The 71554-nt window shown below is 41.8% G+C and overlaps 3 protein-coding genes and 1 non-coding gene across 6 annotated transcripts in view; 3 read left to right on the top strand and 1 right to left on the bottom strand.

Annotated features, from left to right (window-relative positions):
* The first annotated feature begins 1828 nt into the window (after window positions 1-1828).
* On the top strand, window positions 1829-28923 carry KHDC4 (KH domain containing 4, pre-mRNA splicing factor). 3 transcript variants are annotated; one of them, XM_032767188.2, is made up of 14 exons: window positions 1829-1980; window positions 2176-2416; window positions 6114-6242; window positions 7394-7473; window positions 8742-8794; window positions 20029-20192; window positions 20520-20731; window positions 21452-21512; window positions 22767-22824; window positions 23074-23327; window positions 23877-24032; window positions 25396-25508; window positions 26349-26440; window positions 27460-28923. In XM_032767188.2, exons 1-14 carry the CDS (start codon window positions 1844-1846, stop codon window positions 27657-27659), a joined length of 1950 nt encoding a protein of 649 aa, XP_032623079.2. In that variant the 5' UTR covers window positions 1829-1843; the 3' UTR covers window positions 27660-28923. The 3 variants fall into 3 exon arrangements, with proteins under 3 accessions (XP_032623079.2, XP_032623080.2, XP_032623082.2); XM_032767189.2 differs by having other exon boundaries at window positions 1874-1980; window positions 6120-6242; XM_032767191.2 differs by lacking the exon at window positions 27460-28923 and having other exon boundaries at window positions 1874-1980; window positions 25424-25508; window positions 26349-26442.
* On the top strand, window positions 20296-20423 carry LOC116817260 (small Cajal body-specific RNA 4). The gene has a single exon (XR_004371876.1).
* Window positions 28924-30219: 1296 nt separating the features above from the next.
* On the top strand, window positions 30220-48823 carry RIT1 (Ras like without CAAX 1). The gene is made up of 6 exons (XM_032767192.2): window positions 30220-30359; window positions 30518-30641; window positions 32551-32607; window positions 39168-39241; window positions 39867-40058; window positions 43256-48823. The coding sequence occupies exons 2-6, from the start codon at window positions 30548-30550 to the stop codon at window positions 43484-43486; spliced, it is 648 nt and encodes a 215-aa protein (XP_032623083.1). The 5' UTR covers window positions 30220-30359; window positions 30518-30547; the 3' UTR covers window positions 43487-48823.
* Window positions 48824-59173: 10350 nt separating this feature from the next.
* The window catches only part of SYT11 (synaptotagmin 11), a 37088-nt gene continuing 24707 nt past the window's right edge, over window positions 59174-71554 (bottom strand). Inside the window, exons 2-4 of the mRNA XM_032767179.2 lie at window positions 70671-71494; window positions 66082-66202; window positions 59174-62254 (exon numbers count right to left, since the gene is read on the bottom strand). Of these exons, the coding sequence (XP_032623070.1) occupies window positions 61944-62254; window positions 66082-66202; window positions 70671-71494 (1256 nt within the window). The 3' untranslated portion in view covers window positions 59174-61943. The remainder of the gene's footprint in view (window positions 62255-66081; window positions 66203-70670; window positions 71495-71554) is intronic.

A 71554-nucleotide genomic window follows, 5' to 3' on the forward strand; every position in this document is an offset into this window, starting at 1 on the left:
CCTAGACCCTGACCCTAACCCTTCCCCTAACCTGACCAACCCTAACCCAAACCCTAACCTGTAACCCTAACCCCAACCCTAACCATCATCCTAAACCCTAACCCTAAACCCTCACCCCAACCCGACACCAACCCTAAACCCTATCCCTTAACCCTACCTTAACCCCTGACCCCTAACCCCTAGCCTCACCCTAAAACCCTAACCCCCAAACCCCAACCCTGACCCCTAACCTCACCCCTACTCTAACTCCGACCCTAACCCGACCCTCACCCTAAGCTAACCCTAACCCTACCTTCACCCTCACCCTCCTCCTAACCCTCTAACCCTCCCCTAACCTCACCCTGACCCTAACCCTCCCCTCCCCCTAACCCTAACCCAAACCCAACCCTAACAACTCTAACCGTAACCCAACCCTTACCCGAACCCCTTACCCTAACCCTCACTCCTAACCCCTAACCTTAACCCCAACCCTGTAACCCTAACCCTACCCTCACCCCTAACCCTACCCCTAAACACCAACACCAACCCAAAAGCCCACCCTCACGCTGACCCTAAACCTAACCCCTACCCTAACCTACCCCATCCCTAAGACCTTACCCCTACCCTCACCCTGACCCTAACCCTACTCCTAAAACCTAACCCATAACCCCCACCCTCACCCCTTACCCCAACCGAACCCTAGCCCTAACCTAACCCTAACCCTTCTGGGAGCAGATATTGCCTTCTGGGAGCAGTGATTGACTTTGAGGGGGCCGTGATTGACTTCTGGGAGGAATTCTCGCAGCCATGATCATCTTCTGGCCGCTGTGTTTGACTTCTGCAGGCCATTATTTCCTTGGGGAATGGCTTGTTTTTCTTTGGGATTCAAGATTTCTTTCTCGGTGCTGTGATTGCCTTTTGAGGGCAGTGTTTGCCTTTTTGGGTCAATGATTGCCATCTGGGAGCGGTGATTGCCTTTAGGGGGGCATGACTGCCTATGGGGAGTCATGATTGGTTTCTGAGGGCTGTGATTGCCTTCTGAAGCCTGTGTTTGACTTCTGGGTGCCGTGATTCCCTTTGGGGAGCAGTGATTGCCTTCAGGGAGTTGTGATCGCCTTTTGGGAGCCGTGATTACCTCATGGGGGCCATGGTTCCGTTCTGAGAGCTGTGTCTGACTTCTGAGGGCCTCGATTGGCGTATCGAGGGGGCATTTTTGCCTTCTCAGTGGGCCATGATAGGCTTCGGGAGGACGTAATAGGTTTCTGGGAGTTGTGTTTGCTGTCCGGGGCCATGAGTGCCTTCAAAGTGCCATGATTGCCTTCTTGGTTCTGTGATTGTCTTCTGAGAGCCATGTTTGCCTTCAAGGGTCTGTGACGGCCTTGTGGGGCCAGGATTGCCTTGGGGCAAGGGGCAGGGTTGCCTTCTGGGGATCGCATCCCTTGTGTTACAACTTCTTGCTGCAGGCTACTCTAACTAGCAGGAACTGATTGTAGGCAGAAAGGAGGCTGAGAGGCAATAACTCACCTTCAGAAATGTGCCGACCACCTTTTCCGCCCCGGCACAAGGCTGTGCTATAGCGCCCCTCGATCTCGTCCTACCCTGGGCTCTGTCTCTCAGCTCTGCGGAGAACGAGCCACGATCCGCCTCAATCTTCCAAATCGGAGATGCAAATTTGATATTTTAGACCCATTGCTGCCCTGCCACTTCCTAGTCTTGCCGTGAACAGTGACCGAAACACGACCGGACCGGTACGTTAGTCAGCAACATCCTACTGGGCACAGTGACCGGACCTCGCCACGGCACCGTCAGTGACTGGATTCCTAAGGACTCGGACACAGGAACTCGTTTGAGCCATGCGGTCACTATGAGAACGGCCGGAAATTGCGTCCATGCTGCGGAGCTGGCGGAAATGACGAAGGGGTTGGAGCGGAGGTGGCTGAGCCCGGTCGGAGCCATGTCAGCGGGGAGTACAGGGCAGCGAGATTCTGGGGCCGCTGGCGGGTGAGCCGGGAGCCAGGACTCGAGAGTCCGATTCTGGTGGGGGTTTGGAGTCCGCATTTCGACGCGGGGTCTGAGCCGAGGACGGTCGCTGCGGCTTGGGACGGGGAATGTTGGGGGGGAAACGGTTGGAGACTTCGGTGGGAAGTGTGAGCCGTGTCGGGGCTCAGATGAAGCTGAGCGTGTTTTGTTTTCCAGGCGCCGCAGTAAGTGGGACCAGCCCGGTCCCTCTCCTACGCTTTTCATTCTCCCTGGTACGGCCCCCCTGCCTGGCCGCCCTTTCCAGAGCAGCGGAGATGGCGTCTCCGGTGTGCCGGGTTCCGAGAGCTCTGCGGCCCCCTCAGGGGCTCTGGATGCAGCTGCTGCTGTGGCAGCGAAAATCAATGCGATGCTAATGGCTAAAGGAAAACTGAAACCAACAGCGAACACTACAGACAAAGTGAGTGAGTGGCAGGGTATGGGGTTGTGGCCTCCTCTCTTTGCGTGTGCTATAATACATGAATATACTTTGCTACCAAAATACCTAGTGTCTAAGGTTTGAGTTAAAGGCACAGTCCAGTGAACTGCAAAAGACTTCAGATATTTTGTCAATTTTCTGAAAAGAGTAGATGATTTAAATATAATGGAAAATTAATAGTTGAACAGGAAGCTCCGTTTTGGGACTTGGCTAATACAAAATTCAATAGAAAGACCCCACTTCGTATTCAGAAAACATTAGAAACTTAGATGCTGCAGTTATTGAGAGATCAGTTCTACAACTCTCCTCAAGAAAAGAAGTTTAACTTGATTTAATAATATTTTGAACTTATAGTCTCTTCAAAGTACTTTATTATATTAATTCTTTAATACTATAAAAAAACACATGGTTAACTTTAAACTTTAAGATAAGTAGCCTTTTGAGCCCACACTGTTCACATGGTTAAAATTAGCCATGATTTCAGTGGCATGTGCAGGGCCTTAATTAAGGAATCCTCACAAGAAGTTTTCCATGCAGATGCAAAAAGAGATACACAACATAAGTAACTTGCTTAAAAATTCACATAGAGTACACTTATGCTGCATCTGAAGGTGTAATTTCCGATTAAAGTAGACATACACGCACCAGTTTTGTTAGACAATTCAGCAGGCTGACCTATCGGCGGATTGAGTAGATGGAGTTCTCTATTGCAGTGCTTGTTCTCTTCAACCCAATTGTCGAGTAAGCACTGAATTAGTTATGGCACGCTTTTTTTAAGATAGTATGTAAATATCTACATTTACTGCAACACCTCCAAAACCCTTATTGAGTAATATGAATGCCTATACAATGAATATTAATAGCTATATATTGAATATAATTATCCCAGCCCTGATTACTGTTTTCAGTATTAGTATAGTCTACAAATAATTTTTACCTTGAACATACATTTTTTTTTGCAGTAATTGTAGAGACATGTTCCCTTAATCAGCAGTTCATAGGGGAGGGAGGAAGGGGTCATGATCCCAAGCTTGTTTATGTAGCTGAGAAAGGAAGGGATGGGAACATAACACTGCTTTACACAAAGATTATCTTTTGGATCCCCACATTCCTTATGCAACTGCAATGCTTATTAATCCTGAACGAGAAGAAGGGAAGGGAGAGGGGTAGCACTTTATTTATCAAAGGAAGAGACTGTGCCTTCCTTCCTAATACCATGCTAGCAGTTACCCGGGCCTTTACTTAACCCTTACATATCCCAACAAGGTTTGATAAAGCTAGCATGCTAAAAATGTTGGTGTAGCCGAGGCAGTGCGATCAGCGGCACTGTTTAGCTATCTGAGTATAATTCCATCTGAGACTCTAAGCCTGTGCACTGCCACAACTACACTGTTATATTTAGCACGCTAGCTGAATCAAAGCTAGGAGTCATGTGTCTACTGGAACTGGAAATTATACCTCCAGCGGTAGTGTAGATGAACTCCCTAGTCAGTAGTAGAGCCAGATTTGAAACTCAGATGTTTCTGCTTCCTAGCCTCCTGTTCTAGCCAGTAGACATGTAATGTTTAAAAACTTTTATTTAAAAACTGTGGATATTTATGGTATGGTTTACACTGTCATTTCTAGTACCTGCTGGTGGAATTGTTGGCTCTTTCTACCATCAAGTTTGCATAATGTAACAGAGCCAGTGCGGTGAAATTGCATTAAAAATTGTAGTCCTTATTTTGTCAGCCGTTATTCACTGAGTAAAAATATTGAAATGATGGAAGGTTTATCTAAAACTTGCTTTGAAAATCTATTTTATGGGCTTATGTAGTAAACATTTCTGTAAGATCTCCTTGCTCCCAGGAATCTTCAGTATTTTTCTAACTGGTGAAATTGAAACCATTAGTTGATGAGTTTAACCTCCTATGAAACAACCACAGAACCTCATTCTCTATTGTTTCATGATACGGGCTCCAACATGAGGATCTGAAGTTTTTGGCCTCAGTAGGGTGTTGCACCTCCTGGAAAGAAACATGGGAAGGTATTTTGATTTGAAGCAGCCTTCAAAATCACCATGGAAGGAGCGCGTAAAGTGTGTCCACTCTTTGGATGTTTTTGAGTATTGTAAAGTGTATTGCAGGGGTTCTCCAATTGGGGGTTGGGACCCCTCAGGGGGTCGTGATGTTATTACCTGGGGGGTCGCAAGCTGTCATCCTCTACCCCCAACTTCGCCTTGCCTTCAGCATTTATAATGGTGTTTAATATACAAAAGGTGTTTTAATTTATTAAAATTAAATTAATGTCGCACTCAGAGGAATGCTATGTGAAAGGGGTCACCAGCATAAAAGTTTGAGAACCACTGGTGTATTATAACTTCTCATGTTTCCTAATTTACTTTGTTTCCGTAAACACCAATGGTACCATGTTTTCACTATTAGATCCCCCCTCAATTGTCTTTTCTCAAGACATAACATACCCAATATTTTTAATCTTTCCTCATAAGTCGTTTTTTTCTAAACCTTTCATCATTTTTGTTGCTTTCCTCAGGATTCTTTCTAGTTTGTCCATATCGTCTTAAAGTGTGGTACCCAAAACTGGACAGAATATGCCCACCAGTGCCAAGCAGAGTGTAACAGTTACCTGTGTTCTACATATGATGCTCCTGTTAATACATCCCAAAACGATATTAGCATCAGATTATTGGTTTATAATTAATTTATAATGCGTTATATCCCCAAATCCTTTTCTGCAGTACTACTGCCTAGCCAGTTCTTCCCCATTTTCTATTTGTGCATTTAATTTTTCCATCCTAAATCTAGGAAATTGCACTTGTTATTATTGAATTTCATCTTGTTAATTTCAGGCTAGCTCCCCAGTTTATGGGAGAGGGATAGCTTGTGGTTTGAGCATTGGCCTGCTAAACCCAAGGTTGTGAGTTCAGTCCTTAATGGGGCCACTTACAGATCTGGGGCAAAATCATACTTGGTCCTGCTAGTGAAGGCAGGGGCCTGGACTCAATGACCTTTTAGGGTCCCTTCCAGTTCTATGAGATAGGTATATTTCCATATTTTTTTTATTATTTTTACCAAGATCATTTTGAATTCTAATCCTGTCCTCCAAAGTGATTGTAACCTCCTCCAGCTATACCTCTTTGTGCTTCTTATCATGATTATTTGTTTAATTGTAGTCTCTAGAAACTATAACTGAGATCAGGGCCCCATTTTGTTATGCACTGTACCAACACATAGTAAAGGACAATCCCAGCTTGGAAGAGTTTACAGTTTACACTAAGTGTGAAAGAAATTATTATTTCCAATTTACAGACGGGGAGTTGAGGCAAATAGAAATTGTCTTGTCCAAAGTTTCACAGGAATCCAGTTCCTTAGCCACAAAGACCTTCCTTTCTCAGGTTCTCTGTCTGTAAAATGGAAATACTAATACCCATCTCAGAGAAGTGTTGTGAAGGATTGATCAGTTTTATTTATACAAGGTGTTTGAAGATGTGAAGAGCTGGGTAAGTAATGAGTACTGGATATAACTAATAACTTTATTTTATTGTTTGTAAAGCAAATGAGTTGAGGGATAGAAAGACAACATTGTTATTTGTGTTAAAGGGCCATTCAGGTCAATTTGTCCTATTATACAGTGAAACTGAGTTTGCAATGTATCAAAGTTTTGTAATGGTCTGTTGAAGCTACAGGCCCCAGGGAAAGGTCCAGCTACAAGCAAAAGTAAAGATGACCTTGTAGTAGCAGAAGTGGAAATCAATGATGTGCCCCTCACATGCAGAAACCTGTTGACAAGAGGACAAACTCAGGATGAGGTGTGTAAAGAAGCTGCATCTAATTCTTTGGCTTTCAACTGTTTTTAGAAGGATTAATGTTCATTGATTCAGGGAAGGTTCCTTGCAAAAGTGTTTGGGTTGTGGGTACGGAGAGAGCAGGGGTCTGTAAGCCACATTGTAACTTACTGGCCAGAGTGACTAGATTCTGAATTTGAAACTATGCAATATAATAGTGAAATATGTGACTGCTTGTAAGAATATTCAAAATAATTTACATAGACATCATACTGAGAAATGGTAGACTGTGGCTGGAGCAACATTCAGCTCTCCCATGAGTTAGTTTTAATGTTCCAGTTTGAGGAATCCATGTTGTTAGAGTTGAACAACTGGATTAGAACGCTTATCTTCTAGGGACTAATCAAATCAATCTTACTTATGATGTTAGAATAGAAATATCTTCTCTTCTAGATGGTCTTATTTATCTTGGGTATGTCTTTAATTACTCAAATAGCTGGAACATTTGTAAATGTATTGATTTTCCTGATTTTTTTTTTCCTTCTCTTGCCTGTAAAGGCAACACCTCTGCACAGTCTTTGTAGAAATATAGGAATTGCCCTACTGGATCAGACCACTGGTCCATCTATTCTAGACTTCTGGCTGTGGCTAGTATCAGATGCTTCAAATAAAGATGTAAGAAACAAAGTGAAAGAAATTGCCCCTGAAAGAAGTGTCTTGCTAATGCCCATTAGTGAGAGGTTAGCTTATATCCTGAAGCCAGAGAATTTGTAGTGCTCTTTTTTTTTTTTTTTTTTTGAAAGAAACTCCTGTAATTTGGTACCACAAACAAACAAACAAGTCCCATTTTCAGCTTTAAATATGTTCTCTTTTGATGTAATTTAATGTTGTCTTGTATAATTAAAGGTAAACTGAAGTGCCCAATGTAACTTTTTTGTGTAGTATTTATAATCTCTCTATCAGGTAACATCTCTAAAATCAACACTTTATATTGTTCCAGCAAATTTTTCTTAAACAAGTAGGTCTTCTCTGGCTTTTCCAAATTAATAAAGATCCGTCATTACTTTTCTGCTATTTTCCATGTCTTGTCCACAACTCAGCAGCAGTTATTTTACAATCATCCTCCAATTCAAGTAGGGCTTTACTCATAATTGGTTTTTTTTTAATGTCTGTAGATAAGTCGCCTGAGTGGAGCAGCTGTCTCTACTCGAGGGAGGTTCATGACTGTGGAGGAGAAAGCAAAATTAGGACCTGGGTTTGTAGTTCTTTTAAATTATTTGGCATCATGGTTGGATACTCATGTGAATATACGTAGTTACCCTCAAAGATTCTCTGTTATGTAGCAGGGTAAGTCAGTATTGTGGTTATTATGGAGGCTTTTATCATCAGGCTGAAACACTGATTGCATGACTAGCTGTGTTTGTACAGCACCTAGCACTGTGAGATCCTGTCCCATGACTAGGGCTCTTAATAGCTATGACAGTGCAAATACTAAATAACTATGGTAATAGTTGAACTAATGTGAAATCAAAACTGCTTTTAGCTGCTACCGGGAACTTTAGTACCTGTGAAGGTTTATCTCTCTCATCAAGTATTTCAGTGTATAGTATTATGAGCATTTCAAGAATAACTTATTTATATTGAGACTAGGAATTCTTGCTTTGAGATTCAAGTGAAACTTTAAATTAGTAGTTTATCAAAATGCTATTGATGGAATTACAGCATGATGTCAATTTTGAGGTACATTTTCTTTATATAATCAAGGATAGGTACCTTCATGAGTGCTACCAGGGTGGAGTTTCCTTTTTCAGATCTGTAAATGCATTTTTAATATTTTGCTACACTGTTAAATAGCATATGTGTGGGAGATGTTATGTGCTTCATTATGAAACTCTGGAGTATGGCTTGCATGCTGTTAAGAGTGAAATCCTGGCTCCAAGTCAACGGGAGTTTTGCCATTGGCTTCAGTAGAGCCGAGATGTCACTCCTATTGAGGAGCCCACTGATGTGGAGATTGCCACCTCTTGGGCTGGTAGGCCTGTCACAGTAAAAGTCTGGGAGATGATAGCATGCTAATATATGCAAACCAGAAAGTAAAACTGACAAAGCTTGGGCAATTAGACCGGATGAATGAAATCCAAAGAGTAAATGCAGTGTAAATGATGAGAAGTAATTGTATTTTTCAAGTTCCTGGTTTTAATAATTTAGGGAGTCTTCATTCATTCAGATAAGGAACTTCTGCATTTTTTTATGTAGAATATATGCCTTTGCCTATCAAGGGTCATGAAATTTAAATGAAAAATACATAATTAAGAAATACTCAGTTACTTTTATTTATACTTTCTTAGGCAGCTGATCTCTGCTTTGCTGCCATTTCTCTCAGAATTACGCAGGAATTGTTATTCTTATACTTATTAAGGAAAAGTATGTAGCATTATCAAAACCATAGTGGAATTAGGATGAATTCATTACTGGATGGTGATGTCAGTGCTTCCATAGACTGTTTTTGTTTTCTTTTATTAGGGATCGGCCTTTGTATCTCCATGTCCAGGGTCAGACACGGGAGCTAGTTGACAGTAAGTAATACATAGTTTTGTGTCCCTGTACTATTGTGGTTTTTTTATTACTTTGATATATATTTTTATTATGAGCTATAAATCATCTGGGAGAAGGTAACAGTTCATGCACTAATGGTAAATCCCTTGTTGGTTGAAAAGTCAGAAGCATCTTCCATTGCATCCTACAAGTCATCAAACTAAGGCTTTAATGGACCACAAGGTGTGACTTGTTGAGCTCAGGTGCAGCCCCACCATCAAAAGGGATAATCTGCCATCTGTCCCCAGGTGAGACACAGCAAGAACTGGCATGGTGGGGCATAGGTGGAGAGGGCCCCTCTCAGGTCATGTATATTCAGATCTAAGGATATGCACCTACATTTAAACCACTGCAGCGGCACAGCTTCAATACTATAACTGCGCCACTGTAGTACTTCAGTGTAGATGCTGCCTGTGCTGATGGGAGGGATTGTCCCATTGGTGAGGGTAATCCACCTCCCTGAGAGGTGTAGCTAGGGCCTGGTCTACACTGCACGTTTATACTGAATTTAGCAGCGTTAAACTGATTTAATCCTGCACCCGTCCACGCAACGAGGCCCTTTATATCGATATAAAGGGCTCTTTAAACCGGTTTCTGTACTCCTCCCCAACAAGAGGAGTAGCGTTGAAATCAGTATTGCCATGTCGGATTAGGGATAGGCTGTGGCTACACTGGCAGTTTTGCAGCGCTGGTAGTTACAGCTGTGCTCGTACAGCTGTGTACGGCCAGCGCTGCAGTGTGTCCACACTGACAGCAACCAGCGCTGCAGTGTGTCCACACTTGCACCAGTTGCAGCGCTGTTGTGAGTGGTGCGACTTGTGGCGCGCTTCACCACAGAGCACCTCGTCCCATTTTGTCGCTGTGGGTTGTGGAAGGGACGGAAGGGTGCGGTCATTCCGCTTCCTGTTCCAATGACCCATGCTGCCAGGCAATGGACCCCACGCCTAAGAGGGCCCCGCACCTTAGGCACCTTTTTAATTATTTTTTTTTTTTTTTTTTAAATTTACCCGTCCCCGGCTGCGGTCTGCTCCATGTCCCGCTCCTTTGAGTGAAGTGCCGCGGGAGCGCCGGCTGGCCCGCTCTCCCCAGCTAGAGCTCCAGCCGGGCGTGGGCGTGCGGTTGCTCGGCCGGGCTTCAGCATGAGAGTGGGGTGGCGGGCTTTGTCGCGTCTCCGGCCAGGAGAGCGGAGACGCGGGGCTTGCGCGCTGACCGGGGCTCCAGCCGGGAGCGGAGACGCGGGGCGTCCGCGCTCTGACGGGCTCCAGCCGGAGAGCGGAGACGCCGGGCGCTTGCCCCGCTCTCCCGTCTGGAGCTCCGGCCAGCAGCGAGGCAAGCCCGCTCTCCCGTCTGGAGCTCCGGCCCAGAGCGCGGGCAGGCCAGGGCGCTCGGCCAGAGCGCCGGCAAGCCCCGCTCTCCCTGGGCTTCCGGCGGAGCGCGGCAGCCCACTCTCCGTCTGGAGTCTGGGCCTTTAAACTAGCCCCCCGAGCCCTGGGCAGTGACGGGGGTATTAAAAGCCTGGGGCTCCAGTCTGCCTCTGCACCTCGGTCCTTCAAATAGCCGCCGAGCCCGCCTCCCTCTTGCATTCCCAGCGCTCCCGCGGCTATTTAAAAGGTCCCCAGAAGTAGAAGGGGTTTGGGACTACTTATAGGGCTGTGGTTCCAGCGCCTCTTGCGCCCCCCATGACCTGCCCACATCCAGTCCGGCCCCCCCGCCTGCGCCCGCTCTGCACCCCGTGCCCACAGCCACCTCTGCCAAACACCCTGTCTGTCTCCAGCCAACCCTGCCACACACCCTGCAGCCTGCCCAAGCAGCCAGCCCCCCACACACTGCTGCCCGCACCAGCTCTGCCCACACTCTGCCCAGCCGCACCCCCTGCCCTGTCTCAGTCAACCCCTGCTGCACCCCACTGCCTGAAGCAGCTAGTCCCAAACTCTCTGTCCCAGCCCTGCAAACCCCTGCTGCACCCCCTGCGGCCCTGCCTGAAGCCAGCCTCGCCCACACCCCTTGCCCTGCGCCAGCCAGACCTACCTCCAGTCAGCCCCTGCCCTGCCTTCAGCCAGCCCCGTCCACTGCTGCCTGCAGTTTCCAGGGCATTAACCCTGCAGGGAGCAGCTGGAACCAACCATGTGCACACCCCCAGGGAGTGGCGGGACCCACACAATGTGAAACGGCAGTCATTAGTAACCAATCAACAGCATATATGATGCAATGTATATAATTTATCATTCATATATTATGGAAAGTAAAATAATACATGAAAGAAATAGAGGTTTTTTTTCCACATTTTTTTTAAGTCATCCCTGCCGATCTGTGCTTCTCTTGGTAGTCAATTCTTTCTCTGCAGCCTGTTCCTTTTTCGTAGTTTCCTATCCTCCAGTCTTGCAACTTTTTTTTTCTGTGGAATACAGATTCATAACTCTTTCACATCTCTTCCTAGTCTTCCTTGGTTTTTTTCTTAAGCTTTGCCGTCTTCAGAAGTCTGCACTGATGGAGCAGTATTCAAGGTCACTTTAAAAAAAAACACGAGAGATAAAACTTGTTAACAGAGCCTGCATTGTTTTTAAGAGTTTTTTGTAGCATCATTACACATTCTGAGCCTAGCACAGAGAGCCGCAGCTGCAGATAGAGATGGTGAGTTTCCCCACATGCGGCTCACAGTGGGAAGGGGGCTGCCACGCAGCTCACCTGGGAAGGGTGGGGTGGGGGTTGCTTCCTGTGGAAGCCATGGGGTTTCTGTGACTTGTGGAAAGCAAAGAGCAGCTACACGGGAAATTCACTGAACCCTACACCCACAGCAGCCACTCTCAGAGCGTCTTACACACGCAGCTCACCCTGGGAAAGGGTGGGGGTGGGGGTTGCTTCACTTGGAAGCCATGGGTTTCTTGACTTGTGGAAAGCAAGAGAGCTACATGGAAATCAATGGCTATTCCACTCTAGGCATGCTTGCAGGCAGCCATACCCCTTTGCTCCAAACATTTGCATCCTTATAATAAAAGCTTCTTACCGGGACAGGCTCCTCTGCTGGTTCCTCACTACCAAGTCCAGCAGCTGCGGGACTGGCTAGCTTCTCCTGATGGAAATAGCTCCTGGCTGCATGATCCTGAAAGTCTCCAAACACCTCAGTAGCCCCTCTCGGGTTCCTCTACAACCTCCCCCTCTCCTCCAGGCTCTGAGCCAGGCACGTGGAGTGCGAAGCGAATGACCAGAGAGGCTGAAAAGGCATGCGTGGATACCTCCTATACCCTGGAGGCCAGTTACAGTGCTGGTGAGTGTCCAACCTGATGACCAGCGCTGCATCACCAGCGCTGGTCTCGCTACACCGGAAGCGGACCCAGGTGTACAGCCAGCGCTGCAAACAGGGAGTTGCAGCGCTGGCTGAGCTTTTAAGTGTAGAACCTGCGGAAGTTGCGCGCTGTAACCCCTCACCAGCGCTGCACATTGCAGTGTAGCCATGGCCTTAGTGTTGCTGGAAATCGACGGTATTGGCCTCCGAGCGGTATCCCACAGTGCACCATTTGTGACCGCTCTGGAGCAATCTGAACTCGGATGCACTGGCCAGGTAGACAGGAAAAGCCCTGCGAACTTTTGAATTTCATTTCCTGTTGCCCAGCATGAGCTCTCATCAGCATGGGTGGCCATGCAGTCCCAAATCCAAAAGAGCTCCGCAATGACTGTACAGGAGATACTGGATCTGATGGCTGTAATGGGGAGACAGATCTGGTCTTATCAGAGCTCATTACAGAAGACGAATGAGAAGCATTTGAAAAATCTCCAGCTATGATAGACAGAGGCTACAGCAGGAACTCAGCACAGGGCTACGTGACAAGCATAACGGAAAGCCAAAGAATCCACGGACACTCATGGAGGAGGGAGGGGGGTCTGAGGACCAGCTATCGCACAGTCCCGCCATCTCCGAAAAGCATGTGCCTTCTTGGCTGAGCTTCCAATGCCCGTAGGAGTCAAACATTGTCCGGGTGGTTCAGGTGTATCTCATCAGTTTACCACCCTCTCCCCCGTGAAAGAAAAGGAAAAAAATCATTTCTTTGTAATTTTTCAATGTCACGTATGTTTACTGCATGCTGCTAGTAGACGCGTGCTGCGCACTGCGCGCATCCCCTCCTCTTCCTTTCCTGATGTCAGACGGTACAAAATGGTGGAAACGTATCATCCCATGAGTGCTCTTGGCTGGCCTCGGTAAAATGGAATGACTCCCTATCATCCGCGACAGGTGCAAATGCTGGGAACTGTCCTCTTCATAGCAGCTGGAGCCTGAGCTCCATCAGCCCCCCGCATCCACCTTACGTAGTCTAAAAACAAGATAAATCCTGTACTCCTGGAACTGATCATAGCAAGCTGGAGGTAGCCTCCCCCTTACATTTACTATTCACATAAAAAAGTCCAGTTTCTTGTTCGCATTTCCTTATTATATCATCACACAACATGGAGGGACACATGCCACGTTATCCAGGAAAGAGAAAATGTGGCGAGAGAAGAAATGGAGTGGGGTATTGTCGTGCAGGTCACCCCTACAAGGATGCTGCAGTCTCCATTTCTGCGGAGACATCTAGGGGCTTCGACCGAGCGCTGGCTCTCTAGTAGACTTGCCCCATATTCTAGGCAGGACTGACTCTATTTTTAGACAAAACATAAAGAAGGGAATGACCGGGGGGAGTCATTCCCATTTTTGTCCATGCGCCCCCAGCCGACCTCAGCGAGGCCAGCCAGGAGCACCCATGACAGCAGCAGACAGTACAAAATGGTTAATAACCATCATCGCCATTTTCCAATTCCAAACGGTACAAAATGATTGATAACCGTCATCTCATCACCAGTTTACAATGGCAGATGATGCAATAGGGATGGTAACCATCTCTGCTACCTTGCAAAGGCAAATGAATACTGCTGTGTACATTGCAATACCACCTCTGTCAGCAGCATCCAGTACACATATGGTGACAGTGACAAATGCAAAACAGGCTCCATGGTTGCCATGCTATGGCATCTGCCAGGGCAATCCAGGGAAAAAGGCCGCGAAATGATTGTCTGCGATTGCTTTCACAGAGGAAGGATTGAGTGATGACATTTACCCAGAATCACCAGCGACACTGTTTTTGCACCATCGTGCATTGGGATCTCAACCCAGAATTCCAATGGGCAGGGGAGACTGCGGGAACTATGGGATAGCTACGGGATAGCTACCCACAGTGCAACGCTCCAGAAATCGACACTAGCCTCGGTACATGGACGCACACCACCGAATTAATGTGCTTAGTGTGGCCGCATGCACTTGGCTTTATACAATCTGTTTTACAAAACCGGTTTATGTAAAATCGGAATAATCCCGTAGTGTAGACATACCCCAAGTTGATGGACGAATGTTTCCATAGACCTAGCACTGTCTATACCAGGCATTAGGTCAGCATAGCTACATCTCTGAGGTGTGGATTTTTCACACCCCTTGGACACATAGCTATGCCAGTGGAAACCAGCCCTCTGTTGTTACAAAAGGTGAGTTTTGAAATAGAGAGGCTAGATTGCATAGCCCACCAAGACAAATTTAAAAAACAAAAAGGAATAAGTGAAGTTGTTCATCTGCTCTTCTTGTCAGTTCATCTTCCCAGTTTACCTCCTTTACACTACTTGCAGCCCTCATATGCCAAATCTTTCCTGAAATGTACAGATTTGTCAATGTGTGCAGATTTCAATTAAGTAATTTCTACATACAAATATTTTAAAATAACGGCTAATATAGATCACCCAACTGCATAGATGATCCTAAACATTACTTGCAGTCTGACATAGGGACCACAGTTCTGTCCAGAACACATTGGGTCCCCATGTTGGGAATTCTGTTGGCACAGGGACAGCATAGGTCACCACATCCTGTCCCCCTTTGCAAGCCCCATTGTTATACCAATAAAAACTCGCAGGATCTTATTAAAAGGGACAAGACATTTGTCACATTTATTGTAAATACCATAATAAAATAAAAGATAACAGCAAACAATGTTGTTTGGCTACTTATTCTATGAATTATATATAATATATATATATATATATATAATATATATATCCTATACACATACACGCACACACACATAATCCATTTACACAATCGTTTATACAAGTTCTGTATAATATTATAGTTACCAGCCTAAAGTTGCTTGTGACAAATACTGGCCAGGTATCCTGTACAAAAGAGTGGAGCCTAGTCCGGGGTCAGGTGCACCAGATGCTCCTGGAGGCTGGCAGCAGAACCATAGACTCAAGTTTTCAGTCTTCAGAGTCCAGTTTTATAGGGATTTTTCCCTATGTTAGTTTATGGGAGTTGTTTTTATTTGCTGTTGCCAGATTAATCAGCAGGTCGCTGCTCTATTGTGTTAGATGTTTGTTTAGGTGCTTGAGGTGGTCGTTCTGCTGTTGCAGAATCATTAGCAGGTGTCTGGCTCCATTCTGTCAGATGTTTGTAGGTGCTTGGGGTGACCCAGTTCACCCTCCGGGGGTCACCTGTTGATTCTCACTTGACACTTCTTCGGCCGACACTCGAATTTTTCAGGCTGGTAACTCCCTAACCATTTATTTATCATTTAAACTAGGCACTCATTCACATAACACGCTTTATTTTAATTACATTTATTTTACTGTCTCTTACCTTTTGGGTGTGAGACTCCCTGTCTTTAACAATTAAAAGAAGGCACTAAAGTGAAATAAAAATGATTACAGAGGTGGAGGTCTTTATTTGTAGTGATTACAAAGTGTCACTTAGAGAAGGGCACTTAGAGTCAATTAACCTTTAACAAGTTTTATACAAAGTTTTGTGAGCAGGTCACACAGCACAGCTGGTAGCTTGCAGGTTAGGCTAAATCTGGGGAATTACATTTATTTCTAATATAAACCTTAGTTATAAAGTATTAATTAACATTAAATCATTTCTAACAATAACATTTTTCATATAAACCATGTCTAATAAAACCTTCTTTAGTATCCCTACATTAATCCCCTTTTGACACTATGATATATATACTCGTAGTGTCACTTTCTATTAACCTGTTTAAGAAGGTACTGTGAGGCAACATGCTTTGTGATTTCAATTAGCGTACATTCTTTTTATCCAAAAAACACATCTTCAATAATACAAATACAATTTAATACTAAGAACTATTAAGAGGTGTAGCAGTACTGATAGGATGCCAGTGGTAGGTTGTAATTTGTTTTCCTACTGGAGGCTGTTAACACTTTCCCCTTGATCTATGATCATTACCGTAGGTTGTTGTCATGGTAGGCACAGGTGATCTGTTGCAACAAACTTAACACACACCATGAAATACTAAAAAACCAGTACAATGCTAAACATCAGATATAACCTAAACACAAATACAAACAATTATAGTTATATAAATTTGGGAATACAATAAAACCCATAACCATTACAATAATTGGGTACATGACAAATAAGATGAGGCCAAGTTTGATACTGCAATAGCCATCAAACAATAAAAGTTACTGAGGTCAGGACCCTTCAAGCACACACAACAAATGAGACTTTGTAGGAGTACCACATGTTGCAAGGTTAAGCTGATTTGGACTTAAACTAACATCAGTGCTAAAAATGTTGCAGATTTCCCTATTTTAACAGTTGTTTTTAAGAGGTTTCTGGTACCTGAAAATGGGCCTACATTATGGCCAAGGTTTTACAGGTTATAGGGACCAGGAACTACCCTTTAGGGCTTGGGAAGTAGAACCAGAGTGCACAGAGGAAAGTGGGAATAACAGTACAGCAAATGTAACTAACAATACAAATATACTACAAAAAATAACCCGTTGCACTGGGATCAAAGTCTTTTGGACACAATGGTGATGATAATTGGATGGAGATGGGAAGTAGACAGAGGAAAGACATTTGCCCTGTCTAGTGTAGTTATTCCTCTTCTCTGGATCCAGTGCTAGCACAGGACACAACTAGAGCGACACAGAACACGTAACACAGAACATGCAACACAGACTTGTCGCGACACTATAACCATGGTATTTTTATAACTTTTCAGCTGGTACCAGCTCTCCTGATGTTCTGGTTTGAGCCTAAAAGACAGAAACTTAGAAACAAATTACACAGTGCTCCCCACATGGCAGACCCTGCTCGTCTTTGCCACAGTGTGTTCGGTACTTGGGACTGCACAAATGCTAATAAGTAGTGCATTTTTTTGTGACTTTAGATTTTTATTTAAATCTCCAGCACTTGCCATGGCCTGGAGGTCTGAGGCAGAAGACAGGACTGTTGTACTGTTGCCAATGGCATTTTGGCCCTGGGAGGAGAATCTACCAATATCCCCTTCCCACTCTCCAGAGGGTCCCAAAGTCTGCCCCTTATGGGTCTCAAATGTTCTTTTTTTTTTTTTTTTTTTTTTTTGATATTACTGCTGCTGTAAGATTTGAGAGTGCTGTTTTAACTGTCTGTACCCAGCCTTAAGGGCACTTAACTAGGTTTGAGTACTACATACATTTTATATCACACTTTTGCAGCGAGGTTTGTAAATTTGGTGCAGTTTTTAATTTTAAATTTAGCCAATTGAAGGAATACTCATTACAGGTTTTCCACAGAAGCCAAACTGCAGCTGCTTTTTTTTTGATTGGAGTTGAGGTTTATATATAATAAGTACCTAGCCAATTTGTTTGTTTTTAAGGATTTGTTTAGACAGTGTTTTCTTAACATTTTCCCAACAGTTGTGAACACAACCAACCATAACAACAACCAAATTGATAAATATTAATTAAGCACTATAACCCTAATTTGTAAGAGCAGCTTACAATGTTTGTTTCACATATTTTTCCCGTTCCCGGGGTTAGGGTAGTTAGTATTTTGTGAGCAGGCTTCACACAGACACAGCTGGTGGCTTGCAGGTTAGAGGCTAAATCTGGGGAATCACATTTATTTCTAATATAAACCTTTAGTTATAAAGTATTAATTAACATTAAATCATTTCTAACAATAAATCATTTTTCATATAAACCATGTCTAATATAAACCTTCTTTAGTATCCCTACACCATCATAATGGAACATTTGAATATTGCTGGATCACTTTGTGTGAGGATATTTTGGGCTGAGGAGCAGATTCATAGGTAGCTGTGAGGGTAACAGCTGTAGGTTAGAACAGCAGTTGTGGGCCATGCCAGTCCCTGGACCAGACCTGAATTCAGCAGTTGCAAAGGTGGGGTAAAGTGACCTTTGCTCCTCTGTTTGTTGGATGCACCCCGGCAATATCTGGCTCCATATCAACCATATTTATTTGTTCTATGTTTATGCATTAATAACTAATATAGAGATAGTGTGGCTTGCATTTACATTGTGATTCTGTACATCATTTTTATCTATATTTGTAAATGAGCTAGTGTGATTTTTTTGCATCTGAAACCATAGACTCCTTTAACATAAGCTTTTAATATTTTTACATTTTAATTTGAAGTATTTTGATTTTGCTCACTTTGAAATTCTGAACTAGTATTCTGTCTCCAAGCATACTGATAGCAAAATTCCACCCAGAATCTAGGATACACAAATGAGCTGAAACCAGAGCTATTAAGTTCTAATGTTTTTACCAGAATGTAATGTTCACATGGCTCCCCAGTATAAACAAGTCTTTTATTTTAGACTATTTTGAGAAACAAAAACTAGATTGAAAAATAGGAAACTAGTTTAAAAAAAATCATGAAGGTTGAGAATTCACAAGTAAAAGACTTTCACTGCAGTGTAACGGGTAGTGTTAAGGAGGAGGCCCATATACTCTTCATATTAGAGACTGGAAAGTGTTGCTGTGGAATTTTTTTAAACTGTTTTTAGGATTTCTAATCAATGGGTGGGATGCTTCCTGTTTTGTTTCTCACAGGTGATGATGGTCCCTGCGAGCATTTGTAATTTTACTTGTTTAAGTGTTAAATTAATAATTGACTAAAGTCAGTTGGGAATGGTTAACTTAGTGGAGAAAGAATGATTTGTTTGAATCCCAGGAATGATGTGATCTTAAGCTCCATGTGAAAGGTACTCATGTTCATGATGAAAAACAGGACTAAAAATGCCTTTGCTCTTTTAAAAATCTATAATCTGATCTTTTAGATAATGAAAATTAAGAAGATTGTTCTCTCCTGAGTGAAGTCACTTCCCCAAGTTTCATCTGGTGAAAAATTGTTAGCAAAAAATAGAATAAAAAACCCCTAACGTTTACTAGATAGATGTTTGCCCTTATTTCCATTATAATAGTATCAGTAAGAGTGATTCTCTTCTGTTAAGGATTAAATGAACTCAGTAAAATCCTCAAGATGACTTAGTTTTCAGTAGTCTAAATGTGTGTGGGGTAGTGGGAACATGATATAAATGATATTTAATATAACAAATAATGTGAAGATGTGGTAAATTAAGTGATCCAGGAGTAGAATTGCAGTACAGTGACTGCGTAGACAAAAAAACATTTTTTTCTCAGTTGCCTTAGATTGCTTTTGGTCAGGTATCTTGGCCTCATACCCTTTTAGCACTCCAAAGATAGCATGTGTATAATGCGAGTATTTTTTTCTGTGTAAACTGACTGGAATGCCAGGACTGTATTTGGTTTAGTACCTTGTCACTGTAAGGCAGGGGTCGGCAACCTTGCAGAAGCGGTGTGCCAAGTCTTCATTTATTCAATCTAATTTAAGGTTTCACATGCCAGTAATACATTTTAACATTTTTAGAAGGTCTCTTTCTATAAGTCTGTAACATATAACTAAACTGTTGTTGTATGTAAAGTAAATCAGTTTTTTTTTAAATGTTTAAGAAGCTTAATTTAAAATTAAATTAAAATTCAGAGCCCCCCCTGGACTGATGGCCAGGACCTGGGCAGTGTGAGTTCCACTGAAAATCAGCTTGCATGCCGCCTTTGGCACGCGTGCCATAGGTTGCCTACCCCTGCTTTGAGGGTTGGAACTCTGCTGAAGAAGTCAGAATGTAACAGATCCGGGGAACAGGGTATGATTGCAGCAGTTTATTGCTTCTGGAAGACTTTCCACTACTGAGTTGTTAAAATCAGGCAAGCCAGTAATGCAGATTTTGTTTACAGGAAGAGCAGTTTTCTGGTTTGAGTAGTCCAATCAAAGGAAAGGATTTAAAGTATGAAGAACCCGAAGATCTAGTCATTTGGTAGCATGCTTTTCCTGAAATTAAAGTAGTATTATGTTATACCCAACAGGAGCTGTAAACCGAATTAAAGAAATAATTACTAATGGAGTAGTGAAAGCTGCCACTGGTTCCAGTCCAACTTTCAATGGAGCTACAGTTACCGTTTATCACCAGCCTGCTCCCATTGCCCAACTGTCTCCCACTGTTGGCCAGAAGCCTCCATTCCAGTCAGGGGTATGGAATGCATACCTGTGATTCTTGTGGTATTTTATGCTCATATTGTAAGATTTACCCATTTATAAATTTGTCTTTTTAAAGTCTTTTATTCACTGTGATAACTGGAGGACTAACAAGGTGGAGTCTGTAAAGTGAGGCTCTGCTGATACCATCCTCCTAGAGGAAGGGGACGGAGAGAGCAGTCCTACTTACAGAAGAGCAGAGGACTCACTGTATCATCCAACATTTAAACTTCCTCCTACAGAAGTCAGAATAATTAACCTTTGAAAATGAGTTGTAAACTTTATTCATGGAATGATTAGCTGTCTCCTGTTATGTTTGCAGATGCATTATGTTCAAGACAAATTATTTGTTGGTCTGGAACATGCTGTACCTACATTTAATGTGAAGGAAAAGGTGGAAGGGCCTGGCTGCTCCTACTTACAACACATTCAAATTGAGACTGGTGCCAAGGTTTTCCTACGTGGGAAAGGCTCAGGCTGCATAGAGCCAGCTTCAGGCAGAGAAGCCTTTGAACCTATGTACATCTACATAAGGTAGGATAACTTTAAGAAGCCGTGCAATCTAAAGTTATTCTGAATGTAATTTCAGGTTATGCTGAAAGCATAGAAATATCTTCATCTGACAGCTGAGTAAGCTTGAATAAAAGTCTCTAATGTAGCAACTGCTTTTCTGAAAAGGTAAAATTGCATGCAGTTTAATCTTAACTTACTGCTTTGCACAAGAACACGGTACAGTGTAGTTCTGGTTAGATTTGTTTAGAAAGAGATGTTATGCCCCTCTTTAAATCTTTCATAAAACACTACTACATCTATAGACTCTAAGCACCTTCAAATTGTTATTGAGAGCAGAAGATGGGCTACAGGAAGAATGTAGTATTTTCCTTTTAATGTTGCTACCAGTGTCTTATGAATGGTAGATTTTAAAATGAAAATACAATGTCCTTTTTCCAATCAGGTTACTGACCTCTGTAGTACTTCTTGCAGCAGCTGAGCCTCTTTGAACTTTCATTTTAAAAGGAAGTGGGGGCACATTTACTTTCTAAATGACAGTAAAAGTTCAGAGGTCTAGATGTGCTGTTGAGCAGACAAGCAGTTGATTACCTATGTGAAGGCATAGGGAAAAGGCCTGGTACTGTGCTACCAATGGAGGAAGTAAAGAGGAAGAAGCACCCAAGTCTAGTCATAAAATTCAGCCATAAAAGAGCAAGACCACTAATGCACTTTTTTCAAGTTCCTGACTTTTTTTTTTTCCAGTCATCCAAAACCAGAAGGTTTGGCAGCTGCCAAAAAGCTGTGTGAGAATTTATTACAAACTGTAAGTGACTTTTCATGGCAGCTTATTCACATAAATATGAGGTTTCAGGGTCCCTTTTAGCTCTGCTATGCCTCAGTGTTGTAACTGATTTTATTATACTCTCAGCAAAACTTTTCGTAAGCTTTGACATACTAGGGGTGGTATGTCTCAAGGACACAACTGGCTTTGAGCAGGGGCGTGTGCAAGAGGGGGCAAATGGGCACAGGCCTTCCCAGTAATCAACGGGGGATGCAGATCTCTTCCTGCTCCTGGGCTATGGCAGGGAGAGCGAGAGAGCTCCCCTCTCCCCACAGCAGCCCCAGGAGAGTGGAACTTCTTCCACCCCAGGGCTGCAGCGGGGAGAGCAGAACTTCTCTAGCCCCAGGCTCTCCCTGCCACAGCCCCAGGGCTGAAGGAGTTCCCTCTCCCAGCTGAAGCCCCTGGGAAGAAGAACTCTCTCACTGTTCCCCACCGCAGCCCAGGAACAGGATGAGTTCTGTGGAGGAGTTTGCTCCCCCACCCCTGCTGGAGGAGTTCTGCATCCCCCACCAGTGGCCTCCCCAAAAGCAGTCAAATTTACATTTCTGCACATACCCTTGGGAGGGATATTAAATTACTTTAAGAACACGCTTGCATTAAGGAACCTTGAATATATGCAAACATCTCTTAAGCAGAAAACTTAAATTAATCAGGGTGCATAACACCTACAGAGACCCTACTGTTTCTCATGATGGTTGTGCCATTCTTACCATACTTTTTTGAGAGTTTCAGGAGACGCAATCGATTGCAACATAACATTGTCCAATTCCAATTCATGTTTTGCTCATATTCAGATGTATGTAGAATCCACTCCTTATCTCTTTCTCTGTTATGGTGTTAGGATATAGTGCATAAAAACAGCTCAATCTGGTGTGCCAAATTCTTCCTTGTACTATCAGTGTTCAAATATGGGCTCCTCATGGTCTTTTGGACATTCTAAAGTGAACTTCTAAGAATAAAAATACTTCAGAATGTCCTAACTAACCTTTAGTGACTCCAGCAATACATCTCTGGTAGAAATCTGTCATGCTTACATGCCATACCAGTGACTTAGCTTTGTCCTTTTCCTTTTATTGCTTGGATCATTATCATTACTGTGCTTTTGGTAGAACCTAGAGTCAGGGCCACATTGTACTAGTTGCTGGATAAATATGTAGTAAGAAATTTTCTTTTCCCCAAAAAGCTAGTCTGACATGGTATACATTTATTTGCTAATCTATTAATGTCTTTTTGAAGGTTCATGCTGAATACTCCCGATTTGTGAATCAAATAACCACTGCAGTACCTTTAGCAGGTATGTGTTAGTATCTTTGACGTTTGCAAGTTACCTTGTTTCTGTGAGCAATATTTACACTTACATATATATCAGTCAGATGGTATTGGGCAACAGTCTTATTTTTCCCTGTTAATTTTGAAAGTCTTCCCCTCATTTATCTTCAGTGAACAACAGCTGACTTTCTTTACCTTTCCTTGTCAATTAAATGTATTTTCTTAGATTCTGCAGCTGATTTAGAAGTAATTGTTTTTTTTTCTCCCCCACCAGGTTTCACACAAACTGCTGCTATAAATAGCATACCTCCTCAGCCATCATACTATCCATCCAATGGCTACCAGTCCGGTTACCCTGTTGTTCCTCCTCCTCAGCAGCCAGTTCAACCACCTTATGGAGTACCAGGCTTAGTACCACCTGCAGTGCCACTGGCGCCTGGAGTATTAACAGCATTACCCACAGGAGTACCACCTGTGCCCACACAGTATCCAATTTCACAAGTACAACCTCCAGCTAGCACTGGCCAGGTAGGGAAAGGGATGCGTTACTTGGCCTAAAGTTCTTGGCTAACAAGTTTCTGCCTCTAACAGAGAAATCTTTATAGTAGCTCTAAGACTCAAGATGACTTCTTCAGAATATGCTTGTATAAAATACTTCTGCTTTTTTGTTGGGTCTCTTCGAGTCAAGTACTGCTACAATCACCTAAGAGATGACAACTCCATTCATAGCATGTATCCATTAGTCAGGCAGAAATTTCTTGAATTCCTGTTATCTGTGTTAATGTTGGAAATAATTTTAATTATCACAGGCATTGTCATAAACTGCACACAGTTACACTGGTAGAGCAGATTTGAATAGCTATCACTTCAAGATAGCTTTCCACAACTTCGCTACTTCGTGGGCCTTTAAACTAAATACAGTTTTTAAATTATCTGCCTTTTTAGTGCTTGTAAGGAGAGATTAGTGAAATGTATTTTATTCCTTTGTGTAAACTTTATTTAGTTTAAACCATTATCTTTGTTAGCATGTAAGAATCTGATAGTATACTATCTGTTTTAATTTTTTGTGGTCACTAGAGTCCGCTGAGTGGGCCTTTTCTTCCTGCTGCCCCAGTGAAAACAGCCTTGCCGACTGCTACACCGCCGCAAGTCCAACCACAGCCTCAGGGCCAAAAGAGGCGCTTCACTGAGGAGCTACCAGATGAGAGAGAGTCAGGACTGCTGGGATACCAGGTGTAATAAAATAAGCAATTTTAGTACCTGCCTCCAGTTCCCTTCCCTACAAAGAGACTTTGCTGTAAATTGGTCATTCTTAATGTAGTTTGAGTTGTTTCATAACTCTCATCTAAGACCTTTAGGAGATGCTAGTGAATTATTAAATAGACTTTTAAATGTAATCATGAGTGGTGAAGATGAAACTTCACACTTCTGTTCTTTGGAACAGATGCACCATTTGCATCTAATGCCTCCCATTTCTTTCAGTCAGAAATTAAATAATTCTTTCCTTTTCACTGTCTTCAATAACGAAAAGCAGTTGTTGCTTTTGTTGTGAGAAAAAGTATATTGATTGCTTCCAGAATCTTCTATTCAGGTTTTTAGTAATTAGGAGGATTACAGTAAGACTAGACTTAATTTTTTTTGTTTGAGATAGCATGAGGCATAAAGTCATGATAAAAATCTTACTCCATACAGCCATATTTAATTTAATAAAAATTAAATTGTCATTAAATTAAAATTTATTAAAATTATTAAATTTATTAAAATTTACCACTGTTCCTCAGACACTTCCATGTGTAAGGGTAGTTTCCACCATGGAAAAGTGCCTTCTCATGCCTGAAGTATTTTCCTGAGTCCAAATTGCCTCTGATAAAATTTAACCAAACTTGCATTTAAAAGGCTGTTTTGTCAGAAAACATTTTAAAAATTACTCAGGATCAGAATCTCAAATGGCGTATATGTTTACACCTACAAATGTATGTGAGGTGAAAATTAGTGTTTCAAGTAGCATTTTTGTTTTAGCCTATGAAGGAAGTAGATAGTTGTCCGACTGCCTAATGGCTGTACAATGAAGCACTGTCGGGAAGATGAGTTAGATGATGTGTAAAGTCTCTTCTACCTCAGCACTTGGTCCCAGATTTTAAAAAGTATTTAGGCATTGCGGTGCTCAGGGTTGCAATGTCTTACTGGTTCAGGAGCCTAAATTTATTTTTCAAAAGGGATTAAAGCACTTTAAGAGTCTGAATACCTTTAAAAATCTGGGCTTTAGACACTGGTTACAATAGACACTGTGGTTACAGATGCAATACAAAATGCTTTGTGACAATTCTTAGATGCTTATATACATAAGTTACCTTGTTCAGGATACTGTAGGAAAAAGCATTTTGAATAACTATATTAGAGAGCTGTAGATATTTCCTGATCTCTTATGTATAGTGCAGTCACAAAAATATTAGACCCAGAAAATTGGAAATATTAAATCCAGTCTGTAGTTTACAATATACTCCGAAAGGTTGGTCTTCCTGACATTTTCATTAAGGAGCTGTAGCTTATATCATAGTCGTAGATTTGCTAATGCCATGTGTTTTTCTGCTCATAGCATGGACCCATTCATATGACTAATTTAGGTACAGGCTTCTCCAGTCAGAGTGAAATCGATGGGGCAGGATCGAAGCCAGCAAGTTCCTCAGGAAAGGAGAGAGAGAGGGACAGGTAAATGTTGTGCTTAACTAACGTACGAAAGGATTACAGTCATATATGTTAATCCTAAAGAAAAGCTGAACTTCTAAATCAGTGTTTCTCAACTGGTGGACTGTAACCCACACAGCGGTCACAAAAGCCAATCAGAAGGGTTGTGAGGCACTGAAAATTTTCTTACTATCTAAAGAACATCTTGGTTCCCATTCCCTGCACATCCTTACCTTCAAGGTTAAGTATTCTCTGTCAACATCTTGAAACACTCACAAATTATGTAGGCTTCTCACTGAGATGTTTAGTAAATGTGAAGGCGTTGCAATCTATTTTTTTTTAACTTCAAAAAAGGAATTTCCAATTCAAAGAGGTTGAGAAATAATGTTCTAGAACTTATTTGAGGTCATGAAAAAATACATTTGGGATATTAGGAAAGTTCTAAAAACTCTCAAATCTGCTTTAGAACTAAGTGAATAACTTTCTTGGGTATTTTGAAATATAAATGATCAGATTATCAAATTATTTGGAAACTTAATCATGGTGAGCTATCCATGAGATGGCCCATCTACTTAGTTTGTTATTATGCTTGACAGGGGAAAATATCATGCAAGCAGGATGTTTCCTTTAAAATCATAAAACAATGTTAATTTGTTTCTGTTAGATCTTTAGCAAGATGTTAGAATTTACTCCAATCCCATGTTGTATAACTTTACATCCTCCCTCTCTCTCCTCTTTAAATCCCTCCTAAATCAATACTTTATATTGCTTAATTTTTGAATAATTAATTTAATCAAATAGGTCAATAGTTATTTAAAAATTACTAAATTATTTAATAATTAAAGAATACTTTTATTAAAACAGGCAGTTGATGCCTCCACCAGCTTTTCCAGTGACCGGAATGAAAACAGAATCGGAAGAAAGAAATGGATCGGGGTCCTTATTGGGCAACCACGGTGAGCACAATGGACAAAACAAATTCATATGCGAAAGCAAGCTTGACTTGCAAGGTACTGATATAATGTTGACTTTAGCAAATAGTGAAATGCCCAGTCAATCGTGGGCTGTCCTTGGTATTGTAACTCTAAGTGAGAGGATGGGCATGTTCCACTGGCTTTAAACCCATGCATTTCTTACATAGATTTGAACTGTCAACACATGAGATACCTAGTTTCTGAGAGCTAAGGTAAATAACTGAGTGTTAGAAAAACCTTGAACTGTGATGTTTAACTCCTATTTTGAAAGAAAGAGGAAGGCCTCTTTAATTTTGATAATCAGCCCAGGCACAGCTCGTAAGAGTTGCTCTGTAACACTGGTATATCACATAGTTTTACATAACCATCAGGCTCAAATTGTATAGCTCTGTATATTAAGCTAGTCATTAACATAAGCCATGTGTCTAGTAGACCTTCGCCCGAAGTGGTCCACAGCTAACAGAAATCCTTAGTGGATTCCATCTTTTCATAAGATTCTGTAGCATCAAATATTTGCTACTTGAGAGAACATTTTAAATCCCTGTACTTGTAAATGCCTTGAAAATTGTACATTCCTTGTATCAAAGAGCTGCAGACACAGTATATTAGTTTAATCTCAATTTTTCTCCAGTATTGATGCCAGAGTTTGCCATTGTATTAGACTTCTTATGATGAAATTTGGACTTTTCTTTACATATTTATCTCTTAACGGTGAAATTGCAGTCACTTAAACTCATTTGCTAACTTTACCTTTTTTTTTTTTTGTGTTTCTTTTTTCTTTCTCTGCTCTCTTACATGGTTCTGATGGATCACATGTGCCGTTGCTGGTCCTGTTTCGTTGACATCCGACCTTGGATGACCATTGACCCTGTGACCTCAAAATGGTGTCCAACTAACAATTTATAATTAACGTCTTTTTTTTTATTAATTAACCTGTTTGGGGTATTTTTATCTTTTTCTTCCTTCTCTGGGGTGGGAGATTTTTTTTTTTTTTCCTCTAGATCATCCAGCTAAGAAGATGAAAACTGCTGAAAAGGGATTTGGATTGGTGTCTTATACTGGAGATTCATCAGATGAAGAAGAGGAACATGGTGGCCATAAAAATGCAAGTACTTTTTCACAGGGATGGAGTTTGGGATACCAGTATCCTTCCTCACAACAACGAGCTAAACAACAGATGCCATTTTGGATGGCACCATAGAAGCTACAGAACAGTTTTTGTACCCTCAGTTACTCCTTTTTTCTCTAGCAATAATGCATGTATATTACAAAATGAACTTTGCAAATGTACATTGTTCTTACCTTTGCAGAAGATGCTAAGGGTGCACTATTCCCTTTTGAAAGGGGTTCTATAATATTTTTACAATCCATATTTCTGCAGTGAATTTGTCATCTATGAAAAGTTATTTGAAATCACAAACTCAGTGCAGCATGGACTTTTTATACAGTGAGGGAATGTGCTCACAGAACAAGAACAGGGAGGTATGTTGCTTCCCCTGCATTTTCCATGTGCCCTGGATAGCTTCAGAAATGGAGACAGCCAGCCAGGCTGACTTAAGTACAGATTTTGTGTGTTTATTTTAAGTAATTTTTCTTTTGTCAACTTGTTTGAGTTAGTGGTGACAACAGATGTCCTCAGTGTTTGGACTTTCACCAGAGAAAGGAAAATCTATGCATTACACAATTAATTTTTAAGATCATGTTTCCTTAAATTCCTAATTTTATTTACTTTAAGCAGCTCCCATGTGTGTTTCTCCCCCCTCTCGCCACCCACCCCTTTAATTCCAAAATGCAATTTCAGTAACTCAAAATAACTTTTGGTTCTAGGCAAATTTCTTGCAGTGTGTGTGGGGGAAATGTAGGTTTCCCCCATAATTCTGTTTTGGATGGATTTGGCTTGCTACTAATACTTGGACATACTTGGTATATCAGTGGTATGTACACTCTAACCACCTTCAGCTGGTCCATGTGATACTACTTGTCATATTGGTGTCAGTCTGTCATTAATTTCCGAGTCTGATTCCACCAGTTTTGTTTTATGACTGTTTAACAAAGAAATATAGCATCCTGGTTTGTGTATCTCCAAAGACCTGATTGCAAGCACTGCTATTACACTGAAGCACAGAAGCGGAACCTCTGAATAAATTGTGGATTGTTTACAGTGACTGGAACTGCAAAGGGGCCTTTCTTATCATGGCAAGCTGTTGCCAAAAGATTACTCTTTTGTATTGATAACATTGGATGTGTGAATCCACTAATGTTTGGTGGGACACAGTGTAAATGGAGGTGCGGATCTGCATTTGAAACATGAGTAATAGTTTGAAGTATTGTAATAAGTGTAACTTTTACACATTTTGACTACCTTGCAGGCTGGCTGGCTTTGTATAAACTTATTCTCTGGTTTCCTACATGTTGTAAATAATTATAGAAACATAATTTCCTTATAAATAAATATACAAATATTCCTTTTGCTTCCATCTTTTTTTCTTCAGCTCTGTCAGATAACTTTCTTGGGTACAGCACATTCACCTGGGGGAAGAATGGTGACAGCCTCTGTCTACCCCTTAATTTGGTGTTTTAACCGACACAGACTTTGGTGAAATATTCTTACTAAGAAAAGGTTTTAAAACCTTAACCGTTTTTAATGGGACACAACTTGAAAATCACTTTTCTGTCTGAAAATATTGTGCCTTTTTATTGTTACAGGTGGCTAAGACTACCATAACTGGACATTAGTTGTAGCCTCTTTTTTCCATTTGACAGAACTTTCTGTGAGTGCAAAGGAGCAAAAAAAAAATGGGCCGCGTATTGCACCCTTTAAAATAGTATCAGAAAATGGATTTTTTTAAAACAGTTGGACCATTTAGTTCTGCTCATTTGTAATAGCAAGCAGTCTATAAATAAAAAAATGTAAAGGAAATTCTCCACTTAGACTTAGTCTACAATTAAAAAAAAAAAATAGAAGTTTTTGTTCTGTTCTATTTAGGTTCTTTTGCTACCCTCATCACTGCTGATATCTGAGCCTTTTGGTAGTGCATTATGCAATGTTACTAACGTCTGTCATGTGACTTTTTTCTTCTCTATGATCCTCTGTACAAGGGCAGAATTGTTCATGCAATGTAGTGCTTTGGTTTTATTTATGTATATGATATGCTTAGAGCAACATATTTTATCACCTACTTTTAAAACCAATTACCATAAATAATAAACCCCAGTCCTGCGAACACTTGTGCACTTGCTTTTCTTTGAGAGTGAGTAGTCCCACTGAAATCAAAGTCAAAGGGGGGCAGTCTCTGGGTCTAATAGTTTCCCTGTGTTTTGAAATCTGACCATACCTATGTTTGCTTGCTAATTATAGCGAGGTAGCTAGAAACTACCAGATAAGTCTTTTTGACTCTAAGTATTAGCAGAAATCAATGTATAAAACCCAGAAACTGGCAGAGTAAATTTACTTTTAAAATTAAATGCTTAGGAGATATTCTGGGGTGGCTGGGGCCAGGAAGTGCGTTTCACCTGTAGAGGTTCACCCTGCTGACCGGCCTGACCCCCTATAAACGTTACACACAGAAGGCTGCTTTTCACTCGAAGATGGCGGGTGAGAAGAATCGAGGAAGGTAAGCGATTTGCCCAAAGGACGAAGGCCCGGCAGCGAGCAACACCCCGTTTTCCACCTTTGAGCGCAGCGCTGCCCTTGCTCCTGGTGCATCTTATACACGGAAGGGGCGGGGCCCCGGGAAGGCGGGGCCTGAAGCGCTCGCTCGGCCTAAGGCCGCAGAGCTGCTGCCGCAGCCATTTTGGTTTGCTCTGAGAAGAGGCTGAAGCGGTGGTGGGCCGCTGGGGTCGTGCTCTGTCAGTGCGGACGGGAGGATGTGACGCGGAGAAGTCCGGAGTCCCTGACACGGTGAGTTGTGGGGGCAGCGATTGCGGGGTTTGGGTGGGGGAGATGCGGCCGGTCTCGGATTGGGGCGGGACCGGGGCGGGGAGAGCCTGTGGGACCCCGTGGCTCCGGCCCGCTCCACCCCTTCCCGGCAGGTTCCTGACACACTTTTCTCCCTGCAGGCGGCGGCGTTTTCCCTGGCGCCGGGGGAGATGGACTCTGGAGCCCGCCAGGGCGGGGGCGCCTTAGGACAATCCCGCGAGTATAAACTGGTGATGCTGGGAGCTGGCGGCGTGGGCAAGAGCGGTGGGTGTCTCGGGCCTGCCGGGGTGTGGCGCCCTTTGGCTTAGGAGTCGGGAGAGGCTGTCCTGGGGGAGGGCAGGTCCAGTCCAGGTCCCAGAGCGTCAGGCTTTAATCTGTCTCTGCTGAGAGCGGCGGCCCCCATAGGGGACGAATGAGTTTGCTCGCTGCTGTAGTGTGGAGGTACCCACTGTGAGGGGGACAGGGTGGGTGAGGTAATATCTGTCACTCTATTGGTGAGAGAGACAAGCTTTTGAGTGAGGCAGAGCTCTACTTCAAGGGGTCAGTCTGCGCTTTGCTTCACTGTAGAGGTCACCTACATAAGGGTGGGTTGGAGATTTTTAAAAAATATCTTTCCCCAGTTCCTACCTTTGTATTTTCAATAATTGAACGTATTTGTGTGAAAATCCTTGATTAGGATTGATTAAACTGTAGTACAGCAGTCTCTGTTAAACTTTAGAGTTAATATTTGAGGGGTAAGGATCATAAACACTGAAGAGTTGTAATGTCTTATCTATAAGACATTGTTTAATTTATTAAACTATTTTAAGCTGTTAGTCCCATAGTTGAAAATAATAGGCAATGGGTGAGAATATAGTTCACAATTTCATACTGATAAGTAAGGTTGTGAGTTTGTCACAGAGTCTGAGACTTTCTGGCACCTCTGTGACTTCTGCAGTGGCTGGTGCAGCTGGCCCAGGGGCCACCTGAGCAACCCAGGCAGCACCTGAGCCAGCTGCATTGACCACTCCTGGGGCCACCACACTCCCTCCCCCTCCCCCCCGGCAGCAGGGCTGGGACAGGGGTTTGGGTCATGGGAGGCGATGTGGGATCCAGGAGGCGTTTACCTCGGGGCACCCTGGAAGCAGTGACATGTCCCTCCCACGCTTCCGATGTGGCCAGGTGGCTCTGTGCACTGCCTCTGCCCGCATGCACTGCCCCTGCAGCTCACGTTGGCCATGGTTCCCAGCCAGTGGGAGCTGCGGAGCTGGCACTTGGGGTGGAGGCAGCACCCAGAGCCCCCGGCCACAATTGTGCCTAGGAGCCAAAGGACATGTTGCCACTTCTGGGGAGCTGCGCAGAGCCAGATGGGGAGCCTGCCAACCTTGCCTGCCCTACCCCCACAGCACGAGTGGGGGTGCCATTCCCCCCCCAGCACCGATGGCACCCCCAGCTTCTCCCCCTCCCATCCCCAGAACAACCACAGTGTTCCTGAGCGACACCCCCACTCAGAGCACCCAAGATTTTGTCAGGGATGTATAGTACAAGTCATGGCAGGTCACGGGCCATGAATTTTTGTTTACTCCCCATGATCTATCCATGACATTTACTAAAAATACCTTTGACTAAAATGTAGCCTTACTGATAAGTACATTTTACCATATCGCCTTTGAGATTTAGGGTGAACAAAATGTGCATTTTCCCTATGAAGTGCTCCAATTTTTAGCGAATGCCAAAATAGTATGCCAGTTGTATCATTTAAATGTTTCTCACACCTTGTCAACTGTCTAAAATGGGCCATCTTGATTGTCACTACAAAAGTTTTTTTTTCTCCTTCTGATAATACCTCATCTTAATTAATTAGCCTCTTACAGTTGGTATGGCTACTTTCACGTTTTTATATTCCCTGTATGTATAGATATTTCTTACTATATGTTCCATTCTGTGCATCTGATAAAGTGGGCTATAGCCCACGAAAGCTTATGCTCAAAAAAAATTTTAGTCTCTAAGGTGCCACAGGTACTCCTGTTTTTTTTGCGGATGCAGACTAACACGGCTGCTATTCTGAAATCTATGTAATCAGTAATTCTAAATATTCTCTGTCTGTTACCATGTCCCCACCTACGCCTGTGAATTTAATCAGGAGGACTGGAAATTACCTGTGTAATTGTAGTTATCCAACGTTAATTTTCAGCTATGACCATGCAGTTCATCAGCCACCGGTTCCCAGAGGACCATGATCCTACCATTGGTAAGAAAAACCTCTCCAACATCTGTCTCTACTTTTGCAAGTTAAAAAGTTGTGTCTGTGGAATTATTTACCATGAACCTTATATGCTACAGAAAACCAGAAACTCGTCTGCAAACAAAGCATTCATAATCATGTCAGTAATAGTTAGACAAGTTGTTACGACTCCAAAGTCTGCTAAGAGGATTATGAGCTGTGCTAGGAACAAGACTAATGGCCAGATCTTAAAAGATATTTACCGAAAATTCTGTGCACACAATAATTTCTGCGCAAATTCTGCATTGTGCAGTGGCGCAGAATTCCCCCAGGAGTAAACAGCAGATGCTAAAGTTAGACACTTTAAAATCGGCATGTACAGATAACTTTCATCCAGGAATTTTAAAAGAGCTCTCTGAGGAGCTTGCTGGACCATTCATGTTGATTTTACTTAAGTTGTATAACAGTGGGGAAGTTCCAGAAGTCTGCAAGAAAGCTAATGTTGTGCCAATATTTAAACTGGATGACCTGGGTACTTATAGGCTAGTCAGTCTGACATCTATCCTGGGCAGGGTAATGGAATGGATGATATGGGAGTGGATTAATAAAGAATTAACATAGGCTGTAATGAATGCCAGTCTACATGAGCTTATGGAAAACAGATCCTATCAAACTAATTTGGTATCTTTTTTGATGAAATTATAAGATTAGTTGATAAAGGTAATAGTATTGATGTAATATACTCACACTTCTATAAGGCATTCGAGCTCATCTCAACATTTTGATGAAAAAAATAGAGCAGTATAAAGTAAACATGGCACACAATGAATAGATTAAAAGCTGGCAAACCAATAGGTCTGAAAATGTAATTGTAAATGTGGAATCCTCACTGAGCACGTGTTTCTAGTAGGCTTCCACAGGGATCTGTTCTTGGCCCTGGGCTATTTAACATTTTTAGCAGTGACCTGGAAGAAAACAAAATAAACACTGATCAGATTGACTCATGATATAAATGGGATGCGTGGTAAACAATGAAGAGGACAGGTCACCTATTACAGAGTGATCTGGATTATTTTGTGAACTGAGTATACTGTGTGTTTTAATAGGACTAAATGTATATAGGTCAGTGCTTCTCCAGCTGTCTGATATGGGGGACCGGCAATTCTTTTTTTCCAGTGTGCCAGGGACCAGTGCCATTGGTTGGAAGGTGAAGCTAGACCAGGGGTCGGCAACCTATGGCACGCGAGCCATTTTTTTAATGGCACATGGCTGCCTGCTGGGACTCCGCGTGCCATTAAAAATCCTGCCAACACGGCAAGCCGCAGGGTCCGTGCTCCTGGGCCGGAGCGTCCAGCCGAGCACCGCAAGCCGCCGGCCCCTCCTCCGCCTTCCCCCCCTTGCCCTGGAGCCCTACCGCTGTGCGTACAGTGCTCTGGGGGCCAGGGCTGCACGCTCCTGCAGGGCAGCATTTAGCTCCGTGGGGAGGAAAAGACACTCCCCACTCATCCAGAGCCCTGCTGCCTCGCACGCAGCACTCTGAGGGGTGGGGAGAGGCTGCGTGTGTGCGACAGTGGCGGCAGAGCTCCAGATGAGCAGGGAGCCTCATGGTAGGCGGGCCGGGGTGCGGGGGTGTTGGGTAAGGGGTGGGCGCAGCCAAGGGACAGGGAATGGGGGGGTGAGATCCGCGGGGGGTAGTTGGGGCGGGGTCTCTCGGGGGGGCATCAGGGAGCGGGGGGGGTTGGATGGGCATGGAGTCCAGAGGTCTGTTAGAGGTGGGGGGGGATACGGTCGGGGACAGGGAGCCAAGGAGGGTCTGATGGGGGGGTCTGGAGGGGTGTGTCAGAAGACAAGGAGCTGGGGAGTTGAGGAGTCAGGATTGGGGGGGGCTGTGCAGGGATGTGGAGAGGTGGGTCACGGCAGGGAGAGGGGGTTGATGGTCAGATTCTGGGTCCGTCAGGGTGGGAGCAGTTAGATAGCCATAGGAGTCAGGGGTTGTGTCTGGGTGTGGTATGGGGTTGGGAGCAGTCAGGACAGATGGGAGTGCAGGGTCTAGGGGGCGTCAGGGGACAGGGACAGGAGAGGCTTATAAGGGGTAGAGTACAGGGGGGGTAGTCGGGACAAGGAAGGAGGGGGGGGGGGCTGAAGGTTGGGAGAGGCAGTCACAAGCCTTGCGCTGAGTCCCTGACATCTCGTCCCCCTTTGGCCCAAGCCTGTACCACCTCAGCCCTTTGTGACTCTCACTTGATCCTCTCCATTGACCAGCTGATCTGGCACGCCGCATCCAACCCCTACGACTACTGCCCTTGCACCACCTTCTCTGACTTGCACCCACGATCCCATGCCCTGCAATCCACCCTGAGCCTCAAACGGGAGTCTCCCACTCACGATTCCCGACTGAACTTCACAACCAATGGAGCGCCCAGTAAGTGCTCAACCAAGATCTGCCAAGCTGAGCCTCTCTCATTCTAGCTCCTGGCCAACCCTTCACCAGCCGGGTGCTCAGTCCCTCCAACCCTCTACTCAGTGCTAGAGAGAGGAAGAGAATGAGCCAGAGACCAGGAGAAGTGGTTACATGTAATGTAGGCAGGACCGGGACCCAGATGGCAGCGAGCTGTGTGGGTCCGCATAGCCCGGGAATCCGCTGCTGGGGTCCGCGCCGGACCACTCAGCCCACTGCTGCCTAGGTTGAACGAACCCAGCACAGCACAGGCTGAGAGGGGCCGGGGTGTAAGACAACATTAATTTAATTTTAAATGAAGCTTGTCCATTTGAAACTGTTTTTTTAAAATAAACTAGTTTAGTTATATAATATATAGACTTGTGGAGAGAGACCTTTTAAAAAACATTAAAATGTATTACCGGCACGCGAAACCTTAAATTAGAGTGAATAAATGAAGACTCGGCACACCACTTCTGAAAGGTTGCCAACCCCTGAGCTAGACAAATTCATGCTCGAAATGAGGTGTACATTTTTTAACTGTGGGAATAATTAACGATTGGAGCAATTTATAAGGGTCATGGTGCACTGTCCATCACTGACCATTTTTAAATCAAGATTGGAAGCTTTATTTTAAAAGATGTACTCTAAGAATTATTTTGTGGGATTTCTATGACCTGTGTTGTTCAGGAGGTCAGACCAGGAAGATGATCACAATGGTCCCTTCTGGCTTTGGAATCTATGAATCAGTTTCTCCATCTGTATCTCCCTTTAAGTGTTTTGAGATCTACTGGTGAAAAGTGCTATATAGGAGCTAGGTATTATTAAATTCTTACAGAAAAAGTTAAAAGACTAAAATAAGTTAACTGCCAGTCACAATTAACAGACTGATAACAAAAATAAGACCTCTTGATGACCACCATCTCTTCTGCCATACTACTTTTGCTTTGCAGTGTGATAGTTTGTCGCACATAACTGCCTTTGTTTCCTTTTGTTATTGCTACTTTTTATAAATGTGCAGCAGATTAAAAGGACAGGGACAGTAACTGCCCAAAATGCTTGTGTTCAGCTAAATTGTCTCGTGTGTTCTGTTTGATTTTTCCACGTCATTTGTCGAAATTATGAGTCAGCAGATTTACCCTTCTGCATACAGACCAGGAGAATTAACAGAGCCAGCAACCTTAACTTTTCTTTAGTAGATGACTCTAGAGCAAGAGTGGGCAAACTTTTTGGCCCGAGGGCCACATCTGCATGGAGAAATTGCGTGCAGGGCCATGAATGTAGGACTGGGGCAGGGGGTTGGGGTATGAGAGGGGAGTGCGGGATGTTGGAGGGGGTGCACTATACAGGAAGAGGCTAAGGGGTTGGGGTGCAGTAAAGGGCTGGGGTACGGCAGGGGTCTCAGGACAAGGGATTGGGGCCCAGGAAGGTATGCAGCGTGCAGGAGGGGGCTTAGGGCAGGGGGTTGGGGTGCAGGACCGGTGTGGGGTGCAGCAGGAGGTTGGGATGCAGGGTGCAGCGGGTGTTGGGGGGGCAGGCTCCGGCCCGGCACCACTTATCTGGAGTGGCTCCAGGGTGGCAGCGGTGTGCACCAGGGCCAGGGCAGGCTCCCTGCCTGTCTGCTCTGGCCCCGTTCCGCTCCCGGAAGCGGCCAGCACCACGTCCCTGGGGTGGGAGTGGGCAGAGGGCTCTGCTGCTTCTCTTGCCTGCAGATACCTCCCCCAAAGCTTCCATTGGTCTCTGTTCCCAGCTGTGGGAGCTGCGGGGGTTGGTGTCTGTAGATGAAGGCAGCGCACGGAGTCCTCTGCCCTTCCCGCTGGAGCCCAGAGTTCCATCCCTCCTCCTGGCGCGGCAGCCAACTCCCCTCTCTTCCCCCACCCAAGGCTGCCCCAGCACTACCAGGCCCGAAAAGCCTGGCAAGGTGAGCAGACGGCACGGCCCAGCCCTGGAGCACCTGGAGGTCGGATGGTGTTGTCTCCCCCACCCAAGTGCCAGGCAGGTGAGCAGGCGGCACGGGCCTCAGCCTGCCGAGAGGCAGTGCAGCCTCCCTCGCCCAGCTCTGGAGTGCAGGCTGGCCCCCATCAGCCCATTAGCCCCAGCTCATGGCCCTGGCTTCCTGGGATGGGGGGGGAAGAGCACCCCTCCCCCCCGCAGCACACAGCCCGGGAACAGGAAGCGGGGTCTGGGGATTGAGCATCAGCAGGCTCACGCAAGGCTGTTTGGGGAGGCACAATCTCCCCCCACCTTCGATACTTGCCGGCCATGACACTTTGATTTTTCAAAATCCTGTTGGATAGTACTGTTGTTTATTTGTGTTACCATGGCACGTAGGACCTTTAGCCATGGATCAGGCCTTCTGCAATCTTTGTCTCCAAATAAAGTGTTGCTACTAACTCCTGCTTTGAGATCTTCTGACACTAGCCATCTGTTTTATTCAGTCTTCCTCTTTTGGAGTTGTCACTCAGCCCATTAGTGTTGCTAGGAGAATCTGGTCAAATGGAAAGGAGAACTTGCATTTCTAGTCAGGTTTTTGTAGTGTGCCCATGATGGTAACATCTGACCACCTTTTGGTGACATTTTTTAACATAAGAATGGCCCTACAGGGTCATACCAAAGGTCCATCTAGCCCAGTATCCTGTCTTCCAACAGTGGCCAGTGCCAGGTGCCCCAGAGGGAATGAACAGAACAGGTAGTCATCAAGTGATCCATCCCATGTTGCTCATTCCCAGCTTCTGGCAAACAGAGGCTAGGGACTCCATTCCTGCCCATCCTGGCTAATAGCCGTTGATGGACCTATCCTCTGTGAATTTATCTAGTTCTTTTTTGAATCCTGTTATGGTCTTGGCCTTCACAACATTCTCCGGCAAGGAGTTCTACAGGTTGACTATGCGCTGTGTGAAGAAATACTTCCCTTTATTTGTTTTAAACCTTCTGCCCTTTAATTTAATTTGGTGACCCCTAGTTCTTGTGTTATGAGAAGTAGTAAACAGTTCCTTATCTACTTTCTGTACACCACTGATGATTTTATAGATCTCAGTCATATCTCCCCTTAGCCGTCTCTTTTCCAAACTGAAAAGTCCCAGTCTTATTAATCTCTCCTCATACGGAAGCCATTCCATACCACTCATCATTTTCGTTGCCCTTTTCTGAAACTTTTCCAATTCTACTATATCTTATTTTGAGATGGGGCTACCACATCTGCATATAGTATTCAAGATGTAGGCATATCATGGATTTATAGAGGCAACATATTTTCTGTCCTATTATTTATCCCTTTCTTAGTTAGCATTCTGTTCGCTTTTTTGACTGCTGCTCACATTGAGTGGGTGCTTTCAGAGAACTATCCACAATAACTCCCAAGATCTTTCTTGAGTGGTAATTGCTAATTTAGACCCCATTATTTTGTATGTGTAGTTGAGATTATGCTTTCCAATGTGCATCACTTTGCATTTATCAACGTTAAATTTCATCCACCATTTTGTTGTCCGGTCACCCAGTTTTGAGATATCCTTTTGTAACTCTTCACAGTCTGCCTGGGTCTTAACTATCTTTTTAAATTGGGTTAGTTTAATTTGGAGGGAAGGGTATGTTTATCTTTCTAAGGCCTGGTCTACACCTGAAACTCAGGTCATCTTCGCTATGTCTCACAGGACTGTGAAATTTCATGCCCTATGCAACGTATTTAGGATGACTTAATCTCCATTGTAGACAAAGCTAGGTTGATGGAAGAATTCTTTCATCAACTTAGCTACTGCCTCACAAGGAGGTGGAAATACCCATTCCGTTGCTGTAGTCAGTGTCTACACTACAGTGACATCGTTGTGCTGTTGTTGTGTAGACATATACTTAGTAATTTATCCTGTTTTAGGAAATTGGCGGTGCTGTTGGTGGCTGCCATTAGGATTATTTTATTTTATTTGTCTGCTTGTTCACCTCAGTTGGGAAAGGCCCATTAGTCTGAGAGAGAGTATTATTTATTAAGGTGTTCAAAACTGAATTCTTACTTTATTATAATTGATTTTATGAAGTATTTTCCATTGCTCTGTAGCAAATGCTCAGTAGTAGTATATTGTTGTTTGTATGAGATCAGTACTGCAGTTTTACTGAACTTCTGTTACCCCACACCCTTCTTCTTCTTCTTAATCCACAGAGGATGCTTATAAAATACGAATACGGATTGATGATGAACCTGCAAATTTGGACATTTTGGACACAGCAGGACAGGTATGTGAGCAATCAAAATTTGAATAGGATGGAACTAATGGACAGGCATATTCACATAGATCTTTTAAAAATGTATTGCTTGTCTCTATCTTTTCTTTATTCTAGTTCTGTCCTCTGAATTATCCCATTTCCCCAACATATTGTATTTGTTAGTAGCCACAGAATGTGCATTTATTTTGTACCCTGCTTTGTTTCCCTGTTTTCCATTGTCCTTTTTTTATACATGATATATACAAACGAAGAGGTGCCAACATTCTTACCGATTCCCTGAAGCAACAGAAACTCATGCCTTTCATTTGCTTCATATATTGGTCCTATATTTTCACAATATTTTGTTTGATGTGTTAAAGGACAGAAAGGAAACAAACTGGTCATAACGTTCTTTTAACTCTCTGACTGCTACATGTTGCACTTTTAGTTGTGTATTTCATGTGTTTAAGTAATATTTCAGTTAGGGAGAATCCATAAAATCTCCAGTTTTTTCCAGTGGACAATGTGTGGCATAACCAAACCGGTATGTTGCGTGGCATACAGCTGTTCTTAGAATGGATAGAGAGCTGACAGTGATGAGATGATCAATAGCTGCTGAGCTTGTACGAGAATTGAAATATAACATTCTTTCTAGGCAGAGTTTACAGCTATGCGGGACCAGTACATGAGGGCAGGTGAGGGATTTATCATCTGTTATTCAATCACGGACCGACGCAGTTTTCATGAAGTGCGTGAGTTCAAACAGCTCATCTACCGTGTTCGGCGCACGGATGACACTCCTGTGGTTCTTGTGGGGAACAAATCTGATTTGACACTGCTCCGACAGGTAAACTACCCAAAGGAGTTCAGGAGGTGTATATCTTAAAACTAGGGCTGTCTGTCAAGTGATTAAAAATATTAATTGTGATTAATCATGCTGTTAAAATAAATGGTATTGTAGTATTGTTTAATATTTTTGGATGTTTTCTACATTTTCAAATATATTGATTTAAGTTACAACACAGAATACGAAGTGCACAGTGCTCACTTTATTTTTTTTATTACAAGTATTGTACTGTGAAAAAACAAAGGAAATTGTATTTTTCAATTCACCTAATATAAGTATTGTGCAATCTCTTTATCGTACAAGTTGAACTTACAAATGTAGAATTATGTGCAAAAAAACTGCATTAAAAGATAACACAGTATACAATTTTAGAGCCTGCAAGTCCACTCAGTCCTACTTCTTGTTCAGCCAATTGCTCAGACAAGCAAGTTTGTTTACATTTGCAGGAGATAATGCTGCCTGCTTCTTGTTTACAGTGTCACCAAAAGTGAGAACAGGCATTCATATGGCACTGTTGTAGCTGGCCTCGCAAGATATTTACATGCCAGATGTGCTAAAGATTCATATATCCCTTCATGCTTCAACCACTATTCTAAGGGACCTGCATCCATGCTGATAATGGGTTCTGCTTGATAACAGTCCAAAGCAGTGCGGACTGATGCATGTTTTTTTTCATTATCTGAGTCATATGCCAGCAGCAGAAGGTTGATTTTCTGTTTTGATGGTTCAGGTTCTTTAGTTTCCACTTCGGAGTGTTGCTCTTTTAAGTCTTCTGAAAACATGCTCCACACCTCATCCCTCTCAGATTTTGGAAGGCACTTCAGATTCTTAAACCTTGGGTCGAATGCTATAGCTATTTTTAAAAATCTCCCATTGGTACCTTCTTTGCTTTTTGTCAGAGCTGCGGTGAAAGTGTTCTTAAAACAAACAACGTGCTGGGTCATCATCTGAGACTGCTATAACGTGAAATATATGGCAGAATGCAAGTAAAGCAGCCGGGGACCTACAATTCTCCTCCAAGGAGTTCAGTCACAAATTTAATTAACGCATTTTTTTAATGAGTGTCATCAGCATGGAAGCATGTACTCTGGAATGATGGCCAAAGCATGAAGAGGCATACGAAAATTTAGCATATCTGACAGGTAAATACCTTGCAATGCCAGCTACAAAAATGCCACACTAATTTGTGTTCTCACTTTCTGGTGATGCTGTAAGTAAGAAGAAGGCATCATTTACTCTGGTAAATGTAAACAATTTTGTTTGTCTTAGCAATTGGCTGCACAAGAAGTAGGACTGAGTGGACTTGTAGGCTCTGAAGTTTTACATTGTTTTGTTTTTGAGTGCAGTTATGTAACAAAAAAAAAATAATCTACATTTGTAAGTTGCACTTTCACAATAAAGAGATTGCACTACAGTACTTGTATGAGTTGAATTGAAAAATACTGTTTCTTTTTATCATTTTTACAGTGCAAATATTTGTAATAAAACATAATAAACACTTTTAAAACACAGAATACAATATATATGAAAATGTAGCAAAACATCCAAAATATTTAATACGTTTCAATTGGTATTCTATTGTTTAACAGTGTGATTAAAACTGTGATTAATTGTAATTATTTTTTTTTAGTTAATCACATGAGTTAACTGTGATTAATCTACAGCCCTCCTTAAAACATAATGCTGTGGTTTATCCTAAGTGTATTTGCTTATTCTTTTTCCTTGAATTACATTTTTGCTCTTGGTTTAATGTTTAAAATAAATATAATATTTGTATTAGTAATGTTGAAAGAGGGATGTGATGCAATGGTGGTAAGTGCAGAATGCAGGATCTCTAAAATACAGGTCGTTTTATTATGGAATACTAATGTTAATAGACATGACATAATCTCAAACTCATTAGTTTTTCCACTTTGAAAACATGGATGTTTGGCATTATAATTTCTAACCTTCAACTGCTGTTATGTTTTCAATTTCTCTTATCCTGAAAGGAGAGTGCATCTGCACAGGAGATTAAACGGCACTTGAACAAACTTTGCAAATAGTAATATATTAGGAAGAGTTGCGAGTACGTTGAGAATAGAGAAATAATAAAAGGGGGCTTAGAAAGGGCAGAAGAAATAAAATAAAATTCAACTTGGGAAAACGTTAGCTAGAACATTTGGGGAAGAATAATCCAAAATACAGATTCACTGTGAGGGGAAAAAATCTGGCAAATAGTAACCCTGAAATAGACCACAGGTAGTGGTTGCACAGGAAATTGAGTTTCCAATGTGATACGAGAGCAAAATGCCATGGACATTGTTGGATATATATGCTGAGGAGTCATATCACAGGACAGGGAATCAAGAGTCGCTTTTTATGGCTCCATTGTACCCATATTCTGAAATGTGTTCAGTTCTGGGAGGAAAGATGGACAGATTGGATGGCATTCAGAGAAAATCACCGGTGGTGACTGATGTGAAGAGATATAACTTTCCTATTGACAACTTGTGGAAGTTGCATGTTGCTCTTCAGATAGTTGCAGGTTTAACACCAACAAGGGAGATTAATTATTTGATAAAAGGGTGCTTAAATATGAAATAAGATAAAATTATGAATGGGGGAAAAAATTAGTCTCTATCTGTAAAATCCTCCTGACTAAAATGTTTTAGTCAGTGGAATAGTCTCCACAGGAATGTGGCTGAAGCGCCATAATTTTGGACAAAAGGCTAGAAAACCTTCAGTAGAGAACACTCCTACACTGTCAGGGAAATAGATTAATTGTGACCAAATATGTGTCTTGTCATTCCACCTTAACAATCATTCTCATCTGTTAGTTTTTCAGGTCTTGAAAGATTTATAATTTGTGTGCTATTAAAACCCTTTTCTATTTATTACTTGTATAGTGCCAAAGGTGTAAGCATTATTTACAAATGCAGATTATGATCCAGTCCCTACCTCAAGGAGCTGGATGTCTTATGGATATAGGATGCAGTACAAATATTTAAAAGTTCAGGTGACTGAGTAGGAATAAACAAAAGGTTAGATTTCAGGGAGAGATTTCAGAGAGATGCATGGAAAGAGGATGTTCCAAAAGGAGCGGGTAATGTGAAAGAGTGCACATGGTTAAGAGTGAGAGGAACAGGCAAAGGGAGCAGAAAGGGGGAAGGAATGAACACTTTCTGCTTTGTTGACAAATATGTACTTTGTTGAAGGTCTCCAAAGAAGAAGGCTCAGCTTTAGCACGAGAATTCAGCTGCCCTTTTTTTGAAACTTCAGCCGCATTCCGCTATTATATCGATGATGTATTTCATGCTCTTGTGCGAGAAATCCGTAGAAAAGAGAAGGAAGCAATAATGGCCATGGAAAAAAAATCCAAACCCAAAAGCAGCGTATGGAAAAGACTGAAGTCACCATTCCGAAAAAAGAAAGATTCAGTGACCTGAAGGGGGAGAGATGTATCTGTCAAACTGTGAACTGGAATATATAATCAAAGCAGTTTAGTGACCTACATTTTTGAGCATTATGCTTTTCTCTCTATTTTTTAACTATTTTAAAAGGAAATCTAACTATTGGGAGTTTTGTAGGGGGCTGCAATTTACATTGTTGTCTAAGGTAATCTTCCCCCCAATTTCAGAATGTTTGGTCTATGACATAGCAGTGGGTTTTACTTTTGTTTACTGTCAGTTTCTGACTTGGATCCAGCAAATGTCACTGATGTAGTTGGTTGCAAATGCTGTTACGTATGTTCCTGCACTTTTAAATGTTTGTCTTAAGGGATCTCAACATAATGAAAACCGAACTATGTAGAATGTCTTTGAACTTTTACTTAGAGCCTAACTTAGTTGTTGTGGTTTTTGTTTTTGTTTTTCCTCTTTCCTGGAGGATTGCACAACAAAGTTTGCTGCTTTCTGGAAAAGTAATTCACAATTTATGAGAAGACTTGTCAAGATCAGTGTTAAAAGTAATGTTTGTGAAGCACATATAGCAGACTAGTGGAACAAACTGTGTGCACATGTCAGTGAGAAGAACTCATGCAGAAATTGCTTTATGTTCTGATTGTGCATTTTTCCAACAAACAACTAATAATGGACTCCATGTGCATGTTTATATACAAACAATTATAAGAAACAAGTGTAATGCAACAGTATAGTTTAGATTTTAAACAAGTCAGAAAAATTAAAATTATGATTTCCATGGCAGCCATAACTTGAGAACATTGCATGAATATGTAGCATTTTCTTAATGTATATAGTGTTCTTATACTACCATAGTATAGTATGTGCAATGTGATAGAGTTGCAGGGGCTCTTGGAAACTGGAGCTTTGACTTTCCTGACTTGCATGCTTAAAATCTTATCTGTAATGTTGCATTAGCTTATGTATTTACGTTAAATTTTATGTTCTTTTCTTAAAGAAGCCAATATTGTTATATTGAAGTCTCAAACACAAATTCATTACAGATATTTTTTATGCTTTGAGGCTCAGTACCCATACTGCACTGTGTTGTAGAGGGAGAGTGAAAAATTAGAGAGTGCTGGCAATAGGACCTAGCAGAAATAACTCCGAACCTGGTGAGACTCATCCATTGCAGGTAAGTGGAGAGATGAGGGGACGATGATTACCTGGGCTTAATGTCAGTCCTGAGAATTATATATGCGTGGATATCCCTACATATACACACACTCAAGTGGGTATATGTAGATATTTGTGCCCAGTGATCACTTACGCTAATTAGGAAGCTGGTGTTTTGTGAAGCAGCACATTTTCCAAATGCTGCAAATTAAATGTTCCTCATGGAGGACTATATATATACATATATGTCAGTTCTGAAGATTTTTAATCCAGAGTTTATTCGAGTATAAAAATAACATGAAAGATGGTTGTGTTTTTTTTTTTTAAGTAACATAATTCACATAGGTAACTCAGAAATGGCAAGAGAAAATTTAGGCTAAACATAATTTCTCAGAAAATCAAACACTAAAAACTGTAATTTAAAATGAAAGTGCTTCCTTGCCCACAAGTATAGTATCACGACTGTATTCTATGATTGGTTTTGTCAATAATTACATTAACCATACTGGGTTGGTGTCAGATCTGTATTTTCAGCCTTAGTTTGACACACATGATCATTGTACATTCAGAGTTGGAATGCAGAGATGTAAAGATTTGTGTATAAAGGATTCGATGAAAGCAACAAATAGGGCAAATGCGTGAGCTCTCATGATTTCCTTCACTAAACTGCTTAGCTTTTCGTGTTCTTTTGCGAACAGCATCAAAGGAAATGTAACCTTTTTAGGTTTGATTTTCTGTGTAGGAAATCAGAGAAACTGATACAGAATTTTCCGTGTTCCTTTTGTTTTGATTGTTTTTACTTTTTTAAAACTGTGCACCCGGACTACAAAGTTGTATAAATCAGTTTATGGGTTCGTTCTTATAAAGTTCCATTGCAAATCCACCTGTGTTATGCTGTGCTGTGCCACAATCCATTACATGGAAAAAGTAGCTCTAAATAATCTAGAACATTTAGAATGTATTTTAGTTGTTTGTTGCAGTATAAGATGAAATTATTTTGTTAATTTTAACTTCATGAGCAATATTGCATACCTTTACCATAGTTACTGATTTTCATAGATTGTTGGGCTGGAAGGGACTTCTAGAGGTCATAGAGTGCAGTCCCCTGCCCTCATGGCAGAACCAAATACTGTTTAGACCATCCCTGATCGACATTTATCTAATCTACTCTTAAATATCTCCAGAGATGGAGATTCCGCAATCTCCCTAGGTAGTTTATTCCAGTGTTTAACCACCCTGACAGTTAGGAACTTTTTCCTAATGTCCAACCTAAACCTCCCTTGCTGCAGTTTAAGCCCATTGCTGCTTGTTCTGTCACGTAAGAGACTAAGAGAACAGTTCTTCTCCTCGCTCCTTACCGCCTCATTAAATACCTGAAAACTGCTAATCACGCTATCTTCCTTTTCGAAACTAAACGAAACCAAGATTTACACACTTTCTCTTATTAGGTCATTGTTCCACCTCTAGACTATTCTTTGTCTGAGACTGCTTCTCTGGACTCTCATTCTCCACACTTCTTAATGCGTGCCCAGAATTGGACCTAGTTTTCTCAGTGAGAAGGCATAATCAAGCGCGAGTAGATAACGGCAAGAATGATTTCGTGTCTTGCTACAACACACTGTTAATAAGCATCCCGAAGCAGTGTTTCCCTTTTTTGTCAACAGCATCACACGTTGCCTCGGTTTTCATTGTGTCCACTATAACCCCAAGATCCTTTATCTACCATACTCTCCTATGACGTCTCTCCCATTCTGTATTGTTAACTACGGGATTGTCCTTCTTAAGTGGACACTTTGATATTGTTTTATAAACTTCTCCTGTTTACCGTCATTCTCCATTGTCCAGATCATTTGAATGGACCCTGTCCTCCAAAGCCAGTTACAATCCTCCCAGTGGTATCATCTGCAATATCTTAGATAAGCGTATTTCTATGTCATTATCAGTCGTTGATAAGATATGAACAGAGCTCTCGCCAAAACGCACCTCGGGAACCACTTGTTATAACACCTTCCATCTAGTCTCTGGGTACCATTAATAACTACTCTCTGAGTCGGTTATAGCCAGCCAGTTTAATGCACTCACCATTTATATGCTACACAAGTAGGGCCCACATTGATAAAGATTTATAGCTAGTACAGAAATCATGCGATCGAATCAGCTCCGAGAGAAGTTATGGTAAACCACAATCGACCCTAAATCCCTTATTGCACAGGCGAACTGGTGTATCTATCAAAAGCTATGATGGTTTGACAGACTGTTCTTACAAATCCATTGGCTATTCCTGTCAGCCTTCACCCGAACTTCAAGTGTTTGCAGATGATTCCTTAATTACTTGTCCATATCTTCCTTGCACAGAAGTTAACTAACTGGTCTAGTAGTTTCGTGGTTGTTTTTTTATCCCATTTTTATAATGGGCACTATATTTACCCTTTTCCAGTCTTCTGGATCTTTCCTGTCTCAAGGATTTTCAAAGATATAGGCTAGAGGCTCAGATCCTTCCTCAAGCTCCGGAGTATTCTAGATGCCCTTCACGGCCCTGGTGACTTCGCTAGCCATCTACTTTCTAAGTGATTTTCCTAACTTGTTCTATTTAATTTTATCTCCAACTGCCCTCCTCCTTAGCTCACTATGCTAGGCTAGTCCTCAGACTTCTCATTCGGACAAATGAAATCATTGAGCACTCTCTGCCAGTTCACATTTCTGTTACTGTTCTTCCCTCCTCACTGGACACTGGGCCACCTGTCCTTGGTCTCCTCTTGCTTTATGTATGATAAAATCTCTTGTCACTTTATCTGTAGCTAGTTTGAGTTCATTTTGTGCCTTTGACTCTATATCTGCCACTGCATATCGCTTATGTGTTGCCTTATTCTGACCTTTTAATTGTCTTAGTTTCATTTTTAGAGCTCCTTTTATTTTTTATATCAGTAGCGTCCGTATGTAAGAGCGCAACTGTCTTTGCCAATTTTCATTCTTTCGCTACACCCGCAAAAAGAGCTTGTCTTTTGGGCCTCTTAATGTAGTCCTCATTGATTGAAATATCTGCAACTGCTCACTCTTGTTTTCCCCCGTCTGGATTCCCATGGGACTCTACCCTATCACTCCTGATGCTTACAAATCTGCCTTCCTGAATCCATTGTTCTATTTTGCTGTACTCCTTCTACCTCTTCTTAGCATTGGGAACTCATGATTCATGATCATCTTCACCAAGCTGCTTCCATTTTTCAATTCTCAACGAGTTCCTCCTTATTGTTAAAATCAATCTAGAACATCTCCTCCAGTAGCAACCTTGACAAAAAAGCTGTCTGCAATGCAGTCCAAGAACTTATTGGATAGTCTGTGCCCTGCTGTGGATTTCAACAAATATCTGGATAGTTGAAGTCCCCATCACCCAAATCTTGGCTTTGGAATATTTGTTTTTTAAAAAAAGCTATGACCTCTTCCACTTGGTTTAGGTGGCCATAGTAAGACTCCTAGCAGAACACACCCCGATTTACCCCTTTTAGCCTAACCCAGAAACTCTCAACATTTCCATCTCCTGTGTCCATTTCCACCTCAGTCCAAATGTGTACATTATTAATATATAAGGCAACACCACCTCCCTTTTTCCCCTATCTATCCTTCCTGAGAGCTGTACCCATCCATACCAACCAATTTAGAAATTAAGGCCCTAATAGTTATTCAGTATTGGAGTAAGTACGGTCTTTAACCATGAAATAAAAATCCCAGGTAAGCCGCACAACAGGAAACATCAGTGAAAAAAATATAGAAATAATGCACGCGAGCACACACAAAAAAGGCTGTTTCTAATTAAAAGATGAGACAATACCAGCTTTGTCTGAAAGTTAAAAACCATTTTAATTCCTACTTTTCAAGGATAGAAATGTGACTTGAAATTCTGCTCAGCTACTAGTATGTTCAAAACTTGCTGGCATTAATGAAACATAACCTGTGAGCAGCGATAAATGGGGCTAATTCCTACTCTTGCCTTCTGATAAATGGTGGGATTTCTGTGCCTTAAATTAGCCCTTTAACAATTCAATGTTGAGTGATTCCATTTGAGCCTGTTGCTTGTGGAATTAATAAATCTGAACAGCAAGCACTTTTTTACACAACGTTGTTCAAGAAGATTGTTTTATTTTTGTCATGTATACATTTGTACACAAAGAAATGATTATTTCATTTGACACAATACAGAATTTTTAATATAAATGTTTGTATTTTGTATTTTAATCCTAGGTGCCTAAGACTGTCAATAGAAAACATTGCGGCTGGGGGCTCAGAAATAAGTAGAAAGTTTGTAGTGCATAACTTTTGGTGGAGTGAGCTTACTAGCTGGAGGCTTAGAAGGTGAGCTGTAAAACTAAATAACCATTTAAAAGATGCAAGACTAAGAAGTACCATAAGAAGAGTTTGGTGCTATGACCTGCTTGAGAGAGAGAGAATTTTCATTAATATAGTAGTTCAGACTTGTATGTACTATATAAGAGTCTTTGAGTTGCCATTTTTTGACTTTGAAGGTTGGGAAGATAATGATGTTTAGAAGGGTAAGCAGCTAAACTTTGGTCTGGAAAACTTGATATTAGCATGCAGGAGAACTTAATCCTGTATTTCTCATTGTATCGTTTTCTTGGTGTATTATTTGCTCTTAGTTTTTACTAGCTAACCATGGGGCAACTGTTTTGATACCTTTTTTCAAAAGGTAGGTTGTTAATCTTTTTTTAATTGAAGCTATTGTACAATTCCTTTTTAAAAACATCTAGTCCTCTACCAGTTTACAAAGTTTATTATTTAATCTGAATTTTTTTGTTTTTATAATAAATGAAAGGCAACTATAATCACTTTTTTGTATTGATAATCTGGGCTGGTTCTATCTGCACCCCTGTCTGATCCATATGAGCTCTCAAGTCCTCAGCCCCTTCAGTTAGGCAGATACCAGTGTTCCTTGGTTCAAGTATCATGAGGGATTTATTTAACGAGCATTTGTCTTCCGATTTTATTTTATAGAAGTTCTTGTACCAATCTTAACATAATAGTATGAGTGCCAGTAATGCATTAAGCTACATGGCATGTTTCATGTGGTTCGCTTTCTCTAATACTCTGTTACGTGTGCAGTGTATTGTTTGGAGTTTTAAAATAAATATAAAAATGTGTTCATATTAAAGAAAGTGAAGTAAATTCAGTTCATTTAGCATGTGCAGAAGAAAGTAGTGAAGTTTGTGATAGTTCTTGGGTCTGGTGGGAATTTGTTCAGCAATCAGGGAGCAGCTTCTGAGAGAGTACCCTATCTCCTGCATAAACATTTTTTACTCTTGTGGTAGAAAATTCCACTGTGCTGAAGCAGCAGAGTTGTTAACTATAGTCCTTATCCCAAAACTTTAGGTGATCTAGATATCCTGGGCTGTGGCAATTGTGCACTTTAAAGACAAGGATAGAGACCTTGAACTTGACACAGTATTCTGTATGGAAAGCCAACGTAGAGAGCAGAGGCTAGATTTGATGTGCTTGCAGTAGTTCATCTTTCTGAAAAAATGCATGGCCACATTCTGAATTAGCTGGAGTTTCCTGAGGGCAGATGGCTTCATGCTCAGGTATATTGCATTGCTGTAAACCTGATGGAAGATGACAAAGGCATGTGTAACTGAGGCCAGTTCAGTTCATCATCTGCCAGGGTGGGTCTCCTAGCCAGCCAGAGATATCAAAAAGCATTACTATTGGAGTCTATCTGAGAGGTTAACAGCTGCGAGGAAGAGCACTGCTCAACTGAACTGACCAATTGTATATAGATTCGAAGGCCAGAAGGGCCTAGTGTGATCATCTAGTCTGACCTCTTGTATAACACAGGCCATTGAACTTCCCCAGCATAATTGCAAATGCAGATCTTTTAGAAAAACATTCAATCTGGAGTTAAAAATTGTCAGTGATGGAGAATCCATCACACACCTTGGTAAATTGTACCACCGGCTAATTACTTTCATAGTTTAAAATTTGTGCCTTATTTCCAGTATGAATTTGTCCAGTTTTAACTTCCAGCTGTTGGGTCATGTTATACCTTTCTCTCTTTGAGGAGCCCATTATTAAATATTTGTTCCCCATATAGGTACTTATACTGTAATCAAGTCACCTCTTATCCTTCTCTTCGTTAAGCTAAATAGATTGAGCGCCTTAAATCCATCACTAAAAGGCACTAATCTTGTAATCATTCTTGTGGCTCTTCTCTGAACCCTCTTCAATTTATCAACATGGTTCTTGAATTGTGGACACCAGAACTGGATACAGTATTCCAGCAGCAGTTGCATCAGTGCCAAATACAGAGGTAAAATAACTTCTCTACTACTCGTCAAGATTCCCCTGTTTATGCATTCCATCCTGTAAGTATGGGCTACTTTCTTTGTTCCTGGATGTATACATTTATATTAGGACTATCAACCGATTTAAAAAAAATTAATCTCACTAGTAAACAACAATAGAATACCATTTATTTAAATATTTTGGATGTTTTCTACATTTTCAAATATATTGATTTCAATTAAAACACAGAATACAAAGTGTACAGTGCTCACTTTATTTTTTATTTCAAGTATTTGCACAGTATAAAAACAAGAAATAGCATTTTTTCAGTTCGCCTAATACAAGTACTGTAGTGCAGTCTCTTTATCATGAAAGTTGAACTTACAAATGCAGAATTATGTACAAAAAAAACTACATTAAAAATAAATGTAAAATTTTAGAGCCTACAAGTCCACTCAGTCCTACTTCTTGTTCAGCCAGTTGCTCAGGCAAACAAGTTCTTTACACTTTTAGGAGATAATGCTGCCTGCTTCTTGTTTACAATGTCACCTGAAAGTGAGAACAGGCATTCTCATTGCACAGTTGTAGCCAGCATCGTAAGATATTTACGTGCCAGATGTGCTAAAGACTCATATGTCCCTTCATGCTTCAACCACCGTTCTAGGGTACATCCATGCGGATGATGGGTTCTGCTCAATAACAGTCCAAAGCAGTGTGGACTGACATGTTCATTTTCATTATCTGAGTTAGATGCCAGCAGCAGAAGATTGATTTTCTTTTTTGGTGCTTTGGGTTCTGTAGTTTCCACATCAGAGTGTTTCTCTTTTAAGACTTCTGAAAGCATGCTCCTCACCTCGTCCTTCTCAGATTTTGGAAGGCACTTCAGATTCTTAAACCTTGGGGCCAGTGCTGTAACTATCTTTAGAAATCTCACATTGGTATCTTCTTTGCTTTTGTCAAATCTGCAGTGAAAGTGTTCTTAAAATTAACAACATGTGCTGGGTCATCATCTGAGACTGCTATAACATGAAATATATGGCAGAATGTAGGTAAAACAGAACAGGGGACATACCCCCAAGTAATTGAGTCACAAATTTAATTAACACATTGTTTTTTTAATAAGTGTCTTCAGCGTGGAAGCATGTCCTCTGGAATGGTGGCCAAAGCATGAAGGGACCTATGAATGTTTAGCATATCTGGCACGTAAATACCTTGCAACGCTGGCTACAAAAGTGCCAAGCAAATGCCTGTTTTCAATTTCTGGTGACATTAAGTCGGCAGCATTATCTCCCATAAATGTAAATAAACTTGTTTGTCTTAGCGACTGGCTGAACAAGAAGTAGGACTGAGTGGACTTGTAGGCTCTGAAGTTTTATATTGTTTTGTTTTTGAGTGTAGTTATTTAACAAACAAAAAACCTACATTTGTAAGTTGGATTTTCACAACAAAGATTGCACTACAGTACTTGTATGAAGTGAATTGAAAAATACAATTTTTATCATTTTTACAGTGCAAATATTTGTAATAAAAAAGAATATACACTTTGATTTCAGTTACAACACAGAATACTATATGAAAATATAGAAAAACATCCAAAATATTTAATACATTTCAATTGGTATTCTGTTGTTTAACAGTGCAATTAAAACTGATTAACTGCAATTAATCAACAGTCCGAATTTACATTTAATCATATTAAAATGTGCATTGATTGTTTGCACCCAGTTTACCAAGCAATCCAGATTATTCTGAATCAATGACTTGTCCTTTTAATTATTTACCATTTCCCCCCAATTTTTTGTCATCTGCAAGCTTTATCAGTGATTTTGTTTTCTTCCAGATCATTAATAAGAATGTTAAATAGCATAGGGCCAAAAACCAATCCCTGTGGGACTCCACCGGAAACAGATACACTTCATGATGTTTCTCCATTTACAGTTACATTTTGAGACCTATCAATTAACTGGGTTTTAATCCATTTAATGTTGCAATGTTAATTGTATATTGCTCTAATTTTTTAATCAAAATGTGGAGTATCAAGTCAAATACCTTACAGGAGTCCAAGTATATTACGTCAACACCTATTACACGCATTTATCAGCAAAGCAAACTTCTGTCTCCCCCCCCCCCCCCCAAAAAAAATCAAGTTAGTTATGTCTACCTTCAACCCAAGGAGACTGTACAATGGCTGGAAACTCTTCAAAGTGCTTTCTTCTTCCTACCAGCATCACCTCCGTCTTGTTTTGCTTCAGTTTTGACCAGCTGTTGTTCATCCATGAGCTAAACTTGTTCAAGCACTGGGCTATCTTGGCGGTAGTGGTGAAGGATAAGTAGAGTTGTCATCTGACCATATTCCTAGAAGTTGTGTCATCTTACTACTTTTTTGTAATGGCTCCATATAGATGTTGAATAGGACTGGAGAGAGAATTGATCCTTGTGGGGCTCTGCATTTTAGGGATCTGGTGGTAGAGGCGCAGTTTGGCATCACTCTCCTTTGGGCATTTCCCTCCAGGAAAGACTTAAAGCATTTTACTGCATTGCCTATATCAGTTAGTTTGAAGAGCAAGTTCCCAAACTTGGATCATTTGTAAACATAGAGTCATAGAACTGGAAGGGGCCTTGAAAGGTCTTCTAGTCCAGTCCCCTGCACTCATGGCAGGACTAACTATTATCTAGACCAGGGGTAGGCAACCTATGGCATGCGTGCCAAATGCGACACATGAGCTGCTTTTCAGTGGCACTCACACTGCCCAGGTCCTGGCCACCAGTCCAAGAGGCTCTGTATTTTAATTTAATTTTAAATGAAGTTTCTTAAACATTTTAAAAACAGTATTTACTTTAAATACAATAATAGTTTAGTTATATATCATAGACTTGTAGAAAGAGACCATCTAAAAATGTTAAAATGTATTACTGGCACGCAAAACCTTAAATAAGAGTGAATAAATGAAAACTCGGCACACTACTTCTGAAAGGTTGCCGACCCCTGATCTAGACCATCCCTAATAGGTATTTGTCTAACCTGCTCTTAAAAATCTCCAATGATGGAGATTCCACAACCTCCCTAGGCAATTTATTCCAATGCTTAACCACCCTGATAGTTAGGAATTTTTTCCTAATGTGCAGGCTAAACCTCCCTTGCAGCAATTTAAGCTCATTGCTGCTTGTCCTAACCTCAGAGGTTACGAAAAACAATTTTTCTCCCTCCCTTGTAACAACTCGAAACTGTACATACTCGAAAACTGCTATCCTATCCCCCCCCCCTTAGTCTTCTCTAGACTAAACAAACCCAGTTTTTTCAATCTTCCCTCATAGGTCATGTTTTCTAGATCTTTTACCATTTTTGTTGCTCTTCTCTGGACTCTCCAGTTTGTCCACATCGTTCCTGAAAGGTGGAACCCAGAACTGGACACAATATTCCGCTTCTGTTCCTACCTCATTTTCACTGGTATTCACTATGTTAGATGTCCAATCACCACCAACCAAGAGGTGGTGATGTAAGTAGCAAGGAAGAAGATGGTCCTTGACAACTTAATTATTGTCAGCTGCTAGTCAATCATAAGGAACATCTATATCCAACACTTCTGATGAGAAGTTAGACATGACCTTAAAACACTTTTCAAACCTCCTTTTAATAAAGAAAATTTTTGGATAAACACGATGTAATGAAGACCTAGTAAATTTGCAGGCTTTTTTTTTGTTATGGGGTATATAGAAATCAAATATTTGCAAATGTTTTTTCCATGATCTTAAGGACGTGGCTGTATGGAACTGCTAGCAACTATTTTTTGAAAGGAGTCTTTTTTTTTTTTTTTTTTTTTAATATTTCAGTAGAACCCCAGTGTCATAGGTGCTGTAGAGACGCATAGAAAGAAATGGTTCCTGCCCCAGAGACCTTACAGTGAGAACTGGAGAAGGACCAGAGAATTGGAAAATAGCAAATTTGATCCCAGTATTCACAAAACATATTCATAATTACCAAACAGTATGGTAACCCCCCCATTAAAATATAACTAAGACTGAGCTTTTCAAGGCAAAAGTCAAGAAATTCCAAAGTTAACATTCTTGTAGCAATTCTCTTTAAAAACAAGCTAAGTGGATACCTTCAAACTGATTAATATCTTTGCTGTAGAGGTGGCCAGATTTAACTGTATGCCAGAAACTTCTTTTGGCTGATGACACAAGGTGGGGACTGTTGAAAACAGCAAGTCCTGACCCCTCTCCATATGCTGTGCCCAGCTCCCTTTGAGTTAAAAATCTGCTGTGAAAGTGAGAATCAGAAGGAAAAGATGGGATGCATCTGGTGGGGAGACCAAGATGAAAAGGAATTGTTTCCTGCAGGGAAGGAGACCCATTGTTGTGCTGAGGCACCAGTGGAGCATGAACTTCCCCTGCTAGGGGAATAAAATACACTAATTTTTTAAATGTCAAGTTCAGGTTGTTGAGTTAATCCTTAATTTTGAGTTTATTGATATATATTTAAACACTTCTCTATTAAAGCAATGCTTGCCTTGAGATGCATAATATGTGCACTTCCATGTCAATAAAAGCACAAAACAATTGGCCTCTTATCAGGACACAAGGAAACAGGACAGTATTCTTGGCTAAGCAAACGGTCTGTCTCCTGCTAAACTCCATCTTGCTCCCTGTCCTTCACACAAATGTTTGAGAGGTGCTGTAGTGAGCATTAGTGGGCAACAAACCTGGGCTTAAAACCAGCTAGGGGAGTAAATTCCAAATTCATGATCCATATACTGAAAGCAATCTGGTTACTGATCAGCTTGCCTCCACTATTATGATTTAGGAATAATTTCAAGTTGTGAACCTCTTTGAAAAAGAGTAAGCAAACCCCTTGGCTGGTAGAGACAGAAATTAGCACTTACACCCTCAGCATTCTTCCCCAATCCACTGTCATTATCTGTGGCTTGTCTTAGAAGTTTCAACAATCTTGCTTCCTTTCTTGGCTGGGCAATGGGGAAATACTGTACCATCGTGGTCTGATAAAAATGACATAGAGCGTGGGGTATCATTGCATACTGAAGGCATGGTTGTCTAAATTGCCTCAAAATCTCCCCATAAGCTCAAGTAGATTCTGAGTATCACTTGGAGGGGAAAGAAGGGAATCGCTCAATACTATGTACTCAGTGAGAGGTCACAAGATGTGGTTAAAAATAAATGGTGGTCAGTATCAAAAGTTGCTGAAAGAATCAGTATGACTGTTGCCTATCAGACTGAAAGGGACAAAGGGTATGCGGGGAGGGATAGCTCAGTGGTTTGAGCATTGGCCTGCTAAACTCAGGGTTGTAAGTTCAATCCCTGAGGGGGCCACTTAGGGATCTGGGGCAAAAATCAGTACTTGGTCCTGCTAGTGAAGGGACTCAATGACCTTTCAAGGTCCTTTCCAGTTCTAGGAGATAGGTATATCTCCAGTTGTTGTTATATATGTCTACACTACCCACAGAATCGATGTATTGTGTCTCATCTAGACTTGATACATCAATCCCTGAACGTGCTTCCTGTCAACTCCAGAATTCCACCAGGGCAAGAGACGGAAGTGGAGTCGACGGGAGCGGCGGCTGTCGATTCCGCGCTGCGAGGACGCAAAGTAAATCAATCTAAGATATGTTGACTTCAATTACGCTATTCTCATAGCTGAAGTTGCGTATCTTAGATCAGTTCCCCCCCCCCCCCCCCGTGTAGACCAGCCAAAGAGGATCTGAGGACTCTCATTTCCAGAGTTGTCATGTCAGTTCCAAGTAATCTTTCCCCAAAATAATGTGTTACTTTAAACGTGGCGTCCTGCTACCCTGGAGAGGGCACCTGCTCTGCACCTTTCCCCTGTTCCCTCTCGTGCACAAGGTCCACAGGGAGGAGGCAAAGGTAATTCTGATAGCTCTAGTGTGGCCTTGACAACACTGGTATGCTAAGCTGCTGGAGCTGTTGGTGGATGCATCGGTCATGCTACCTCTCCTCCCTGACTTACTCAGGACCATCGTTGCCTTCATCACCCAGACCTGCAGTCCCTCCACCTCATGGCTTGGAGGCTTTGTGGCTGAACCCCGTGGAACTTCTGTGCTCAGAACAAGAAAGGGAGGTCCTCCTCGGCAGCAGGAAGCCCTCTACTAGAGCCAGGTATTTGGCAAAGTGGAAGAGCTTTTCATGCTGGTGTGACCAGCATCATACACCCCCACTTCCAGGTGCCCGTACCTCTCATGTTGGTGTACCTTCTACACTTGAAACAGCAAGGCCTGGCAGCAACCTCCATAAGGGTACACCTCGCTGCTATCTCGGCCTTCCACCCGGGAGCATCTGGTCAATTTGCCTTCACCTCAAAGGTCTGGACTGCCTACATCCTCAGATCAGGCAGACCTTAACCTGGTCCTCTCCAGGCTCATGGGCCCCCCATTCAAACCACTGGCAACTTGCTCCCTCCTGTATTTGTCTTGGAAGGTAGCTTTCCTGGTCACCATTACTTCTGCAAGGAGGGTGTCTGAACTAAAGGCCCTCACCTCTGACCCACCTTACACTATTTTCCACAAGGATAAGCTGCAACTCTGGCAACACCTGGCTTTTCTCCCCAAGGTAGTATCACACTTCCACACCAGCCAGGACATTTTCCTGGCTGTCTTTTACCCTAAGCCTCATGCCAGTAACTGGGAGCAGTACTTGTCGATGTTTGACAAGTACTAACCAGTTATTCGTACCTGTGGCAGACTGAATGAAAGGGCTCTCGGTCTCACCTCAAAGAATATCCTGGATCACGTCATGCATCTGCATGTGCGACGAGCTAGCCAAAGGACTGGCCTCGGCTCTTACGGCACACTCCGTGAGGGCTCAGGCTTGTCAGCAGTGTTCCTGGCCCAGGTCCTGATCCAAGAAATCTGCAGGGCAGCAACTTGGTCCTAGCTGCATACCTTCACCTCTCACTATGCTCTTTCAGCAGAGCAGTGCTGCAATCAGCATTTCCTTAACTCCGGCTTCCACCACCTAGGTAAGGCTTAGGAGTCACCTAATTGGAATCGATATGAGCACTCACTCAAAGAAGAAAACAACGGTTACTCACCTCTCGTAACTGTTGTTCTTTGAGATGTGTTGCTCATATCCATTCCAAACCCGCCTCCTTCCCCTCTGTTGGAGTAACTGGCAAGAAGGAACTGAGGAGGTGCCAGGACGACAGGATCATATATTGAGTGCCATGAAGGCGCCACTACTGGGGGCTCCACAGCTGACTCTGCTTACTCCTGCCAAGGGGGAGTATGGGCGTCAATTCAGGGATCAATCCTGGAGCTTTAGGCAATGTTTATATGTTCTGGACTGAGGCCATTGAGTCCCTTGAAGATGAAGATTGAGACCTTGAACTTAAATTGATATTCTTTGAGAAGCCCGTGAAACAAGGAGAGGACAGATCTAATGTGCTCACAGTAGCCTATGTTGCTGGGGAGACGCATTCAAGTGTTGTGTTGTATTTGGCATTTCCTAAGGGTTGATGGCTTCATGCCCAGGTATATTGTATTACTGTAGTCCAGAGGGGAGCTGATGAAGGAGTGTATAACTGTGGCCAGATCATTGTCCTTCAGGCTTGACCAACATCTTCTAGCCAACCAGAAATGGTAGAAAGTGTTAGTCTTAGGGCTTATCGAACAGTTAGTGTGTGGCAAACAGGCATAAATCTAAAATGAACTGGCATGACATGCTCAAACTGTGTGGACATTGCTACCATGCATTAAAAAATTCTCTGGTACACACTGACCTCCTAGTTCAGAGTGACCAGTCCTTAGATGCAGGTATCTGAGAGCTTAGTGTCAGGGTTAGCATTACAGGAACACTCCTAAAAGACAGACTGAACTGATTAATAGCAGCTGTGCATCATCACAAAAGGAGCCTGCATCAGGAGTGCAAACTCTGATGAGTGTTTTTTCTCTGCTTACTGGCATCATCTGTGTCTTGCTTGGGATCCACTCCAAACAGCTTTTCTTCATCCATAAGCTGATCTTGTCCAAACAATGTGCCGTCATGGTGGTGGTGATGGTGATATAGTTATATGCAGTGAAGGGACAAGTAGATTTCATTCATTTGGCTTCTGCATTTGATGTTGCTCAGCTATTACTTTGATGTGTTTGTTGTACATGAGCTGCTGCTTTCTATGAAATATAACAGGTTATGGCAGGACCACAAATTTTAGAAATTAATTCTTAAAAGTAGTTGGTATAGTTATGTTTTTAAATACATTTGTATTCTTCTGATTTCTACAAATGGTCCACAGTCAGTAGCTATTTAAAGTGAATCAGTCTTTATTTGCACACTCAATGTGCGTTAACAAATTCAACATACAAGATAGCATTACATATTGTAGATTAGCATACAGTATTATGCAGTTTCACACATTTCAAGTTAGGTTTTTTTTGCTTTTTAACCTTTTTTACCACAAAGTTGTAACTGTCCAAGTTAATTTTATAACAGAAGACACAAAGTAAAGAAAAAACACATCTGGGAGATGCCATGGTGAGGCAGCTGTCAGTAACTGTCAGTTTTACACCAAAGAAAAATTATCTGCACATCTTCAGTTTCCCATTATTCCTGAGGCATAATGGAGCTATTCACATCTGCCCAATAAGCCTAAGTTTAGTTACCCTGAGCACTTTTCCTTGACAAGATGTTAATCTTTCCTTTTTCAACTAAGGAATCGGAATAAGGAGATGATCTAGGCTTAAGTATACTTTTCACATTGAAGACAAAAACGGAACTTTTTAGTTACTTTTGAATGGAATGTACACAAGTAATCATATTTATAGTGGGGAAGAATATGGAAGGAATAGTGTCAGATCCTAACCTTTAACAATCAGATTGCTCAGTGCAAAAACCAGGATTTAAATAGATCTACATCAGCTTCCAGAGGAAAATCTGTTCTTCTGTTCATGGCTGAGCACCACTAATAGAGTAAGAGCTACCAAGGAATTAAGACAAAGATCAAAATCTACTGTAACCTCAAGCAGGAATCATTTTCAAGACTGAGATGTCCTGGTAAGTCATATGGGGAAGCTCACACTGTATTTACTTCACTGCAAGACTTAGAAATATTGAGAGGACTTCAGTCTCAATGTCACTATTAGTCCCAGACCCATTAACAGCTACAGCTAAACTGAAACATTCTCTTGAAGAGAGTTCCTACAAGCAACAAAAGCTGTCAGTGGAAAGTTGAATCTTTCCACTAAGAAAGCTTGTCAGAAATAGCTGCTGAGACATTAATGGGTGGTAAAACTTTTAGCTTATTTGTCAACCCAACAGCAGTTGCTCTGTTATGGCTGGAGAGGAAACTGGAGGCTAAGACATACTCAGTTATTCTGCTTTCAATAGTAAGAACATTGTGAGTATCATGTTTTTCCAACAGGGCTCTAAAATTCAGTGGTCTCAAGTATTGTAAACAGATACATGAACTTTTAAAAATGTCTTATGATACATTATTTACATTCCACAGGGCACAACAGTGGCTGCATGGAAACAACAAAATGAATACTGAAAACTTGTAGTCTTCTGTGTGCCTTTCTGCCCACTCAATTCTTCTTTGTTTTTAATGTGTAGCGTTTAAAAATAACATTCAGATCCTGGCAGAGGAGCTGTTTAGTAGGTCTCTTGTTATAATTGTTTATGATCCACTTGCCAATAATGTTTAAAATAAAAATTGACTTGTTATTAGAAGCCAAATCAGATTACTTTGTCAAGATATTATCATCTTGTACAAAAGTTTAGCCAAGTGTTTTTACAGTGAGATCTAGTGCAACTGCTTCCACCCTTTGTTTTCTTTTACAGAACTTGGGTCCATGTCCTTCTGTACAAAGAAGTTGTTGACTATTCAGACAAATGTCCTACAAAGTGCTACAAGTCACAGTTATCTAGTAATGTTTTTAAATTCCAAAGATGACAGTAAGCAAATTCTAATTATTGGAAGCCAAAAATGTAAGGATAGTTCAGAATGTTTTGTACTTCGAGAGTTTAATTTACGTTTTGAGAAGACAGTTTATTTTTCTCAATATAAATTAAGTCTAATGCTTTGAATACTGGCTATTATAGAAACGAATGGTAAAATAGTATATCTAATATAATCTCAAATCAAATGTGGAGGAGGCTGTATCATTAATTATTTGATTATATTCGTTAAAAGCCTTTCTCTAGCACAAAGTTTCCTGTCTAATTTCAGATATTTCACTGCCAATCTAGAAAACGATAATGCTCAGGTAGAATTCAAAATCCTTTTAGAGAATTAGCCTCAGTTGCCCTAAAATGAATCATACACATTTAGTTTATAATGTTCTGTATGGACCCTTTATACATACATACATAGAGTTGAATAAAATACAGTTTGTGCTCTGTGGGAATTTGGGATGCACCAAATATTTATCCTGAACCAAGTCCCGTATGGCAAAAGCAAAGTGATCAGGTTGCTAGCATTTCAATTTTAGATGCTTATACCTTCAAGCACGACTTTTTATAGCTCTATAGCAAATACATCACAAAGGGAAATACCAGGTTAGAACACATTTTTCTTAAAAGGAGAGAGCCATTCTTACTTGTACCTCTTTGAACTGTTGCTGAATTCTAAACCTTTATATATGGAAATGCAGTTATTGCTTCCAAATCAAAGGACAGAACAGCAAGAATCTATGGGCAGATGAACTAATAAGAAACTAGAGATTAAACAGCAGAATTCAGAAACTTTGGGAGAAGCCTAATAGAGAGGGCAGTTGTGGTGAATACCAGCAAAGACAGTTCGGCACAAACACAACTTCCATAGTAACAGATAATATTAAAATCTGCAACTTGATACTGGTAAGTTACACTAATTTTAGTTTGTATTAGGCATGCAATAGCGTGATTACACATATATTTGTGGTATTTTAAAATTTAATGCTTTTTAGAATTTTAGTGCCCTGCAAAATCACATCACTTGAGAACCAATCAGCTGCATCTTACAAAAGTTTAGTTCTATGACTAAAACACAGTTTAAGTCTGTTCTATGAGCCAGCAGTCACTGCTGCAGCCTCTGCTAGTATTCGCTCAGGCTGTGCCATTTGGCAATCTGCTTTTGGGGATTTTCGCACACCTCTCGCCAGTGTTCCACGCCTCCAGCGGTGATGCTGTGTGCTCCCAAAATCAGCCGACCTACCACCTCATTTTTTGTGGTGCGGTCGAAGTCGATGACTAGAAATTCAATGCTGATGTCAGGAAGGAGATCCACAGGGATATCATAAATGAAGGATTCATTGAAGAGGGGATTCAAAGTGCACTTCTTCACATGGGTCTTCTTTTTTGCTATGCGTTTTCTTCCATAATAAACGTTCACCTTAACATAGGGGTCTGCCAGAGAGGGAAAAAAAGCAAACCAATAACACAGCCTAATAATACTCTGGAATAGTATGTCTAAGAGGTCAAGAATGAATTAAAGATTAGACATTGCAGCACCCCATAGCTCCCTACACATTGGCTGCCCTCCAACCCTAAACCACTTCCATTAAAAGGCAAACCATAACCATGGAAATCAGAGAATCTGAACAGAAATAGAAGTTCATCCCCCCATAAATATCTAAGAGTGTTTGTTTAAATCCCTGGTTCCCTTAAAGGTGAAGAACGAAAGTGATCAAGAATTCCCCAAATGAAAAACGTTAAAAGAGGAAAAACATTTAAAAAAAAAAAAAAAGCAAGTTTGTGCCCTTCCAGGCCTAAAAGGTTTTGTTCTAACTTCCTACTTCCCAATCTCCCCACAATCAAAAATTATTTTATTATTTTGAGAGGAAAAATGCTTATTGTCCTTGTGTCACTGGCAGTCTCCATGGCAGACGGAGAACTGGAGTAGAAGCTCTCTCGTGCCTTATTTAGAAGGATAGGGAAGATTTGAATCTTTAGTTTCATAGATTTTTAAAGCCAGGAAGGACCATTAAATCATATAGCCTGATCTCTTCAATAATAAGGCTATAGAATTTCACCTAGTTACCCCTGTATTAAGCCCAATAATTCATGTCTGACTAAAGCATATCTTCCAGAAAGGCATCCAGTCTTGATTTTGAAGACCTCAGGAGATGGAAAATCTGCATTTCTCTTGGTTGATTTTTCTAATGGTTAATTTATTTTCATTATACATTTGTACCTTTATTTCTAATATGAAAATTCAGCTGACATTAACTTTCAGATAGTAGTTCTTGTTATGCCTTTCTCTGCTAGTTGAAGGAACTCTTTACTAACTCATGTTTTCTCCCTGTGAAGATACCTATATACTGTAATCAAGTAACAGCTTGATCTTCTTTTGATAAGCTAAACAGATTGAGCTTTCCAAGTCTCTCATGGTAAGACAATTTTTCCATGCCTCAAATCATTCTTGTAGCTCTTCTCTGCACCCTCTCCAATTTCTCAACATTTTAAAAATGTGGACACCAGAACTAGTTGCAATATTTGTGTGTGTGCGCGCACACGTGTGCGCAGGGGTGTCTCTCCAATGCTGCATACAGAGGTAAAATCACCTCCCTAATCCTACTCATTACTCCACTGTTTGTAAATAAAAGGATCACATTAGCCCTTTTTGCCACACCATCACTCTGGGAGCTCAGGTTCAGTTGTTTGTCCACTATGCCCTTAACTATTTTTCAGTCACTGGCTTTCAGGATTCAATTGCCCCATTCTGTATGTATGGCCTGCATTTTTTTCCCCTATGTGACATTGCATTTGACTGTTTTAAAATACATTGAGTTTGACTTAGTCCAGCTTATCAAACAGTCCAGATTGTTCTAACTATTGTGTCATTAACATAGGTCTTTGGTATCTACAGACTTTTTTCAACAGTAATTTTTATTTAAATACTTAAAATAATCATTAGTGTTCAGCTTAGAACAGATGGCTGCAGAACTCCATTAGGAATACCCCATTTTGCTGTCTCCTCATTAACTACTTTTTGAGAGTTGTAGGCCAGTTGCTAAGCCCTTTAACATGCTTTGATGTGTATAGTGCTATTTTTTAAATCAGAATGTCATGCAGTAGTAAGTCAAGTGCTTTCTATGACCCATGGACCTCTTAAAGCCAACTCTGAAGCGGTTATAGAAATTTCATGAGGTTGGTGTTTACATTCTAGTTCACCAAAGAATGTAATGTGAGATCTCAAATGAAATCAAGTGTCATTCTGGTATTGTTCTGAAAGGTATGTATGGACACTATAGCGACAATGTGGGTGCGGTAATCTTTTAAAGTGAAGAAGCTGGGCCAATAAAAGATTACCTCACCTACCTTGTGTGGCTCATATCCTGGGGCCCACACTACTACAAAAACACTTGAGTATACAGATACTATGTAAAGCATCATGGATATATACTGAAAAATATGTTTTTAATGTTTGTATCTCAAGATATTAGTCACCAGCAAAGGTGAAAAACATGTTCTCCTCCAAACAGGAGGTAAGAAATGTATTTCTGTCAGGATGTAAATTACGCATTGTAAGCTAACACAATGGATGCCTGTTAACATATAAAGAGATGAAATCAAAAGGGAAGCAGCACCCAGGAAAAACAAGACGTGTGGTTATTTTGGCTATGAGCTAAGACAATGAATGTTGGGGGTATAGCTAGGAAGTAAAGAAGACATCCCTTCATCCTTGATTTAGGAAGTAAGCAGCATGTTTACATTCATAAAAATGAGATCTCAGCCAACGGTTTAAAATGCTGCGGAGGATTCTAGGTGAGATAAACTTCTTTAGACAGGAGGTTAACCTGGTAGTTAAGCTTAGTCTCTAGAAAGTATTGTGATCTTATTTTTATATGCAACCACTTGTTTCCATTATTCTTACCCACTATCTCTTGAATCTTTGATAGTAAACTTATTCTTGTTTTCACTATACCTATAGCTAGCTAAGTGCTGTGATGTTAAGCAAAGCGCTGATCCTAAGTGGAATTTTACAAGCTGGTATGGTCTGTTCCTTTGAGAATAGCGGACCTGGTAGTTCTGTGAGTAGCTAGTGTCGGGCTAGATATCACAGGGGAATGCTTCAAAGGGACTTGGGGACTTAGGTGGACATAGTGTTAAACTGCAAGGCAAAGTAAGGGGTGTCACAGCCCTGAGAAGAGTGCTTGCCTAGCTAACAGGCCGGCAGTGTTAGGAGACTGACACCCAGTTAAGAACAAGCATAATTCCCTCATGCTGCAGGCATGGGGAAACAAAGTAATTCACAGCTCTAGGCACCCCAAGGACTGTCACTTACAAAAGTCTAAATGTATTATAGCTACAGTTAAACCTTTCTCTACTAAACTTATTCTAATCAAAGAATGGAATGTTTGTTTGGAAAGACCTATTTTCCATAAAACCGTGTTGACTGGCAATAATTATATTCCTATACTTTCTTTATTTATTTATTGAATCCTTTATTAGTTTTTCCATAATTTTTCCTGGGATTGATATCAGACTAATTGGCCTCTAATTACCTAGGGTCATCCCACTTGCCCTCTTTTAGTACAGGCACGATTTTAGCACTCTCATTGTCTTCTGGATTCTTCAGTATTTCAAGATGTATTAAAAATTACCACCAGCAGGCCAGAGGGATCCTCACTCAACTCTTCTAGGACCCTGGGTGCAAATTATTTAGGCCTGCCAACTTAAAAATGTTTATCCCTAGTAGATGCTCTCTCCAGTCCTCCTTGGACTGGGAGAAAAAAAAAGTTAATCCTCATGCAATATGAAAACATCATCCTGTTTCTTTCCAAATACCAAACAGAAATATTTATTAAACGCTTCTGCCTTTTCTGCACCTCCATCTAGCCCCTCCACCCGAACCCTTTGTCTTGTATTTTCATCCCCAGCAAGCAGTTTGTTTTTTGTTCATACTGTAAGTAGAAGTGTGACACACACTAGCATGAAGGTAGAGCAGCCCTTCTTTGTAGTGACACACACACAGCATGCCATGTTAAAAGTTGTTCTCTATTGTGCCTGTGTGGTAAATTTTTACCATTGCACTGACTTCAAGGCATTAAATGGAAGCACAAACACTTCAGATCTAGTTGACGAGTTAACCAAAAAACAAATGATCAGTAAATATAGTGTAAATTAACACTCCATTTCACAGCATTCCCTTTGTGTTTACAGGGAAAAACAAACTATGCATCAGGTGGAGGGAAGTAAACTATTAATAGGCTGGAGAAAATAGCTTCTACCTGAGAGGCCAGTGATATCCATTTTCGGCAAATGTCTAGCCTTCAGCACCACAACAGTCATTCTCTGTGCAACAGGCTGGTAAGACAGTGAAACTTGCAGCTCTCCTCTGCTAATGCATTTCTGTGGAAAAGAAGCAGATACAACTGAGAGAGACCTAGGAGGTAATGAACAGGTGCCAGGAGGTCACGACCACATTACCCTTCCCATATTGCTAAATGGGAAGGCCTGACCTGGCCTCAGCTAGATGGAAGGGAGATCTCCAGGGGGTGTCTCACAATGGAAAAAATGAGAATCACTGCCTCAGAGGTTGGCTTGTGAAAAGAAAACAATGACCAGATTAGGGTCGATATTTGTAATTATGTGGGAATATAAGGCTCCTGTTGGGAAAGCTTTTGAAAGTACCAATGTTCAGCTAGAATTGGGGGATGTGAACTCAGTATTTACAGTTACATCAGTGTCAGCCTTTCCTACCAGGAGGTACCATAGAAAGAGAGGAGCAGGAACACTGCCTGCAGGAATTTCACAGATATAGCAATCCCAAGAGATGAAACTACTGTTATGTGTGTTAATTTTATACCAGACACACAAGGTGGACCAGCTTCTGTTAGTGAGAGACAAGCTTTTGAGCTTAGGGTATGTTTACACTTTGCAGAGTTTTTGCACTGTAAGTTTCACTGGTGATAGGGAACTGGTGGAAGTAAAGTGCTGGTTTATGTACTCAATTCCTCAGGTGTCTGAAAGTGTTTACACTACCAGCACTTCCATCGCCAGAGCAGCGCTGTAAGGCAGCTATCCCATAGTGCAGCTCTTGTGGGAAGGACGAGGTGAACAGAAGGCATTCTGGGTCCCTGCTCGGTGCCCTGGGCTGCCCTGCTTCTTGTCTCAGGAGCCTCATTACTTCCTGGTTTCTTCATGGCATTTTTTTTTTTAACCTCCTGCTGTTTGGCTGCTTTCCCCGCCAAATCTACAGACAAAGGGAAAGAGAGCTTCAAATGTCCCGTGGCTTGGGGGAGGGGGGCAGACATCCAAGTGTCAGAGTAGTGGAGATGCTGGCCAGAGTGGTCACTTTTGGAACTGTGGGATATCCTTCGGAGGCCAAAGGGTGTTTACGCTGCTAGAACATGTCTTCACTTTCACAACAATACAAAAAGAACAACGGTAAGAGCTGTATGCCTCTCGTGAAGGTGGTTTTCTTTTTGTGGTCAAACTTTTGAGTTTGACCGCAAAAAGTCATTAACAAGTGTAGATGCTCTGGCAGTTTTAGCGCAAAAAAGGGACTTTTTGCGCTTTAAATGGTAAGTGTAGACCAGGGGTCAGCAACCTTTCAGCAGTGGTGTGCCCAGTCTTCATGTATACACTCTACTTTAAGGCTTCGCATGCCGTTAATACATTTTAACATTTTTTAGAAGGTCTCTCTATAAGTCTATAATCATATAACAGTAGCTTGGTTATATGTAAAGTAAACAAGGTTTTCAAAATATTTCAAAGCTTTATTTAAAATTAAATTAAAATGCACATCTTATTAGTTTAGTGTGATCTTGCCCTTGCTTTTCCTTGCTGAGTTTTCCAGTGTCTGGTGGCATGTATTTGGATACTTCAAGCTGCACACAGGCTTCTGAGTGATCAGTTGATAACTGGCTGGCAGGAGGTCAGTGGCTGGAACCCCAGATCGGCAGCTGAGGTGAGTGGAGCTGACAGCTTGTAGGGCTGAGCAGGGCTGGAAGCCTGGACGCTGTCTGATAGAACTCCAACTGGAAGCAAGGTGAGTGGGGCTGCGGTGGGGACCCTGGCTGGCAAGGGGCCAGCAGCCAGAACCCCAGAGCAGCAGCGGGCTGAGCAGGTCAGCCCACCCAGCTCAGGGAGTTCAGGGGTTTTGGGGGTGGGCTGAGTGTCTCCGTCTGACTCCGCTCTGGGGTTTCAGCTGCTGGATCCTGCCAGCCAGGATCTCAGCCCATTGCCAGCCTGGGGTTCCTTCACCCAGGCCAGCAGCGGGCGCTGAGTGGGACTGGTGGCAGGACCCAAGCTGGTAAGGGGCCAAGAGCGGGAACTCCAGAGTGCTAGTGGGCTGAGTGGCTCAGTCCGTCGCCACTCTGGGGTTTCCACCGCCAGCTCCTGCCAGCTGGGGTCACAGCCTGCTGCCAGTCTGGCGTTCCTTCCCCCAGGTCAGCAGCAGGTGCTGAGTGGGACCAGCAGCAGGACCCCAGCTGGCAAGGGGCCAGCAGCGGGAACCCCGGTGTGGCAGCGGGCCAAATGGCTCAGCCACCCCATGTGCCGAATGGCTCAGTCCGCCCAGCCTGCCATCAAATATCAGCTCGCATGCCACTTTTGGCACGCATGTCATAGGTTGCTGATCCCTGGTGTAGACATACTCTAACACAGAGCTCTTCTTCAGGTCTGGGAAACATACTCAGTGTCTCTCAGTTAAATACAAGGTAGAACAGATGGTTTTGCATAAATAGTTAACACATTTCAAGGGACCATTCAAGGTGAAATGGCCTGTTAACACCTCTCAAGTCATGGAGGGAAGGAGAAGAAGGCAGCTGGTGGCAGGCGGGGGGGATTAGTGCGTTATAGTATTTCCCAGAGCTGATGAAGAACTGTGTATGCTCAAAAGCTTGTCTCTCTCACCAGTGGAAGTTGGTCCAATAAAAGATCCACCTTGCCTCTGTAATATTCTGGGACCAACACAAACAGAGACAACACCACTGCCTAGTTTTATTCCAGAGGCAGTACTCAAAGCAGGGATTATAACCACCCAAAACATGTTTGTTTTGTACATTAGGGCATACAGTTATGATACAATGCACTGTAACTGCAAAATGTGAAATCTACTACCAAAGCCCTGACTAATGTGTCAACTATTTGATTCATATGAAAAGTCAGTCTCTCTTAGGGATTATGCCACTCTTTTAACCACATTTGTTCACCAAAATCAGCATTAACAATTAACAAACAGAAACATGAACAATTATATGCAGAACTAATGATATCTACTTCATTTAAAATTTCCATTTACTCCACGTTCTGATCCTGTATACTCTAGCAAGCCTACAACATTCTATAATTCTGATAGCTTGCTTTTACCATAGTTCAGCTCAGAGCTAATGTGTACCTCAAAAGCAGTTGGAGGAATTTCTGAACTCCAACAGAATGAGATTTTATATTACCAGATGTAATTCCCATTTCCCAAATACCAGGTAGAAAGCTGCCTAATAATGGTGTCAGATTATAATAATGGCATTTGCCATAGATCAACATTTTTTTTTATTTGTACAATTTTAATTGTGTTTGCCATACAAAACAATGTAAACACTTCTGGGAAGAAAATTATAAATATACATTCTGCAATATAATTTTTGCTTACTAATTCTATGTTAGACCTTGAGTTTAATTCCCAGCTCAGCCACTGGCTTTTGTTATGACTGTGGCCACTGTAACCTATCTTTATGTGCCTCTCTCCCTCATCTATGCAGTGAGGATGATGTTAATCCCTTTATCTTGTCTATTTAGATTAATTCCTTGAGGCGGGGACTGTTTCTTACTATGTTTTCTCACAGGGCCTAACACAATGGGGCCCTGATCTTAGCTGAAGGCTTCAGAGGCTATTGTAATAAAAAATATTAATGTGAAGGATATCCAGAATATAAAAATCAGGTAGGAATGTTTAATAGCCATGGAATAATTAAATTTTAAACACACAGTCCCATGTTACACATTCACTTCTGGAGCACTATAGTACTTTTCTCTACTATCATTGTAAGATCTTGACCTTTAGTAAATTTGGAGTACTTGTCCCAGTATGTAAATTACAGTGATTTTCTAGGTGCTGAAAAGTTAGGCATGGTGACATTAAGCATCACAATGCCTAAACTCCTTTTGTGCATTCAGGCCCTAGTGAGTTAAAGATAAAATGTATAACAAGAAATCAATACTAAACTACTTTCAATTTAGAAATGTACAAGAAAACAAATCAATATCTATTAAAATTTCCTTATCCAAGTATGCTTTATTTCTAATTTGCATGACAGGTACTAAACAAAAACGGAAAATAAAGCATTAACCCGTAATTAGAAAAGAGACATATATACACAGCAGCAAATTACAAGAGTCAACCAGCATTTATAGACTGTTAAAAATTCCCTCCTGGCTGATGTGGTCCACACTTTACTGTTTTGGTTCTAGTGACATGCTGTGATTCACTTTTGCAGCAGTGACACCTAGCAGCTGTTTGAAACAGTGGGGTTTAAATGAAATGATTATCAGGTACTAAATATAAGAGGAGACAAGTACTTCTGGGGGTATTTGACTCTGGAACCATTTACATAGCGACTTTTGGACAAGGGCCCAGAACATAAATAACCTGGGATCTAATCCTGCAAGCCTTTCTGTTACAATTTCTCCCAGTGACTTCAATGGGACTAGTACAGGTAAGAACTACTCGCATGAATAAGGGTTTGCTGTATTCCTGGTTCCTAGATGTTTTGAGTTGCCTGTGCCAAGAAAACTCAGCCTGACTGGGGATCAGCTTAAATAGGTCAAGCATAGCATGTGAAGTGTCTCTCCAAACTCAGAGAGAGAGGTTACTTACTTGTATGTTCCTTTTGATGATCTCCCGGGTGAGCTGGACCTTTCCAGTGCTTGGATCCACTCCAGCAAGGGGCACCATGACTTCTCCAATCACATCATCTCGAGAGAAGCGATCAAAGCTCAACACCAGGAAGTGAAGCACCAAATCCTGGAGCTGGCTGTAGGGAATCCCATAGAAGGTAAAGGTCTCATCAAAGACAGGGTCCAGGGTCTTGCGCAACACACGAGTCTTCACTCGATGCCTTTTGTCTGGAAGAATTGTCATCTTGATGTAGGGGTCAGAGCTCTGAGTCTGCTCATCCATCACTGGCAGCCCATGGGCCTCTTGAATGGTCACCACTAATGCTTTTTTGGGGAAATTGTAGTCCACTGAGAAAGTCAGTGTTCCCAGCCGGACATCCTCTTCTGGGGAAGATGGGGAGGAGATTTTGCTCCCTCCTGGAGTGATGCTTTGATCTGGACTTAGTTCATCTCCGTAATCCACTTTTATTGGGAGCTGGTCAATACACGGGGCTGCATTCATCCCATTTGGTGCATTCTCAGAGCCCACTAAACCAATTTCTGCAGCATCTACCAAAAGGTTTCCTCTTCCAGTCTCCTTGACAGTGCCGTTCTTGTCTCTGCGGATCCGGATAATCTTCTTCTTGTTACTCAAGGTCTCTGGATAGATACTAATGCCTTTCAGCATGTGAATGAATTTGTAAGGGGGAGGTTTGTGCTTTTTTTCTGCTTGCTGGTGGCAGCATGTCCACACAAACACTGTTACTGAGACAGACACCACAAGGACCGTGGCACCAATAAGTCCTGCCACAATCGGAGGCACATCTGTAAAGGAGACAAAACAATTAGGGATGAGAGAGTCCCTTAGGATGAGTATGTTCATAC

This window comes from Chelonoidis abingdonii, chromosome 11 (genome assembly GCF_003597395.2).
Source record: "Chelonoidis abingdonii isolate Lonesome George chromosome 11, CheloAbing_2.0, whole genome shotgun sequence".
NCBI lineage: Eukaryota > Metazoa > Chordata > Testudines > Testudinidae > Chelonoidis > Chelonoidis abingdonii.

Excerpts from the sequence above, each read along its gene's own strand:
- KHDC4 (XM_032767188.2), top strand. The coding sequence starts at position 1,844 with ATGAGAACGGCCGGAAATTGCGTCCATGCTGCGGAGCTGGCGGAAATG. Across the intron at positions 1,981-2,175 it reads GATTCTGGGGCCGCTGGCGG|GCGCCGCAGTAAGTGGGACC; the intron begins GTGAGCCGGGAG and ends TTTGTTTTCCAG. Across the intron at positions 20,732-21,451 it reads CCTATGTACATCTACATAAG|TCATCCAAAACCAGAAGGTT; the intron begins GTAGGATAACTT and ends TTTTTTTTCCAG.
- RIT1 (XM_032767192.2), top strand. The coding sequence starts at position 30,548 with ATGGACTCTGGAGCCCGCCAGGGCGGGGGCGCCTTAGGACAATCCCGC. Across the intron at positions 30,642-32,550 it reads TGGCGGCGTGGGCAAGAGCG|CTATGACCATGCAGTTCATC; the intron begins GTGGGTGTCTCG and ends GTTAATTTTCAG. Across the intron at positions 40,059-43,255 it reads ATTTGACACTGCTCCGACAG|GTCTCCAAAGAAGAAGGCTC; the intron begins GTAAACTACCCA and ends ACTTTGTTGAAG.